Source organism: Mixophyes fleayi, chromosome 1, assembly GCF_038048845.1.
Source record: "Mixophyes fleayi isolate aMixFle1 chromosome 1, aMixFle1.hap1, whole genome shotgun sequence".
Classification (NCBI taxonomy): Eukaryota; Metazoa; Chordata; class Amphibia; order Anura; family Limnodynastidae; genus Mixophyes; species Mixophyes fleayi.
The window spans coordinates 154,833,199-154,905,287 of NC_134402.1; the positions used below are offsets into that span (position 1 = coordinate 154,833,199).

A 72,089-nucleotide genomic window follows, 5' to 3' on the forward strand; every position below is an offset into this window, starting at 1 on the left:
TTCTACAAGCTCCAGAGTGACTGACAGAAGAGGTCTGTGTGCCACATCTGGCTCGCGTGCCAGGAGTTGCCGACCCCTGTTCTATAATCACACCATTACCACTGCCATTGACTCTGTCACCCCAGCTGTCACCATCTAACATCGTCGGTCCCTGTCTAACCTGTGGCACTCAAAACTTATCTGTTATCTTCAAAAATGCTCCCATAGTGCAGAACGGCTCTGGAGAAAGTCACGCTCTCATGCTGGCTATCTCCACTTCAAGTTCATTCTTGCCTCTTATAGTTCTACCCTATCAATCTCTAATCTCTAATCCTCCAACCCTGTCGCCCTTTTGCCACCTCCAGGACTTTGCTAGGGCTACTCCTCAGCTGTGGAATGATCTCCCACAGTCCATCAGGTTAGCCTCTACTCTCAAATGCTTCAACCGTGTGTCAGGTTTGTACATGAAGGATGAGTGAGATCCTGCTGTCTCAGCTGGTATTTGCTAGACTCACCCCGAGGTGCGGAGTCTAACAGAGTGGAAGGTATTCACCAGGGATCTCCGCAAGGAGATTTGGGCTTTAGCGGCTTCCACTCTGCAGGTCGCGGCCCCCTAGGGAAGTTCCCAGTGAGACAGAACAGAGAAGTGACTTTCAGAGGCAACTTGACACAGAGGAGTAAACCCAGTGAAGGGCAGATACATGAGTCCTAGTAGAACACTAGAGAGATGGAGATGATGAGTCCGGACAGGGCAATCCAGGGTGAGGTGGCTAGGCAGAGGTCAGCAGTAAACAGGATATGCGGCGGACAAAGAACCACAGCTATTACCACTTGGAAATGGAAGGGACCAGCGGAGGTTAGTGGTGCATGAAGAATAGGTAGCGGGCGTTGATCACAGTGATTACCACTAATAAGTGGAATAGGTCAGCAGAGATCAGCGGTACACAGTATATGCCACACACGATGAACCACAGCTATTACCACTTGGAGGTGGAACGGATCAGCGGAGGTCAGCAGTGCATGCGGGATAGGTAGTGGGCGTTGATCTCAGCGATTAACACTAACAAGTGAAACAGCTAAGCCGAGATCAGCGGTATACAGGATATGCAGCAGACAGTGAACCACAGCTATTACCACTTGTAGGGTGGATGGATCAGCGGAGGTCAGCGGTGCATGTAGTGTAGATAGCGGGTGTTGATCACAGCGATTACCATTAACAAGTGGAACAGGGAGGCAGAGATCAGCGGTATACAGGGTATGCAGCAGACAGTGAACCACGGCTATTACCACTTGGAGGTGGAACGGATCAGCAAAGATCAGCGGTGCATGCAGAGTAGATAGCGGGCGATGATCACAGCGATTACCACTAACGAGTGGCACAGGTAAGCAGAGATCAGCGGTATACAGGGTATGCAGCAGACGGTGAACCATGGTTATTACCACTTGGAGGTAGAATGGATCAGCGGAGGTCAGCGGTGCATGCAGAGTAAGTAGCACGGATAGATCACAACGAGATAACAACAACAAGAGAAGGAGGCTGTTTCAGACCAGGTGAAGACTTGAAGAACCAGCACAGAAAGGTGAGGGGAGGAGCCTTATAAAGGAGTACTGACCAATGGCTAGATAGGCCAGGTAACACAGGTGAAGCATAGCACAGGTGCAGATTGCTGCTGACAGCTTGTACAAAGAGGTGAATTAAGATGAGGGCAGGTGTGTCGATGCCCGACTGGAGATACCCGGAGAACGGTGTTGTGACACCGTGCCTTTAAGACTCATTACTTTAATCATCCTTCTTCCTAACTCCCTTGTCCCAGCTTTCTCCCCATGTTATTTGTGTTTGCCCCTTTCCTTTAGAATGTAAGCTCTCACGAATAGAGCCCTTCTTCTACTATTCTATCACCCTCTGTACCTATTGGCATGCTTCCATAGACCTGTTTTCTTAAGCTTAGGCCTACTTCTCGCTGATTACTTCCATCACTCTCACTCACTGTCCCTCATATAATTTGATCTACATTAGCATGTTACCTGTAATTTTGTTCATTCAATATGTCTGGCCTTTGTATTTTGTTCTTTATGTATCATCTTATATGTGATGGATCACTGCTTTCTGTATATAACATGCACGGCACCCCTTATGGCGCCTAAATAAAAGATAATAATAATTATTATTATAATTAATGTATTTTGTAACTAAAAAACTCTTAAACCTTTTACTAAATTTCACATTGTAAATTTCACTTTGCATTTATCAATTAGACAAAAATCAGCCAGTTCTCTTTCTTTCAAGTTACTCAATTATTATTCAGCTACTTACATTTTTATGCAGATTGAGCCGTTTGAAAAATCAGTATATAGTGTATATTGCTACAACAGTGACCTCTACAGGGGATTTGCTTGTAGTAGATGAAAAAAGCTCAATAGCTAAATCACAGTAGAGTAGATACTATACTGGTAGTTGAAACAGGACAGTTTTCTTTTTATACTAATAATTCACTTATTACACCACGATAGATATCTAGAAATAGATTCTCGAAAAGCATCTCATACATAAACAATAGTACCAATTATAAAATCATGGCTTTATTTCCACCACTTTATTTCCTGATAGTCAGCCAATTCTGAGGGAAATGTAGTCATGCAAAAAGTTCTTATGCAAGAGTAAATTCAGTGTCATCTATTAACAAAATGGTAAAAAAAAAAAAAGACATGTTACAGTGGGTGTGCCTACAATGAGATATTCAAAGCAGATATCGCAAAAGCACAATAGGAACTTAGTAGCTATGAAAACAGGCAAAGCAATATGATATAAACAAGCACAATGATGACAATAGTTAGGTTACAGAAATGATAGTAAACCATGACAGTCACTAACGCAAACAATAAATGACATGAAAAAGGTAAGACACTGACACAGATGGTGAATGGTGTTGGCGAATGGCACAGTAAGCTGGTATGCAAGTAAGACAGTAATAATACAGGTTGTTAAACGGCTGAGCCCAACCAGCAGGGTTCAGTATGCACAGTACTATACGAGGTAGCAGTCATTCCTGAGACAGACCTGAAGCCCCTCAGTGTGAAGCAGGTGAGTCCAGGCACCGCTAGTAAGCACACAGTATCATGCCTCCTAACATTTGGTTAGGTGGCATCGGGACGGGGGCACGACCACGTTGCAATGGGGGCATAACCATGTCATGATTGTGGTGTGGCAACACACGGGGCAGCATATCTAGAGCTTGTGAAGTGATAGGCTGCACCATTAACACCTTTATTGCCGTGCACATCAGTGTGCATGGCATCCGTTTACCAGCAGTGCATACATCCCAAATCTGCCACCTGCGGGACAAAGCTGTCCCGATCAGGATGACGAGACAGAGCCCTTAAATAGTGACTGTCCCGCCAAACCTGGACGGTTGGGACGTATGCAGTATAGTGAGGATAAGACTACACATAGAGTGCTGCAGAGAAGAAGTAGTCTGTACACAAGCCAAATAATCAGAGTCAGAAATCGTTGATATCCAAACTGAATAATTAGAGCTAGAAGTCACAGGAGGGTAAGCAGGCATCACCTGATAGCTGGATAGGGGGGGACCTTTATCTGAGAGATTCCCAATCAGACTAGGTAGAGGACAAACCTCCAATGATGTTAGATAATCTGCTGTACACAAAATAAAAAACATGCTTGAAAACAGGACGGCATAAGACAAACTGATCAAGTCTGGTGACATAAGCATGCCTGTCTCCTTAGTCAAAATACATTAAAACTTTGTTTGCTTACACATAGTTATTTTATAGAAACCATGTTATCTAAAGTACATTCAGATTGTAGGAAACATCATAACCACATTAATATATTACTTTCCCAATTATCTTGATTAAGCTACAATCATGACACTTGATATTCGATGTGGAAGAATAAGGAGGGCACTTGATAGAGAAATTAGGGAAGCGCAACTTTAAGTAGATCAAGTTTTTTTTAGGCACTTTAATAAAAAAACACAGGGTACTCAGAATGAAATGAACAACCACAACAATTGGAGCAACTATAAGTGAGGAGCTCCCAACCACAGAACCAATGTAGCTAGCCCGGTGGAAACTATGCTTCACCTAGGCAACATACTTCAAAGATCCACCTCTTCAAAAGGCATGACCACAGCCCCACTACTTCACTGATCATCTCTTCACACTTCCACCTCCAGGACTTTGCCCGGGATGCTCCCCAGCTGTGGAATGATCTCCCATGCTCAAACAGGTTTGCCTCTACTCTCAAAGGCTTCAGGCGTGCCCTTAAGACTCATTTCTTTATTCAAGCCTATCAGCCTTCCTCCTTACTCCCTTGCCCCAGCTTTCTCCCCCACTCTCCCAGTCGTGACCACCCTATTTGTGTCTTCCCCTTTCCTTCGGTAACACAAGTCCTCATGTTATCCATAATTTTTCTATCCAGCGTTGTCCTTATCCATCCACAAAATCACTTCACCTGTGCAATAATAATCCAAAACCAAGAGCCTTCTGAGCCGGAAAAGCAGCTAAGATCCCAACTATTCATTACTCACTGCTTATTCATGTTTGTTTTAATAGTTGTACCGTACTAGAATCATTGCTATGGTTCACTAGTACATTTGTTATGTGACTATTCATGCATTGTTGTGCCTGTTTTAACATACACATTCTTGGAGGGTTACAGAGTCAGAATAAGAATAAAAATGAGTGTGTTCATAATAATTTTGGGGGTGGTCCAAATAAATAGTAGGCACCACATTAGAAGTACTTTTTTTTGCTTTTTCTTTTACAGCACTCTACAGTCTGACTGCTCCAATATAAACCCAAACAGAATAATAGATACATTTGCACAAAATAAAATAACCTATACCTTTCCATAAATGACCCCCTTGTAGCTTGCATATAAAAACATTAACCAGTGACAAGTGTATAATTTTGATATGGCGAATTCGAAACTAGCCTGTAGCAAAATATTAATAGCCTGTATCATATATGCATATATATATATATATATATATATATATATATATATATATATATATATATATATATATGTGCAATATGGCTGTCATTGAGGCATGCCTATTATTTCCTATGTAGGGGCCATAATGTATATATATATTGTAACAAAGGGAGGCATTTTTCTGACAAGAGGCAGATAAAGTATACAAACAGAATAAAACATTGGCACAGTTATGCACCTAGGTGGAGATTAAACCAGGTAAAAACATATGTGTAGTTTGGAGTGTGTTAACTTACATGATTTAAAAGCTGCTTCCTCTCAGCAAACAGACAGGGTGTGTCTTAGTCTAAACAGAGCCAGGGATGGGCGTTTCCTTTTAAAGGGAAGGTGGGTGTGTCACATGCCCATCAAGCTAGGCCTGTGGGAGGAGTGTCAGGTATAAAACCCTGCTTGTTTCATTGTTCAGGGAGATCAACGCTGGGCTAGCTGGCTGATCTGGACAGAGAGCTGGACTATGTATAGTAAGCGTATAGGGTCTCCATAATTGCTGTGCAAGTATACGGTGTCAAAACATTATTACCATCCTGACAATAAAGAACCATAAAAAGAAAGAAGTTGTACGCGTGTGCTTCTGCAGTAGCGGGCTTTTGCCACAAGTGGTGTCAGGAGTGGGATGCTCCGGGAAGCAAGTTTCCGCTACTCAACCCGCGCAGACGTCAACATGGAGGAAGTACTGAGAACCCTCGTGAATGTGGCCGCTGCGCAGCAACAGCAGCAAGCTCAGATGCTACAAGTCACCGAGGCACAGGTGGAAAACACAAGGCTCTTAAGAGAAGAGTTAAGCCAGGTGAGGCATGACAGATATAAACCACCTGGTCCTGTACTCCTGAAAATGTCACCAGGTGATGACATAGAAGCGTATCTGGTGTCCTTTGAGAGACTTGTAAAAAGGGCAAAATGGCCTCCTAAAGATTGGGCTGAGAGACTGGCGCCATACCTGACTGGTGAAGCTCAGCGAGCTTATATGGATCTAGATGAGGAACGGGCCTCTGATTATTCGTGCCTAAAGTCTGAGATATTGGCTCGCATTGGAGTTTCCGGGCCAGGCCGAGCCCAGCGCTATCACCAATGGCGCTATGATAAAGAAAAAACGATCAGAGAGCAAGTCGCTGAGCTTTCTAAAATTTTAAAGAAATGACTGCAGCCTGAGGAGAATTCGCCTTCTCGGATTATTGAAGTTCTGGCGATAGATCACTGCATCCGGGGGCTGAACCGCGATTTGCAAAGTTGGGTGCTGCAATCAGACCCACAAACTTACGAAGAGCTTACCACCGTGGTAGAAAGGTTTTGTGCGCTACAGCAAATGACTAAAGAACCTGCAGTTGTGCCAAAGCCGCTGCCGCGCCAAAAGCCAGGTTTGACAATCCTTGCTACAGGGCCCAATGGCAAAACTGCTACGGACAGAGGGCCAGGTGCAAAGCTGTCTAATCTAAAGTGTTTTGAATGTGGTGAGCCAGGCCACTTTAAAGCAGAGTGTCCTAAACTATCGGAACCCATGGACTGTTCCGTGGCCCGTATTGGGTCTGCATTTCTAGCTGTTTTACCATGAGTCCCACATCAGGAAGTCCTTCTTTGTTCCGGGTGACTGTGCTAATCAACCAAAACCTTGTTCTGGCCTTGTTTGACTCGGGGAGTGAACTCTCATTGGTTTCCAGCTCTGCCTTACCCGAAACCATAACTTCTCGGTTGCCCAAGGTAAAGGTTCTTTGCGTACATGGCACGACAGAGAAGTATGAAAGAACAATACTACCAGTCACAATCAAAGACAAAACTGTTATGGTGGTAGCTGCTATAGCACCTAAACTCCCATAGTCACTCATTTTGGGGCGAGACTTCCCACTGTTTAATAATGTCCTTGGTGAGCGGATCTGGCCGGACATGCCGGCAACTGATGCAACGGTCGGAAGCCCGGTCTTAAAGGAACCGCCTAAGAATCCACAACATCTGGACATCGATCTTTGGGAACCGCCAAACCGGAATGCCATCCTGGGAGTCACAGCAGGAGTTCCACAAAAGCATCCACCTGTGGGGAAACATGGACAGTCCAAACTAGCATTGGTCGGTGATGTCGCAGATGAGCCCACCCCGCCTGTCAGTGAGGATACGGACTGGTCCGCAATACCAATTGTGTTTCCTCTGCAGGACTTTGCTCGAGACCAACTTAATGATGCTACTTTGAAACATGCCTTTAAAAGTGTGACTGAGGTAAATGGGGTAGCGAAAGCCGCCCAGCCTGCAGAAGGTATAACATATTTTATTGTTAAAAATAATTTCTTGTATAGAGTTGCTACTGTACAGGGGGGAAAAGTAGAACAATTAATGGTTCCTCATGTCCGTGTACCCCTAGTGTTAAAAGCAGCACATACACATGTCTGTGGGGGACACCTAGGGGAGGATAAAACACGGGAACGAGTTCTGCTTAGGTTATACTGGCCCGGTGTACACATGGCAGTGAAAAAGTATTGCTGGTCCTGTCCCATTTGTCAGAGAACCTGTCCCAAACCCATGTACAGGGCACCTCTCATTCCAATACCAATAGTACAAATTCCCCTTTGAACGGATAGCTATGGACCTTGTCGGGCCACTGGAAAAATCAGCATGTGGGCACCAATATACACTAGTGGTGCTTGACTATGCAACCAGGTATCCAGAGGCAATTTCCCCTACAAAACATAAAGTCCAGCACCATAGCTAAAGAACTGGTATTGATGTTTACACGCTTGGGAATACCCAAAGAAATTCTCACAGACCAGGGTACTCCATTCATGTCTAAACTGATGAAGGACATGTGCCAGTTGCAAGGGGTTACGGCGCTTCACACCTCTGTATACCATCCACAAACAGATGGCTTGGTGGAACGCTTTAACCGCACATTAAAGCACATGCTCAGGAAAGCAGTGGCTCAAGAGAAAAAAGATTGGGACACTCTTATTCCCTATTTGATGTTTGCCATCCGTGAGTTACCTCAAGTTTCAACAGGGTTTAGTCCCTTTGAGTTATTGTTTGGGAGACAGCCCAGGGGTATCTTAGATATGTTAAAAGAAGGGTGGGAGCAGCAAGGTCCCAGGGAGCCAAATCTGGTACAATTTGTGTCCCAAATGTATGAGAGGCTAGGAAAGATAGGGCCCATTGTGCAGCAACATGTAAAAGAGGCTCAGGAACGACAGAAGAAAAGTTATGACAAAAGTGCTGTTGTTCGATCTTTCAAGCCTGGGGACAAGGTCCTAGTCCTGGTTCCTACCCAGGAAAGCAAACTTTTCGCCCATTGGCAGGGTCCATATGAAGTTCTAGAGGCTGTCGGTCCTGTCAATTACAGAGTCCACCAGTTAGGTAGGAGAAGGGAGGAGCAAATATATCATGTGAACCTCCTTAAACCCTGGCATGATGAGGAAACCTCTCCTCAGGTAGTGAGTACTGCCATTGAAAAGTCTGAAGTGCCCATAGAGCCAGCCTTGTCCATTCAGCAGAGACAACAGACTGAAGAAATGATTCGCCGGAACAGGGATGTCTTCTCTTCCATTCCTGGGCGCACTACCTTAGTCGAACACAAGATTGTCACTGCGCCAGGAGTCATTGTAAAGCAGAAGCCGTATCGTATTCCAGAAGCCAGACGGGTGGACGTGAGAAAGGAGGTCGAGAAGGTGCTCCAGTTAGATGTGATTGAAGAGTCCACTAGTGAATGGAATAGTCCCATTGTGCTTGTCCCGAATCCCAATGGGACAATTAGGTTCTGCAATGACTTTAGGCGCCTAAACAGTATGTCGCAGTTTGATGCCTATCCGATGCCACGTGTGGATGAACTAGTGGAAAATCTTGCTGGTAGCAATTATTTAACAACCCTTGATCTAACAAAGGGTTATTGGCAAGTTCCCCTGACTTCCACGGCGAAGCCAAAGACTGCATTTTCCACCCCTGATGGTCTCTATCAATATAAAGTCCTACCCTTTGGGTCGCATGGGGCACCTGCCACCTTCCAAAGGGCCATGAATAAATTGCTACGACCTCACACAACTTATGCCGCTGCTTACTTGGACGATATATAGTGATTTATACCTCAGACTGGGGATCACATTTAGCCAATGTTGAGGCGGTCTTAGCTTCATTAAGGTCAGCAGGGTTAACAGCTAACCCAGAGAAATGTGCCATAGCCATGAGAGAAGCCAAATATTTGGGGTACATTGTTGGTCGAGGGCATGTAAAACCCCAGCTAGACAAAGTGGAGTCAGTCAAAAGTTGGGCAAGACCAGAAAAAAAGTCGCAGTTAAGAACCTTTTTAGGCTTAGTAGGTTACTACAGGCGGTTTGTAAGCCACTTCGCCACTAGAGCTGCTCCACTTACGGACATGTTAAAAAAAAGTTGTCCAGATAGATTAACCTGGTCTGATTCTGCAGAAACCGCCTGGTCTGATCTTCGGTTAGCTCTTTGTTCCTCTCCAGTTCTACAAGCACCGGATTTTACCCGGAGGTTCTTCCTCCAAACTGATGCTTCTGGTGTTGGATTAGGTGCAGTCTTGTCACAGGAGAAGAATGGAGTAGAAAATCCTGTCCTGTACCTAAGTCATAAGTTGCTGCCAAGGGTACAAAAATATGCCACTGTGGAGAAAGAATGTCTCGCCATAAAATGGGCTACAGAAGCTCTGCGCTATTATATTTTAGGCAGAGAGTTCACCTGAATAACAGACCATGCACCATTGAGATGGATGCAGAGCAATCGGGAGGTAAATGCCAAGGTAACCCGCTGGTTCTTGGCACTGCAACCTTTTAAGTTCTCAGTAGAACATAGACCTGGGATTCTGCACAAGAATGCAGATGCATTGTCACGAAAATATGCGCTCCTCGCGAAGTCCGCGTCCCCCTACTTGGAGACGCTAGGGGGAGGGATATGTAACAAAGGGAGGCATTTTTCTGACAAGAGGCAGATAAAGTATACAAACAGAATAAAACATTGGCACAGTTATGCACCTAGGTGGAGATTAAACCAGGTAAAAACATATGTGTAGTTTGGAGTGTGTTAACTTACATGATTTTCAAAGCTGCTTCCTCTCAGCAAACAGACAGGGTGTGTCTTAGTCTAAAAAGAGCCAGGGATGGGCGTTTCCTTTTAAAGGGAAGGTGGGTGTGTCACATGCCCATCAAGCTAGGCCTGTGGGAGGAGTGTCAGGTATAAAACCCTGCTTGTTTCATTGTTCAGGGAGATCAACGCTGGGCTAGCTGGCTGATCTGGACAGAGAGCTGGACTATGTATAGTAAGCGTATAGGGTCTCCATAATTGCTGTGCAAGTATACGGTGTCAAAACATTATTACCATCCTGACAATAAAGAACCATAAAAAGGAAGAAGTTGTATGCGTGTGCTTCTGCAGTAGCGGGCTCTTGCCACAATATATATATATATATATATATATATATATATATATATATATGTACGCCACAAATACTAAATAATCAGGACTGGATTAAGACAAACTGAGGCTGTAGGTATTATGGTATGGCCCCTACATAGGAAATGAGAGGCATGCCTCATTGACAGCCCTATTGCACAGCCCAGTGGCACGCCACATTGCACATACCACTTTACCAGCTACATTACACAGACCCCTTTGCACAAAACAACTACTGCCCAGACTCCCACTGTTTTGCTCTATGCTACTATATTTTTTTATATTTATATTTGGTGTCAAGTCTGAAATGCAGAACAATTTCTCATACCAAGTCTAGTTTACATGCCCTATCTGGTGCCAAGTCTAGGCTCTTATGGATCTTCTGATGTGTAAAACATATTTATGTTTTGTACTATTAAACTGATCTGTTTACTGGCTAACAATGTCAGGACGGACAGGACATCTGTTGAGTCCTTCCCCATCACTATAGTAGCGTTATCTCACATATTGTCAATGCTGATACGTTCATGAAACGATTACTATTAGGTTTTGTGGCTAATTTCCCACAAATTAAAATCCTACAATATCTCTACAAGGAGCTTCTGTCTGTAACAAACTACAACATTCTGCTCTTTGAACAATTGCTGTGTGACAGACCAGCAAAATTTCAACTTCACTGGGCTTCAATTACCTTCCAGCCAGAGAAACAATCATAAAGAGGATGGGATTTAGAAGGTATCCTGTCTGGTTGTGTTACTACTTTTGTTACTCTCCACAGAATCCTGGTAATACTGTGGGCTCTCATACACGAAGGTAATGGCTCTATGACTTTTATTATTTGACACATTTATATCTGAGATTGAGTTATACAAGGTCATAATGATCCCTAAGGCTCTTGTATTTAGGAACGTGCAGTAGTTTCAGTTTGTATACTATGAAAAAATATTATTTTACATCATTATATACATCTATTGTAGTCATGTAATAGTCATGTTATGGCTTTTCTATTATTGTAGTGATATAGTCATGTTATAATATAAGTATCAATAATAACCAGTCTAAATGTTGGCATCATCTATTGCAAACCCAAACACTTTCAAAGGTTTATTATGTGAACTTAAAATAATACATTCAATGTATTATAGGTAACATTTTATATTTCACTGTAAGTTGGTAATAGACATCACTGTGAGTGCCATGTTATCTCATATATATTAAGAGATAATCTGCTCATAAAGTACTTTTTGTATTAGGAATTACCAGTTTATGATGCAATATTTTATCAAGCTTCCCTATAAAATGTAGTGAACTAAGATCACATAGGACTCTAGAGGGAAATCAAGATATTTATTCATCCCCCAAATAGTCCAGTTTTAACACAGGAAAATGGCATTGCCCACAGGTTGCAGATTGGGGTTTGATTGTGAAGTTTTAGGAAAAAGTAAAATGACATCACATTTTTACTTTTATTGAGAATATTGGCTTGTATTCCTTTCAGCTAGCCAAAGAATGACAGTTACAGACCAGTGGTAATACGTGCACTTTTGCTTGTATATATATATATATATATATATATATATATATATATATATATATAGTCAATGCCCTAGACTTTATAATATCTATTTAAATAGATTACTGTAAACATGGCAATAAAATAAGATACCACGGAAATACCAGGGAATAAAGTACCACCAAGCAATGTATTTCACAAAATATTGTTTGAATTAAATTACATTGAATTTAGGAATCAGACAGATACTTATTGGAGGTTTATCTAAAATCTAAAAGAAGGATAAGTCTATAGAAAAGATGGTGATTTTGAGAGTTGGTTTATATGCATCAATAATAAATAAATTATATTATGGGGATAATATGATTATATAATTATATTAGCTGGGTAATGATTGTTAATGGTGGATATAATTATTTATGATGCACAATGTGGCATTACATTGTGCCCCATAATATAATTATACAATAATTTTGTACCTATAATGTTAAAAAAATAAAAATTTGCACCATAAGTTAATTATAAATGCAATTTGCCCCTTAAACAATAAATTATGATTTCCCCATAATTTAAATTTCTATGGTGCTTCTTCTTATACTCTGAAAGGCAAGATAGACAAACAGCATGTTTGAGTTTTCAAGCCAATCAGAAACGGGTATTAAAACACCTGTCACTTTGATTGTGGTTTCGACTAAACCGCCAGCGGTTTAAATGTTTGCAATCCACCACCCACCTCCAGGCATTTTATATCGCATCCTCAAACTGCCCTATAGTAAATTGGAGCACTAAACCACCGGCGTTGTGTTGCGGTTTAAAATCGCCACCAAAAACGATTCTTAGTAAATTGAGCTCTAAGGTTTTTTTCAAACATTTTCAATGTGCAGTATTATTTTGTATGGGCATGATGTGTGATTAGAGAAGATGAAACTGACATATCAAAATCAGTGGCAAAGGAGATGGCTAGCTTATTTTTTCAATTAAATTATATGATCAGACTATGTTATTGCTGCACATTTGCTAAATCACTAAAATCTTTGTGTGTGAGGGGGGGGGGGGGTGGGGGTGCGGGCAACTATCTTGGTTTATTTGGATGAACAGCCAAACCCCTTCCATCTGGGACTGATTCATGTAAAAAAGTAACTCGTACGTAAGTTGGATTCTAAAAAACTTTATTCAAATCCAAACGTATCTCAAAATTCTATTTTGAATCTAGATGTAAGTATGCTCTGTCTAAACAGTACCTGCTTTATGTATACACCCAGAACAGACTGCAGTATATATGCATGCATGTGTACAATAATAGGTCACATCAGAATGTATAAAACTTTTAATTAATAATGAATAAAATAACAACTCTTAAAAGTATATTTTTTTTGTTTAAATTATTTATCAAATTATTTACATGAATAAATATGCTTCCAATGCACCACACAGTACATACAATGCATTATAGTACATATTAGTTGCATACAGTTTTTCTGTGATAGCTACTGGCAGCGCATACATGTCGGGCCTGATTCATTAAGGAAAGTAATGCAAAAAAAATGAGTAACTTTGCATCTTGCCAAAACCATTTTGCATTGGAGGGGGAGCTCAATTTAAAATGTGGGGACAGATTTATAGTTGGGGAAGGGTATGTCCTAGATCAACTTTAAATTTCAGTGTACAAATAAAGCTATCCAGTATTTGTGTGCTACATGAAAAAAACAGCCAATATTTAACTTATGTGCAAAATAATAAACTAATATGCACCCCTTGATTGTAACATGGTTTGTCCAGGAGAAAACCGTCTTTTTTAAATCAAAGATTATCAGTCATCCCTACCAGTCAACATTATAACCTTCCCTGTAGCAGGTGTAAAGGATACGGATGGAAACAACGACAAATACAGATCTTGAATCAGCCACATCTGTGCTGGAACGCCCGTACTGTACTATTTACCACCTCTTCCCATCCTATCCAACTCTCTAGTCATAGGGAGTCGTAAGTGTCATTTGCATTCAGACATGAATTGCATGCACTTGCGTTTATTGCCGTAATGTTCGTTTCTGGGCATGTGCAGAGCTATTGCACGCAAGATACACTACGCAAGTCTGCACATGAATCAGGCATTCTATGTACAATTGGATTAGTTGCTCATTTAATTATCTAACAGCAAAAATTACACTTTAGCGCATCTGATTAGCATAAGATGGGGTTAATCGTCACTATTTGAACATTTTTACACAATAAATCTAAAAATAATATATCCTGCAGTGCCGATACAGATGCATGAAAATAGGACTCAGGTGAGTTTACATCATAAGAAACATAATTTGGGAAAAATCAGGGAATGTAAAAGCTTACTGACATAAAATACCATAAATTGAAGGTTGGGTAACATAAAGACATTTCTCAACTGATCCCAACCAGAACTTAGGAATGTAAGGGCCAGACTGTTATTATAACTGCAACTGTGATTTCTAAATAAATTTTTAAATCACTGGTATTTTACTTTTTATTATATGAACATATGATATGTTGTAGACATGTTCATCACAGCAAATATTTTGTCATTTTATTTACTATAACTTGTTTTACCCATTTTTACTTAACAGGTGTGAAGTAATGAATTCTATTATTCTGATAGTTTGTCTTGTTGGAGTCAATTTTGCATCACACGTAAGTAAATGTTTCAGCTCTTACCTATTTAATATATATTATTTGTGGTAGTCTATATTTTTATCATTTTTATTTAGGATTCTTAACTATACACTTTGCTCTGGAGAACTGGGAATAATATGTTGCTCAGTAATTCCCATCCTTCCTGTGGTTGAGACACATCCAATGAAACACATACCACATGACTCATTTTTTCATGACATACCAATGTTGAAATATTGCACTAACTAATAACAGCATCATAATAAAAAGTATTATGTTTAAACTAAAATTAATTACAGCTAATGTCAACTGCAGATATGTAAACATATAACACCTACTATATATTTTCACTTTATTTAAGTCTTATATTGTATTATTGTGACACATCCAGCTTGGTGTCATGACTCAAAAATATGTCCGGACACACTTTCTAGGTGTCAAGAATGTAACAAATAATTATGTATCGATGTAATTGTGTCATAGAACGACTAAAATTTTTTTTTTGAAGTTGTATGGTCTTTGTTCATGTTTGACTGAACAGAAATTATTTAAAATAATTTTTAAACATGCAAAATATAAAACAACATAGCAAACATGATTTTTGCAAAATCATGGCAAATAATGAAAGCTGGAAATTGTAATAATCCTGTGCCCCATAGAGGTGTTAGTGAAAGGTGCTAGTACTAGTAAGAGAAACACTTTGTGCTAGTAAGGGAAACACTTTGTGCTAGTAAGGGAAACACTTTGTGCTAGTAAGGAAAACACTTTGTGCTTGTAAGGGAAACACGTTGTGCTAGTAAGGGAAACACTTTGTGCTAGTAAGGGAAACACTTTGTGCTTGTAAGGGAAACACTTTGTGCTAGTAAGGGAAACACTTTGTGCTAGTAAGGGAAACACTCTGTGCTAGTAAGGGAAACACTTTATGCTACTAAGGGAAACAATTTGTGCTAGTAAGGGAAACACTTTGTGCTAGTAAGGGAAACACTTTGTGCTAGTAAGGGAAACACTTTGTGCTTGTAAGGAAAACACTTTGTGCTAGTAAGGGAAACACTTTGTGCTAGTAAGGGAAACACGTTGTGCTTGTAAGGGAAACACTTTGTGCTAGTAAGGGAAACACTTTGTGCTAGTAAGGGAAACACTCTGTGCTAGTAAGGGAAACACTTTATGCTAGTAAGGGAAACAATTTGTGCTAGTAAGGGAAACACTTTGTGCTAGTAAGGGAAACACTTTGTGCTAGTAAGGGAAACACTTTGTGCTTGTAAGGGAAACACTTTGTGCTAGTAAGGGAAACACTCTGTGCTAGTAAGGGAAACACGTTGTGCTAGTAAGGAAAACACTTTGTGCTAGTAAGGGAAACACTTTCTGCTAGTAAGGAAAACACTTTATGCTAGTAAGAGAAACACTTTGTGCTAGTAAGAGAAACACTTTGTGCTAGTAAGGGAAAAACTTTGTGCTAGTAAGGGAAACACTTTATGCTAGTAAGGGAAACACCCTTGTTCCCAAAACATGGTGAATTGCTATTTTTTAGTCTGACAGTAAGTTCTTGTGTCTACTTACCACATAATTTGTATACTGATCCCTTTTGCCCTCACTAATACGCTGCAAGAACTGATTTATGAAGAAGTTGTTTATTTTATTATTATTATTATTATTATTAATTTTTATTTATAAGGCGCCACAAGGCGTCCCCAGTGCCGTACAGAGACAAACAAATTACAATACAATGGGAGACAGCACAGTACAGTAAATAGTAAGCACAGCAACTCAGTAAGCTCAATGCACAGCTAGAGAGGGCGGGGAAGGGGGAGGTAGGATCCACAAATGACGGGGCACAAGAAGGAGGGCGCGGAAGACAGGGAGACCCCCAGGGGGGAGGAGGGAGCGAGAGTGGACGTGGAGTGGAGCCTCGAGGAGGAGGGCTAAGTAGCTGGAGAGCAGAGTTAGAAGTGGTGGAAACAGGAGAAGAGATGGCCCTGCTCAGAGGAGCATACAATCTAAGGGGAGGGGTGGACAGACAGAGAGACACAGGGGAGAGAGGGAGAGTAGGGGGACTGAGGCAGAAGATAAGGTAGGAAGTTAAGTGGGAGACAGAAAGGCTTTAAGAAAAAGGTGGGTTTTTAGGGCCCGTTTGAAACCGGACAGATTAGGGGAAGTTCTGATGGAGGGAGGGAGCTTGTTCCAGTAGAGGGGGACAGCGCGGGCGAAGTCTTGGATACGCGCGTGGGAGGAGGTTATAAGGGGGGAAGAGAGGCGACGGTCAGAGGCAGAACGGAGAGGGCGGGATGGAGCATGAATAGAGAGGAGGGTGGAGATGTAGGGCGCAGTGGAGTTGGCGAGCGCCTTGTAGGTGAGTGTGAGGAGCCTAAAGAGGATTCTGAAGGGGAATGGGAGCCAGTGAAGGGCTAGGTAGAGGGGGGAGACAGAAGAGGAGCGGTGAGAAAGGAAAATAAGCCTAGCGGCAGCGTTAAGAACAGATCGAAGGGGATCGAGATGAGAGTGGGGGAGGCCAGTGAGGAGGAGGTTGCAGTAGTCCAGGCGGGAGATGATCAGAGAGTGGATAAGGCATTTGGTGGCATCTTGGGAAAGGAAGGGCCGGATGCGAGCGATGTTATGCAGCTGGAAGCGGCAGGATTTAGCAAGAGAGAGGATGTGGGGGCCAAAGGAGAGAGAGGAGTCAAGGATGACACCAAGGCAGCGAATTTTGGGGACAGGGGAGATAGAGGTGTTGTCGACAGTGATGGAGAGGTCAGAAGGGGATGAGGTATGAGAGGGAGGAAAAACTATGAGCTCAGTTTTAGCAAGGTTAAGTTTGAGGAATCGAGAGGACATCCAGGAGGAGATGGCAGAGAGGCAGGTGGACACCCTAGAAAGGAGGGAGGGAGAGAGATCAGGAGAGGATAGGTATAGTTGAGTGTCGTCAGCGTAAAGGTGGTAGCTGAAGCCGAAGGAGCTGATGAGTTCACCCAGGGAGTAGGTGTATAGAGAGAAGAGTAAGGGTCCCAGAACAGAGCCCTGAGGGACCCCGACTGGAAGGGTGGACAGGGGGGAGAGAGACCCAGAGGTGGTGACAGAGAAGGATCGGTGAGTAAGGTAAGAGGTGAACCAGGACAGGACTGGGCCGGAGAGGCCGAAAGACTGGAGGGTGTGAAGGAGGAGGGGGTGGTCAACGGTGTCAAAGGCTGCAGAGAGGTCAAGGAGGATGAGAAGGGAGAAGTGGCCCCTGGCTTTAGCAGAGAGGAGGTCATTGGTGACTTTAGCCAGAGCAGTTTCAATGGAGTGGAGGGGGCGGAAACCAGACTGGAGAGGATCAAGGAGGGAGTATTCAGAAAGGTAGGAGGTGAGACGGCTGCAGACGAGAATTTTGGAGGCAAAAGGGAGAAGAGATATAGGGCGATAGTTTGAGAAAGAAGTGGGGTCGAGATTAGGTTTCTTAAGAATGGGGGATACGAGAGCATGTTTGAAGGAGGAGGGGAAGATGCCAGTGGAGAGGGAGAGATTAAAGAGGTGAGCGAGGTGGGAGCGGGTGGTGGGGGAAAGGGAGCGAAGAAGGTGGGAGGGGATGGGATCCAGGGGACAGGTAGTGGGGGGGAGGATGAAATGAGAGAGTGGACTTCCTCGCCGGGGGTGGGACGGAAGGAGTGGAGGGGAAGGTAGTTGGGGGGGAGGACAGAAGAGTGGGAGGGGTGGAAGAGAGAGTGGAGGAGGAGATTTCAAGTCGGATGGCCTCGATTTTAGAGGAGAAGAAGGAGGCAAAATCGGAGGCAGTCAGGGAGGAGGGAGGGGGCCAGGAGAGTGCTGAAGGTGGGGAAGAGGCGGCGGGGGTTAGAGGACTGGGAAGAGATGAGGGATTTAAAGAAAGATTGTTTAGCGAGTGAGAGGGCAGAGCTGTAGGGTGAAAGGATGAATTTAAAGTGGAGGAAGTCAGCCAGGGAGCGGGATTTTCTCCAGTGATGTTCGGCGGTACGGGAGCATTTTTGGAGGAAGCGGGTAAATTTGGAGTGCCAGGGTTGGGGTTTGGAGCAGCGGGGTTGGACGGAGTGGGCAGGGGCGACCGTGTCCAGAGCGGAGGTGAGAGTGTGATTGTAGAGGGAGACCGCCTGGTTGGGGCAGGCCTGGGAGGAAAGGGGAGAAAGGAGGGTATCGAGAGAGGAGAACAGAGAGCATCAAGGTTGCGTATGGACAGAGTAGGTTTGGGCAGGGGGAGGGGGGCAGGAGAAGAGGAGAGAGAGAAGGAGAGGAGATGGTGGTCGGATAGAGGAAAGGGAGAGATGGAGAAGTCGAAGAGACTACATAGGTAGGAGAAGACAAGATCAAGGGAGTGACCAAGGCAGTGGGTAGAGGAGGAGGTCCATTGGGTGAGACCAAGGGAGGAAGAGAGGGTGAGCAGTTTGCTGGAAGCAGGGTAGGTGGGGTTGTCGATGGGGATGTTAAAGTCACCGAGAATGATTGAGGGGAGATCGGAGGAGAGGTGGTGAGGAAGCCAGCTAGCAAAGTTGTCAAGGAAGAGGGAGGTGGGGCCAGGAGGGCGGTAGATGACAGTGACACGGAGGTGGATGGGGTAGAAGAGGCGGATGGAGTGAGCTTCAAAGGAGGAGAAGGAGAGGGAGGGTTCAGGGGGAATAACACGAAAAGTACAGGTGGAGGAGAGGAGGAGGCCAACTCCACCGCTTGGGCGGGCACCAGGCCTGGTGGAGTGGGTGAAGGAGAGGCCACCATAGGAGAGGGCAGCGGGGGAAGTAGTATCAGAATCGGAGAGCCAGATTTCAGTAACGGCAAGAAGGTTAAAGGAGTTGGATAGAAAGAGGTTGTGGATAGCAGTCAGCTTGTTAATTTTAGTCAAGCAAGTTCTGGGTGCATTGGCCTGCTACAAAAAAAACTCATTACTACTAGCGGATGCAAGTAGTAACCTTTCTAGGTGACATTACTACATCTTTTCCCATTTCTCCCAACTAAGGATCCACACAGATTTGTGTCCACACTGTGTTGAATGCATGTTGGGGACAAGGAGATGGTTTGAACTTTTTGAATTTTGTTTGCAATGCATTTGTTAAAGGATATATCTATATCTGTAATTGACACAAGTCCATATCAATCAATCCCTCTATGATTATATAATTATGTCAATAATTAGTGAGGGGAGGTGCACCCACACACATTTAAACATTTAAAGAAGACAAGATAGAAGGACAGAATAATTGTGTTTCCAGGGCACTTAAGATGTCTTAAAACAATACATAAAAATAACAACTGTTGTTGTGACCTAACATTTTGAAATATTCAAAATTATTTGAAAGTACATTATATAAAAGTATTAGTTAACTCAGTCAACTTATTGGAGACTGGAGCCCATTAGTCCCCATTCTTCTTTCAGCAGATTATCACATTAACTGAGCTATACTGTATATTAGGAGCAAATGGAAGGTTGCGTGACAGCTTTGTCTCTTTCTTTGATTAAATATATTGTTTTAACTGAGTACTGAGATTAATATTATTGTGCACTGTTTTATAGGTTAGATGGGGTACCCATACGGCAAGTGTAGGCTCTATCATTGCTAGAGAAATTAAGATAGATAAGAAAGAAAGATAGAAAGAAAAGTAGGGGTAAGTACCAGTAAAAGAGAAAAATCATCCTGATTATTATTGTAATCCATTATTTTAAATGTCCAATTAATAAATAATTTTAATGAGACAGGAAGAAAGCTGGACAAGCCACATGGGTTAAAGCATGTATCTTTAAGGGTTGGAGTGACCCATATATACTTGAAGGATGATAGAACAATACCAGAAGACAAATGTGGAGATCTGTTCAGAAGATAAGCGCATCCATTTGTATGGGTGTAAGGATAAGAGTACATGTAGTAATTGGAGAAGTCTATTTGCGTTGTGTTTGAGAATTTGAGAATGTGTTCTTTCATTTAAACACAATTTTTTTTTTTTATGAAAAAGTCCCATTGATTTAATTTTAATTTCATTTAGCTAAATGAAAGCACAGAGGAGCACAAGGATGCCAATAAAGAGAAAGATGAAAGTGAGCAATTAAGAATCATTGATGTGGAAGAAAGTATTGAACATAGATACCAACAAATAGGTACTGGACGTATTCAAACCAAAGATCCCAAACAGAAGTCAGGCTCATTTCCCGTGGAATTTTTATTGAATCTAAATAGTGGAGAAGGTAGTAATAATATGTCACCACTCTTGGACAGCAAGGAAAGCCAAAATAATCCTATACAATATGAAAAGGAAGAAATGAATGAAGAGTATGAATTTTCTACTGATGAATCCTCAGAGCAATATGAAAGTTCTCTAATGAAGCCCGACATTCAAAGTGTAGAGCTAGATGAGAATGACAAGCAAGAGTACATCAATATGTTAGAAGAGGCATATGATGACAAAGATATAATATATGTTTTAAATACTACCCAGAATGATGACACAAGTGAAGAAAGAGTCAAAAATGAGACATACAATGAGATCTATATAAAAAAAAACAATCAAGAAGATGTTATCTTTCACAATACATCAGAAAGTGAAATTCATATAAGTGAACAGGATAATGACGATGAGGTTGATGATAGCAGGAAGAGTAAAAGTAAGAATTTAATCCATGGAAAAAATTATACCAACCTGAGATTTCTTTCAAGTGGTTTTACCATAAGTCAGCAAGAAACATCTCAAGGTGAGGAGAATAATCAGCAATCAAGAGATGATATTGTTACTGGATTTTATAAAGTAAGAGGGGATGTACCAGAGGTTGAATACACTGGCGAAATAACTGACAACGACCAAAATGAAAGCAATACAAATAAAGACTCTGCTTCTCCCAACTCTCTCAAGAATCCTATAAATAATTTCAATACTAGCGATCTACATGTGGATCACGGCGACCATGTGAGTATAAGAAAAGGCAGCCAGTTACAGTGCACTTAATTATAATAAACAAAGTTGACATCATATTTTTATTTTTTTTATTAAGGACTTTCATTCTGCTATGGAGAAAGAGGAAGATAGTAATACTGCAATGAACAAATCCACCGGTAAGTGACAACTGCCTAACTCAAAATATCTATAGATTCTGCAAAGAGCCAACTTTACCTTTTATATGTGTGAGCATATACATATACCCAGTATATAAACATGTGCATGCATACCATACATAACATAATTTACAATATCTTGCTAAGCAAAAAAGGAAAGTATCCTTCATGTCCAGAATAATCATAAAATCAGCACAGCTCTGGACTGCACAGCTAATACCTTACTACTGTGTCCAGCGGAGGAGGGTTCAAAAGGCTACTTATAGTCTCTCAACAGTAGATCACGCTGCTTCTGTATCTACAATCCCTCAGACCTCTTTACATGCCCATTGGATTTACCCACTTGCGATTAGATCTCCCCATGCCCCCCTTACATACACATCAGCCTCCGTACGTCATCAGACCTCTCTGAATGCTGTCAAATCTACCCACATGCCCCATAAATGTCTGCCAGATATTCCCACATGCACATCATACCTCCCCAATTGCCATTATACCTCCCCAGCTGCCACCAGATTTCAGCACATGCCCCTTACAAGCCATGAGACCTTTCCATATGCCCTTTACATACCCTTCAGCCTATCCTAATGCCACCAGATGTCTCCACATGCCATCAGATCTATCCACATTCTTCATACATACCATCAGACCTCCACACATACCCCTTCCATGCCCATTGTGAACCACACATGACCTACACACATTAAACTACACTCTCCCTCTCCTTCCCTGATTGGATTGTTTGTGACACTGTGATCTCCTTGCATTGTTCAGAGGAAGTCACAAGACACGACTGCTCCCAGTCACTCGAACAGCTGAATGTTTTTCAATCTGCCCCTGCCAATGCCTGGACAACTATACTTTGCTTATGCTTCTGGTCAGGAGCCACATTTCAAAGATCAAAGAGCCACATGTGGCTCTAGAGTCACAGGCTGGCCTAGCTGCCTATGGATTTGTTTAATCATGCTCATGTAACGTGTGCAAAGCAGTTGGTAAAGGACACAACAATTTAATTGTTCTTTATAAGAATAATTTTGAGATAAATTTATGTATGTTTGACTTAACCAGAAGAAATAAACAACAAACCTTATAAAGGGTGCCCAAAAGAATCTAAATGAGTGTAATAAAATAAAGCTGCTGCATAAAGGAGGCTGCAACCCTCAGTACATAGTAAGCCAACAGAAAAACAAAAAATGCAGTGCTAAAACAAATATTATATATATATATATATATATATATATATATATATATATATATATATATAGCATGTGCTATTCAGCTTAGCACATTTTATTCAGCATATGCTTCCTCCCACCTCGCTTACAAGGCTTCTCCCGTGCTGCTCCCCACGGAATTCCCTACCATGCCCAATCCGGCTTTCCCACAGCCTTCAAATCTCTAGACATTCTCTAAAAACTCATCTCTTTTTTTAAAGCTTTCCTTATCCCTGATTATACTATTCACACTATTACACCCTCACAGTTGTCCCAATCTCCACTCTAAGCCACACTCGCGCCTCTTGTTTCAGCTTTGCCCTCTTTCCACTTACAATGTAAGCTCTCTAATGAGCAGGGCCCTCCATACCATGTGTTTTCATGTCTGCATTTATTTTGTGTGCCTTGTATGTCCTTGTTTTATGTATGTCCTTCAGAGCTGTAACTTAGAATTCTAGCGCCTGGGGCGAGAAAGACAAATGCCGCCCCCCTAGCACTGAATTTTAACCAAATTAACCTAAAATGTTCCTGAATTGCGCCCCCTTCAGCGTTGCGCCCTGGGCGGTCGCCCCCGTCGCACAGCCCTAGTTAAGGCCTTGTTTCCTTGCTTTATGTAAGTCCTGTTTTCCCTACTGTACAGCGCTGCGGAGCACTGTGGCGCCTTACAAATCTACAATAATAATAATAATAATAATAATAAAAATACATAGCTGACATTTTACACATAAGCATTATATGTGTTCGTCTGACAGATGCTTTGTTCAACAGTATTCGATTTGTGGAACATTTTTCATGATAATTTTGACATTTAAGGGCTACCTTAATTGGACTAATGATGATGTTTCTTTTTTGTTACTCTGGATGGTTCCAGTCATGTTAACAGTTCAATATTTGCAGGGAAATAAGATTATCTGAACTAAATTATCTATAATATTCTGTAAATCAACAATCTGTAGCTTTATAATCTATAGATGAAGTAGACTTTGAGCTGAAGGCTTAAAAAAATATAGTGAAAATACTCTGATCATATAGTAATGATATATTTCCTGAACGATACCAATACTATGGAGGATCTGCCAACAAAGGAGAGTGACAAGGTAATCAAGCAAGTAACATTTTCTGGAATAGAATGTGATATCTGTTGTTTTTATGTATTACTCCATCAAAATAATACTACACTATGCTTTGCAGATCTCGTCTTGTGAGTACTCCCATGTCTGAGAGATGCTTTGTTCAGTAGCTTATGTTTGCTAATCCCAGGCCACCATTCATCATTTCATGATAATCTTGGCATAGGCTGGCATGGTTATATTTTAGTCTGTTGTTGTTGTTTTTTAAATGAGCAGAGTAATTAGTACAACATTTTTTTTTACTTAAAAAGCAGAAAATAAGAGTCATGTCAATATGTAATACTGTTAAGTTACAAAAAAACCTAAAAGCTACACTTATATTATATATTTCCTCTGAAAGTGAGTCAATTTGACCAGATGAAGCAGTGCAATTGTATAGGTCGGACTTTGTTTCATTGTGTCTTCAGTACCTTCGACTTGTTTGACCCTTATTCAGGCTATCAATAGCTCAGGAAAGATGACATTTGGGCCCTGCTTATATCAAATGTACTGTCTAGTAGCAAATACATTGTTTTTTTGGTGCATTACTGTGGGATATAAGCATCTTGCGCAGCAAAGCTGAACTCCGCCTTCTGCGTGGTAAAAGGCTCTGTGACCCCAACATTGAAAATGCTTTCGAATTTGGCCTATCTGCCCTTTGTTACTCATGGTGCATATGCCAAAAACACGTTAGTGGTTTAAGCACATAGGTGCAAGCATAATTGCAACTACATAGTTATCCATAAGAAACACCATCAATCTTAACCATAATAGCTACTACTAAATAAGAAAGACTACATATGACATTACAAATGCATGATCATCAGGTGGAACTGGTTCAACAGTAAAAAAAATATCCATTTGCTTTGTAAATGACCACCAATATCCTAATAAACAAATCTAAACTACAGTAGCTCAAACGATTTTGAATGAAACCAATGTAATGTGTGTAAAATCTCTTGCCATAGCAGTGAGTCTCCACAGGGTGTCCTGAGAGAGTTACAGTTTCAGTGTTGTATGTTATATTTTTTGCCAGATCCATGCAACGATTTCCACTGTAAAAGGGGTAAGACATGTAAGATTGATGGACAAGGAAACCCTTTCTGCGCTTGTCAAGATCCAGACTTTTGTTTACCTGTTAACTTAAACGATCGTGTAAGTGAAAAAAATACTTTTTTACACATTTACACTTATATATTTATATGTTTTTTGAGGTCACGCCAAATAGTTTTTTATTTGACACTAATTCGTATAATCATGAAATACATTTGTTGAGACACTAGAGCTGTTTGGGGCATTCTGTTACTTTGAAATACAAGTGCCATAGGGCAAATGTTATTTTCAGGGATTTGTTTAATAACACAACTCCTGTGAAATTGGGCCATTGAAAGAGGCTTACAATGTGAAAATGCTTAACAAACAGATATTATTTCAGTGTTTACATTATATTTATTACTTGAGTATGCTCAAAATTAAAAACGTGCTTAATATTTTATATTTATCTAACTACTAATTATTTGTTTTGGCATCTTCAGGTTTGTGGTACAGATAACAAAACTTACAACAGTGTCTGTCACCTTTTTGGCACAAAATGTCAACTTCAAGGAACAAAGGAAGGAAACCATCTTCATCTGGACTATCAAGGACCATGCAAGTGTAAGGCACCGGAAATCACAATATTGTATATGTACATTACACACATCCCCACCTTTTCAGCATAATATGCCATTCTCCAAATCCGTTGAAGATCAATTATTTAATTAAAAAAATGTTATTGTTATTATCTTATGTATGTTATTTTTATTTGAAAGATAAAATTTGTAACATTCAATATGTAAGCTTGCCACTATTCTAGCAGGCATGCAAACAAAAAGACATTGATACTCTGCACTCACCACAATCACCTAATACATTTTTCATATACTCTGTACTAAAACATTTATTACAATAGTTCCATGTATTGTAATAAATATTACAATGACCAACTCACACCAAACTTACATTCCCTGTTTTTAAAACAGAGTATTGCTTGAAGTAGCATGAAAAAATGTCCGCGCAGAGAAACAATGCGCCTGATTCATCAAAGCACGTATCTGCCGATTTTGAGTATATTGTATACAAAATCACTCTGCGTATGCCCAGAACCGGGATATAAACACAACCCTTTCCGCTCTGTCTTCGAACGCAAAGGACACTTCCTATAACCTACGACTTCAGGGAATGAACTGGACAGGGAAGGAGCGTTTATCCATAGTCAATGTACATTAAGGGCGTGCCACGCTCCAGCGCATGCAGCCACTTCCGAATCAAGCTCTGAGCGGCTCATAGTTGCTTGTCTGCCATAACTGTTGCTCCAGCTACAGGGCTAGTCTAAGTCCTGATTAGTGTTAATGACAGTCTTGTATGCATGCTATAACAAGTGTTTGCAATCAGGAGCAACTGTAAAAATGTACTTTATGTTCTGTAAACATTAAGAACATCCCTATAAATGTATTTCATGGGGGGAAGAAATTATTAAAAGAAATTTTTTTTCTCTAATGCCTATATTATTAACAGATGACATTCATGTAATACTTTTTCTTTCTGTGTGTTCTATTGCAAATGTATAATCCACATAGGTATTGGACAAATTCTGCAGTGTCCTGTGTAGCAGAGCAGACCTACACCTGAAGTCATCAGCGTAGATATCTTCAGATCCGTTCCTTGCTGAATTCTGGAGTACGCAGAGCTGATTAAGTGCAATTTGAACAAACGCATGCTGCGCTAAGAATGCGTGCCTTGATAAATCAGGCCCAATGTCTTTCTGTTCATACCATGTGGTACAGGATGCAGGGGCGCACGGAGGATTGTCGGGGGGGGGGGGGTTTCTCCCCGCCGACCCCAAAAAAAAAAAACGAGAGAGAGCTGCTGGCAGCTCCGTTTCGCCAGCGCTGTCCTATACAGCAGCCGCGGCGCTGTCTAAGAAGCGTCTGCGGCGGTGCTGTATACAATACAGCACAGCCACGGACGCTTCTTTGACAGCGCAGCGGCTGCTGTATAGGACAGTGGCCACTTAGTTAGCGCTGGGGGGGTTTCTAGAGACTCAGAAACCCCCCCTGGTTGCGCCACTGGGATGTTAAGCGGTTCATGTTACTAGAATGTCCAGCCTTAACTATTAAAAGCTCAGCTAACTGTGTGTTAAAAGCTGGAGTTTTGAATAGAGATGCTTGGGCGGAAAACCGAACCCACCCGAACTTAGGGGATCTGAGTAGGCTCGCGAGCCGGCTCGGTACTTTTGCGCATCCTTGGATCTGAATCAAGGCAAAACGTCATTGTTGCGTTGTCGGATCTGGCAAGTTTTGGATTCCATAAGTAATTCCCTCCCCAGGAAATCCAGCACCATCGCTCACACAGAAACAGGGGTAGCAGTGCTCTTGTCCCTTGACATAAATTGACTGGAAAGGAATGGAAATTAATGTTATTGAGGTTAATTATAATGTAGGAACAAAAAAAAAAAGAGCCAAATTATGTGATTTTAGCAAAAAGATTTTAAGAAAAAATAGGGATCCATAACCAAAACGAGGGCGGGTTTTGAGAAAAACCATAACCAAAACCAAAACACAAAGTTAATCCAGATCTAAAACTAAAACCAAAACACGGGGGTCAGTGAACATCTCTAGTTTTCATTCTCTGAATATAATGTTGAGTCTAATCAATGTTTATAATTTTAGAGTTTTATTTTGTATGATTCTGCTTTTGCCACAGATATCCCTCCCTGCACAGACTATGAGCTGGTTCACTTTCCATTCAGAATGAGAGACTGGCTGAAAAATGTTCTCATGCAACTTTATGAAAGAGGCCTGGAAAATACTGGTCTTTTGTCAGAGAAGCAGAGAATCAAGGTCAGATAATATAAGTACTGGACATATTTACCAAAAATATCATTTAATTTAAGTTAATTTTAATTAAATTAAATTAAAGTGATTTAATTTTAAATTGGAGCCTATAATAGTATTAATATGCCATTGTGGCTCTGGCCAAGACTATTTTTAACAGGTGAAATCTTAGAGAGACAAGAGAATTGATTTGTCACCCTTTTTTCTTGTTAACTTTACTCCTTTAAAGGTCCTATGTAAACTTATATAGCAGCTACTATCTAAACAAATTTGACATAGGTCAATATGTGCTTTTTTGCATGGAAGGCCTAATGAAGGCTTCTCATGCATCTATCTGGGACCTACACTATATGGACAACAGTATTTGGACGCTTGACCATTACACCAACAGGGACTGTAATGACTTTGTATTCAAATACATATACTTTAATATGGAGTTGGTGCCCCTTTTGCAGCGATAACAGCTTCCACTCTTCTTGGAAGGCTTTCCACAATATGCTAGAGTGTTTTTGTGGGAATTTGTGTCCATTCATTCTGTAGAACATTTATGAGGTCAGGGACTGATGTTGGACGAGAATGCCTGGCTCGCAATCTCTTTTCCAGTTCATCCCAAAGGTGTTCGGGGTTGAGGTCAGGGTTCTTCCACACTAAACTCACCAAACCATGTCTTTGCAGTACTTGCTTTGTGCACTGGGGTACAGTCATGTTAGAATAGAAAAGGACCTTTCCCAAACTTTTGCCACAAAGTTGGAAGCATAGCGTTGTCCAAAATGATTTGGTATGCTGTGTTGGTGTGCTTTACACCACTCCATCCGACGCTTGGCATTGGTCTTGGTGATGTGAGGCTTGCATGCAGCTGCTCGGCCAGGGAAACCCATTCCATTAGGCTCCCACCTCCCAATTTTTGTGCTTACATTAATGCAGTGGAAGTTCGGAACTCTTCAGTCATGGAATCAGCAGACCGTTGACAACTTTTGCGCACCATGCGCCTTAGCAGATGTTGAGCAGATGTTGACCACGCTCTATGATTTTACGTGGTCTTCCACTTTGTGGCTGAGTTACTATTGTTCCTAAATGCTTCCTCTTTGTAATAATATCATTTACAGCTGTCCGTGGAATATCCAGCAGGAATGAAATTTCACGAACCGTCTTATTGAGAAGGTGACATCCTATCACAGTACCACACTTGAAGTCACTGAGCTATTTAGAACGACCCATTTAGTATCACAAATGTTTGCAAATGGAGACTGCATGGCTAGGTGCTTGATTTTATACATCTCTGGCAACGAGTCTGATTGAAACACCTCAATTCAATAATTAACAGGTGTGACCAAATGTCCATGTAGTGTACTTTGAGTACGGAAACTCTTGCGTACTGATGTTATGGTTATGCTCTTTAAAAAGGAGGACGCTCCCTGCACCAGGTGTCTGACTATATGTGCAATGCATTTCCTGTGCATCTGGAAATGTAATCTGACCAAATAAACATTATACTTCTTTCAGAGATTGTTCAGCACCGAAAACAATATTTAAATATGACAGAATAGAGATTTCTTTTATTAGGTAAAAAAAATCTATGAAGATGAGAAACGCCTGGAGGAAGGTGATCATAACATTGATCTCTTGGTAAAGGATTTTCAAAAACATTACCACATGTATGTGTATCCAGTTCACTGGCAATTTCACCAGCTCGATCAACACTCAGTGGACAGGTAAGTTAACATCACATAATTCACATATCCACAGTACTCTATCACTATAATTGACATATTGAATTAGAAGTCTACATTGCTACATATCAGACCTGCCTGGTAACGCTTTTGCACTTAACATGATCTCAGTGTTGCAAGCTCTCATTTGATTTAAAAGTCTTCCTTATCCTACCCTCATAAGTTTTATAGCTGTCTATTTCATTTTATTGGTATTATTTTTATATAAGAGGATTATTTGCTGCTTTGAGACTAAAGTAGTGACCTTATCACTTTGTCTCATGATATCCAATGGTATACCAAGGTCAAACCTTGCTCTACGCAAGGAAAGCAAGTTGACGCTGTACGATTTATGCTGGCTCCCACATATTACTATTAGTTGCTGCACTGTGCAGTGGGAGCAAGAAGTGACCTTGGATTTTCACCAAAGTGCATGGTATGGGGTGAGTGCCATGAGCACTATATGCACAAAATGTACTTGGTGAAAAAGTCCTTTAAAGATGACCTGACACTAGACGTTTTATATAAAAAATAAACATATTTAACTTTTTTGACAGCTCCATATCTAGGTTGGAGGTTTTAAAAATGTATTCCATTATGTGCTGTCCTAACCTCCATTCTGCTCTGAGATGATGCATGCTTCCCAGCAGAATGGGGACTTGGTGCTAGTAGTAACATTCATGCTTCATTCATGCTTGCACAATCCAGATGAGGATGGACACCACTATCAGGGGGAAGGGCGAGGATCAGGTATAGTTAAGTATAATAATTCCCTAAAATGTTTTTCTATTGTATCTTTATAAAGTATGTAGTATTACAATCGATGTTCGGTCAGGATCACTTTATTTAATTTTAACGGTTTTAACTTCAGAAACGTTCTTTTGAAAGTAAAATGCCTGAAAATGTCATCACAGACTAATACTGCAATGTAAGGTATGCTTTCTTGTGAAAAATATTGGAAATATTGACATTTTCACTATTGCTGTCTGGAAAATGAGGAAGCTGAATGGTTTCAGTGAGGTACTGCACTGTATTACAGAATGATATCATAGGTGTAAACTCTCTAGTTAATTGGGCAGAAACCTTGAGATTTCATTGGATGAAATAAGTAGAAGTAGATCTTCATTTCTATTGCTAATACACAGTAGCAAAGAGTATGGAACGACCACTGGTCACCACTTAAAAGAACCTCAAAAGGTATGTGTTGGGCCATATTAGTGTTACTAATTTAGAGGGGACAGATTTTCTACAGATGCTCCCCTATAAGAGCTGTTGCTATAGTAGGTAGATCATTAGTTTTTCTTGTTCACCTTACATGTTCATTTTGCATTGCAGGCTGCTCACAGTCTCTGAGATGGCTCCATTGCGCGCACCTCTAATCCCAATGGAACATTGTGTGGCCGCATTTTTACAAGAATGCAACACTAACAATGACAGACACATCTCTCTGCAGGAATGGTGCCTTTGTTTTGGAATCAGAGAAGGTATGATTTACATGTCAAATCAGTCATATCCAACTATTGCATACATTGATTTACTGCATAAAATGCTTAAGCAGGTAAACTGCCTCAATGGCCAACCAATCACATGCTGTCTACTCTGACTCACATCAATCTTATATATCAATTTTCAGGTCAGAACACACAGCTCCTTTCAAATGTCTTCAGTTCACTATACACACAATTACAGGCAGTAAGAAAACCAACCCATTTAAACAATAATTTTGTGTAAAAAGTCAGAGGTGGGAAGCACAGGGAACTACAGATGTCTGAAATTCCCACTGCAGATATGATAAACTTAATAGGCTATAGAATATATAAAGAAAAAAATTGTTAGCACTGTTAAAGCCCTGATATTGGCTCATATTTGCAGGGCTGGATATATATATTTGTTCAATAAATGTTCTTCTTGTTTGTTTCATTCTCAACTGACCTAACTTGCAGACAATTTCTGGGAGGGGTTTGGCACTCTACATTCTCGCTTCAGAATGAATGATAGAGCTTCCATCAAAGTTGGACAAACTGCTCAATAGGTGACTGTACTGTCTTTTGGTCCTGTCAAAACATCTCTTATTGGCTTGATAATCATTTAATCAGGACCAGTGATCTACCCTACTGCTAAATAGAGTATAAACGAGCAGCATTGAAAGGACTAACAAGTGATGGATAAAATATTTTAAAGATTTGATACAATTTCAGTCAGGGCCGGTCATCTTTAGAAGTAACTGTACTTTACTCTCATTGCCATTCCTTCAGAGGATAGGCAGGTATAGCTGCATATATGGGTGAATTATATTAAATAAGGATCCTTCATTCTCTGCCCAACTCCAAGTGTTGCAAGATGCCACAGTATTGCAAGGTCAGTATTGGGAGGTTTGGGATCACAATATTGATCTGTCAGGATTGGGAGGAGCAGTGTTGAGTGGAAGCTTCTTATTTTCTGTAAATCACCCATACGGTTTCTAGAAAAGAGCCAGGGCACAAGTTGGCAGAGTTAGGAAGAACGCTGTCATGATCACTGATGTACTTCTGGCTGCATATCAACTTACTATCTGCAATAGAATACTGTAGACTATTGCAGAGTTATACAGTAAAACACATGCAGTGACCTGCCCTATGCAGTCAAAGCTACAGTGATTGTTGGAACAAGGATCACCCTCTACGCTTCACAAAAAGTGGATGGCTGACCTTTATGTATCTCCTGACACAAGGCACCCAGAGATTGAGGCAAGGGCAGAGGCAGACAAGAGAAATGGATGTTGGGAACATGTAAAAAACACACCAGGATAAACATGTGAAAAATAATAAGCAATTAGGCAGATATCAGGCAAAAATTATGGAGGCAAAGAATAAAGACAAACAGTGAAACATTGCCTGAGTCAAGAAGATACAGAGAATAAAAGCTAGACAAGAGCAACATGGACCAAGCATAAATAACGAGGCAAAGGGGAGCAGACAAAATGCCTGGAGATGGCAGAAAAAGTTAGACAATGATATAGACAATAAAATAAGGGGCTAGACAAGAAAATGTGGCAAAGGGAAAATATAAGACATGGAGACAGTCAAGCTTAAGAGCAGGCTAGATATAAGGGGTGACAGAAGAATGGTGATATACAAGGGGGAGAGATAGTGGGACAGACAAGGGGCGGCATATTTCTGTTTTATTTTGGGCATTGAAGCAAGGGAACAGTGGATAGAAAGGATATAAGACTAGGTGAACAATAATGAGGCAAAGAGACAGGTTAAACATTGGCAGAGGGAGGCAAGGGACTGGGGAGATAAAGTGTATAGGAGACAAAAGGATGGCAGTGGGCAGAAGAGACATTGTGGAGACAAACAGGTAATATATAAGGCAGGGGAGGCAAGAAGGTGTATGGGAGCAGCAAGCAGATGAGCCTGGGAAAATATAAGAGGTAAACACGGGACAAAGGGGGGGGGGGTTAAGATAAGAAACAGAGGAGCAGCAGTGGAGATATCCATGATGGAAGAACAGCAGTTTGGAACAATTTGGAAAACAAAAGCATTGTAGGGAAAATGTCCGGGACAGGTGTGTATTGTATTTGTTTTTTGCTATGTGCTGTGGTTCTTATTAGGATTGTGCAAACATTTGGCCCTTCGTCTTGGTGCTGCTAATCAAAAGGATGGAGTTCAGTGAATGAAAAACAACCAGGCCACAAGTTAACAATGACATGTGGCTCTTTCAGTGGCAGCACAAGTAGTGAGTTAGCAATACTAGTGCCATGGCAGGAGCCACACTGTATACTGAGGGCATGAGAGCCGCAATGTGTACTAAGTGCATTGCAACTTTACTATATAAAGGGACTTATGAAGTAGTTGTGCTACACAATGAATACTGAGGCCATGGGACCAGTACTGTATACTGTATATTTGGGAGCTAGTAGGGCATGCAAGTTGTTTTATTGTTACAAGGAACTGATGCTTTAAAAATCTATATATATTTGTAGTGTCTATTGTGGGACACATTAAAAAAAGAAAAAGAAAAAAAGAAAATGTGCTTCTAACTCTTAAAACTATTAGGTGACTGCCCAGTGTTGTTTTTGTTTTTATATTAAATGTTATCCAAATCCATCTAGTGGAAAGCCCAGTCCAAGCTCCCCAGGTCAAATCTCTTACCATCATACACCAACCCCCTAGTAGGTCTTTTGGGATACAATATTACCAGTCTGTGAATTTTTCATCCAAATCCATCCAGTGGAAAGCTCAGGACAGGCTCCCCTGGTCAAATTTCTGCCCAGCGTACACCACTGGGAGGACTGACCGGGACATGAAACCTCCTAAAACCTTGCATTGGTTTCCTCCCAATCGGTACAGGGGTGTCCGAATGAATAACAGGATCGACAAACAAACCAAATCCATCAAGGGGAAGGGCCAGAACAGGCTACCCAGGTGAAAGCTCTGGCCAGCGTACACCAACGGGAGGTCCGACTTGGACCTGAACCCGCTAGTATGTCTTCTGGGATCCAGTGTTACCAGTCTGTGAAGTCTTGGTCCAAATCCACCCAGTGGAAGGCTCAGAACAGGTTTCCGGGTTCAAAGTTCTGCCCAGCATACACCAATGGGAGCACAACCGGGATCCTAACGCTCCTAAATCCTGGCCAGGATCCAACTTGACCACTTCGCATTGGATTCATCCCAATCCGTGTAGGGGTTTCCGAATGCATAACCGAACAGACAAACAAACCAAATCCATCCAGTGGAAGGCCCAGAAGAGTCACCCCATGTCAAAATTCTAGCCAACTTACACTAATAGGAGGTCTTACTGGAACCTCAACCCCCTTGTATGTTTTCTGGGATCCAATGTTACCAGTCTGTGAAAGTTTTGTCCAAATCCATCCAGCGGAAGGCACAGAACAGGCTTCCTGGGTCTGTCCAGTTCTGTCCAGCGTACACCAACGGGAGGTCCAACATGGACCCCAACCTCCTTAAAACCTGGCCAGAATCCAACTGGACCACCTTGCATTGGTTGCATCCCATCCAGTGTAGGGGTGTCTGAATGCAAACAAACCAAGTCCATCCAGTGGAAGGCCCAGAACAGGCTCTCCAGGTCAACGTTCTGGCCAGCACACCAACAGGAGGTCCGACTGAGACCTACACCCCCAAATGTCTCTTTTGGGATCCAATGTTAAAAGTCTTTTGAAATTTTCACCCAAATCCATACAGTGGAAGGCTCAGAACAGGCTCTGTGGGTCAAATTTCTGGCCAGTGTACACCAACAGGAGGTTCAACCGTGTCCCTAAACCCATTAAAATTTGTCCGGGATCCAACTAGACCATCTCATGTTCGTTTCATCCAAATCCGTGCAGGGGTCTTGAAGATATGCACCTAAACCAGTGGTCAGGGAACAGGGGTAAATTACCCCAAATGGGGTAAAAATTAAATTCCTGGGGGTAATGCTGCCAATTCACATGCTGTCAGTTAGATTGTAGACCCCTTTAAATGTGAAATTGCTGTTGTACCAGAAGTGCCTCAAGGGTTAGCAGAGGCACTTTTTGAGCTTCGATGCAATAATGAAACACGTATTGCATTTGAAAACAAAACAGATCTGTCATATTTTTGGATGTCAACAGCTACAAAGGCATTCAAAATTGCACATGAGGAGATAGTCAAAAAGTTGTTGCCTTTTGCAACAACCTACCTTTGCGAACAAGGATTTTCCACTCTAACGAACATAAAAACAAAGCAGAGAAATCATTTGGACGCTGAAGACTGGATCCAATTGGCTCTGACATCAAAATGCCCCAATATTGATGCTCTCGTATCAAAAATGAAGCAGTATCATTTTTCCAAAACCTGAAGTTTTGACGTTGAAGCTTTCAAAGAAATTTTGAATAGATTCAATAAAATGTTGAATTCTAATAATTAATAATATATGATTTCCTTCCTTTCAAATCAAGGGGGTAATGTCGGCGTATCTAAATATATTTTGGGGTAAAAGGTAAAAAAGTTCCCAAACAAACAAACATATGTTTTATATATATATATATATATATATATATATATATATATATATATATATATATATATATATATATATATAATCCTAACAGTATAAAATGCAATTAATTTAAAAAGAGAGCATTGCCTATAACAAACAAAAATCAATACATTTCCCTAAGATACCTCACAAATAAAATATTATCTTGTTTATCCAGTCCCTAGGAATAATGCTAAAATTTGTTCTGATCAAGTAATTCCAAAGTAATTGTGTCCATTGAGGGGTTAAGGAGGCCTGGAAACAGAAATGTGGTGTGGGATGGATTAATATAATTTTAAAGCAAAGTAGTGTTAAGTATCAGGTCTGATACACACTAGGTTAAATAATGCTGTTGTGGTGGTCGAGTACTGATGGGAATCCATCCCTTACCTTGTCCTCTAGACACGAGTCAGGTTCTTTTCTGTTCGGATATCCGGTGGTCAGTAGATAAATACTTCAATGAAAGGGACAAGGATTGGTCAAACAACTTGGTTTTATTTAGAATGCGGTAAGGATACTTTCGGTAAGACATCGCGCCACTGACCCCTTCAGCTCAATAGTATGACAAAATAATGCGTCTGATCAGCATAGAGCACAATAGCATTTAACATATAACATACACATTGTCTAATAAGGCACACTGGTAATCACAGTTACTACTTTCAAGTTAGCAATATCTGACTGGGGATGATGCAAGAACCATCAGTAATAACCCATCAAGACTCTTACGGTCACTACCGCGCCCCTTCTTATTCAGGTGTTTGGGGTATTGTGCTATTCCCTATGGGTCAGGCGCCCCACTTTTAGCATCTACTGCTGAGTTAACTTGAATTGCAGCGGTACCACTAACACTGAATGTCACACCTTCAATATTAATAAATCAATTCTTAGGTAAATCACATAACATTAACATCATCTAAAACATTTGGTGCACCAATATTATCCCCGGTAACGTTACCATATTTTCCACTCAGTCCTGGGGTGACCTGTGCACAGGAATTTGGTAGTGTTCCAATGTCCTGCAGAGGTTTCCATCAAGGGTTAAGTATTATAGTAGAAAGCAGGGCTGTTGCTCATTTCAGCCACAAGATGGCGCTGTTCTCTCAACAGTCAATGAATCTCTATCAGCACATGTGCTCTGCAACAGGGTACAATGTCCAGATATCAGCACACACACAGGATATAGCTGAAACGACCGTATTAATTGTTCCCTGCAACCTGTGTAAAGGTATGATCTGGGGAAAAGCTCTCACAATCCTTCCTTGTACAAGATTGCAATGTCAGTTTTGGATAGATTCTCTCATCACTCTTCCCTCTGACACTGGGGTGTGTGCAGTACACTGCAGGCTACGGTTTTACCTTGAGACGGTTCTGCAGTTAGTGGAGACTGTCTTTGGTGCCCCGCTGCGTGTCCCCAGCTGTTCTCCGTCCGCTTTGCTGGCAATGTCACAGTTCTGGCAGCAGCTTATCTTCTCTCTGCTCGGCTGCACATCTTCCCCCTTGTTCCTTCTACCATGCTGCTCTCTCTCTCTCCTCCTCCCTGCACATCCTCTTCCTGTTACTCCCCCAGCCAATCAGGGCCTTCATCCTCCTCCTGTCAATCACTCCTGGGCACAAGTTTTCAGGAGCACAATTAACCCCTTGTAGCCCTGCATTTTAAAAGCGTTTATGCACTCCTCTGTGCTGTTCAACAGGGCTTTGGGGTACCACACTGTCATAGAAATTCAAAAACAAAAACACCAGCCTGGTTATGTCAAAACAAACACCAAAACATGACAATGATTTTAGAAAAAATCAGCAGATTCAATTCTGTGTGTCCCCAGACATACCTGTGATTTTCTACTGCAGTACCAGTTTCTACGATAGAGGAATCTCAAATCATTTTTGCTTGTTTGAGGTGCGAGCAAAAATGACGGTGAAGTCTTGTTGTGGGACGTTCCGGTGGCTTTTTGTGCTGGATTGAATCTGTTCCTTGGACTTGGCTGCAATGTTGACAAGCATGAATGCTGTGTTTAATGTGGAATGTTGATGCTGTCAGTCTATAGGGAAATGCTATAGTTATTTCCCTGTATTAGGTTGGGGGTAATGCTGATGTTGCCTTTTGGAGGCAACACCGGTGTAATTTGCATGGATGCAATATTGGTGCAGTTAGTTTCTGTGTAATACAATGTTAATATGTAGAGTCACAATATAAATCATATTGGGGTGCTCCAAATTGTTTAACCTGCTTTGTGCCCCATTTGGTCTTTTCTTCTTCAAAATGCGTCATTTTAATATTTTGTTTATGTAGAATTTATTTAGCATCAAAGTAAACCAATTATAAGTGCCTAGGACAGCATAAATTATGGAAACATACGACCATTTTAGTATAATGCAAAGACACTCTACTTTTAAAATTACCATTGGTCATACCTAACAATCTAAGCATTATGAAGGACCATACATAATTCCTTCACAAATACATACAGCTCCACAAATTCCGATATTCTTAGGAGAATGCATTTTTGAGCGCTGAAAATCTGTAACATTGATTTATGTTCCTAAAACATACTTGCCTACTCTCCCGGAATTTCCTGGAGGCTCACGAATTTCAGGGAGTCCTCTCGGACTCCCGGAAGAGTAGGCAACCCTCCCGGATACGAAAATTGCGTCATTCAGCCCCACCCCGCTATTCAATGCGGTGAATTTAGTCATTTATAGTGGGGGCATGGCTATGGTGACGCAAAGATGTTACCACACCCCCTCCTACCCATGTGACCTGTCCTCCTGGAGGACAGAGTCACAAAGTCGGCAACTATGTACTAAAACTATTTAGACTCGGATACACTCAGAATGATGAGGCAATAGAGACCTATATACAATATTCAGTTATTCATGTTTTTTTAAAGTAATACCTTATTTTATCTTCCATCCATTCAGGTGATATTGATGAAAATCTCCTGTTCTGAATCTTCGCAGAAAACACTGAAGATCATAATGTTTTGCTTCAAACTGATTTCCCCCAAGTTCTATTGGTTGTTTACAGGACTTCAAATGTAAAAAGATTTGACATGAAAACAATGTATTCCCCTATGATGCCTAAAACAAGTGCAGGGGTTAAAGACTATTTCAGTGTCTGCCATTTTTCTGGGGGGAGTAACATATTCATAAGAAATGCGTTTGTGTGTGTTTACTAATATTAATGTGCATTTTTAGTGCGAAGATTATGTAATTACAAAATCATGAATAATATGTTTATTTTATTTTACAATATAGTGGAATATTTTGTATTTTAGCTCAAAATCTCAACCATTCACTTAGATAATAAATTATACCCAGTACATGAGACTCATTGTTGTTGGCTGGATAATGTGTCTGTCATTAAAGATTAAATAGCAGAAAACACAAGGAAAGGTAAATGTGTACACATTTCATACAATCCCTTCTCTGCTGCCCTCAAAAGTATTACCCTAGGACTGTCCCTATGTAGGTCTACATGTTAGATACAGCTAGTACAAGACTGGAAAGATTTAGCTCTAGATTGTTACGGCTAACAGTATTATCATAAACTTGTAGAACCAGTTGTAGAGGTCTTCACATATAGCAGCCACCTTTCCCATAGAGCTAGTTACGCTCACAGGTACTTGGATGCCCCCAGGACTTAAACTCAATGTAGTACAAGCTTATGAACGTACTGCCGCCCGCGATAGCAGGAGATGGTACAAGCAAAGTAAGGGACAGGCCAAAGGTCTAGGGTCTGAAGCAGGAAATGTGGTCAGGTAAAGGCAAATGGTCAGGGCTGCTAGTGATCAAAGGAGGTCCAGGTAACAAGGCAAAGGTCAGGGCAATGAGCAAACAATCAAGTTCCAGGCTCCAGGCAGAATGTCATACACGATAATCAATCCAAAGTTCTCACAAACAGCAACATAAGCAGCAAACAGACAGTGTACTGAGCGCGATAACCGTCAGGGAGGCTAAGCCCTCCCTGCCTTAAATACGCATGCTGCCCAATGAAGATGCAGGATCCCACCTGCACCAATCAGCCCAGGAGGCTGTGATTATTCTTTAGCAGACTGCAAGCGCGCACCTGGCTGTTTGACAGCTGGCCGGGTGCGGCGGCAGTGGGGTGAACGCGTCCCGGCTGTTGCCCAGGCAACCGGGACAAAGAATGCGGAAGTGATGTCCAGGTCGTCATGCAGTCGGCCGGGACGCCGACAAGCAGGGGCAGAGAGTCGGGCGGTCAGGGGAACCGCCATGGCTCGTGACAGCAATGGGAGGAAATGGCTTATCAGTTTCCTCCATTGGTAAAGGTCTGCAGGTATCAAGCCGTTACATAGTAGCACTATGCACTTACATACATAGAAATATGGTTTGTTGGTGTAATAGAACAATTCCTTCAATCTGACCAAGGAGGCAAATTTTTGGGCTGAATTTAACCGGGTACCTGCAAGATTGCGAAAAGAGCGCAAAACTGAGTTCTAGAATAATTGTGTTGCAGGACGAGCTCAGAATATATCAGAGCCTTCCATTCCCCCATATTTATCAGACAGGACTGCAAACCGAACTTAATCTTAAATTTTTGATGTGGTGTCTAACAAGCTATGTGTAGCAAACACCACTTTAGGAAGAAGAAGCGCTTCCTCCCATTCCTCATTATATAGTGACCCTGCATCCTGTTCCCACCTGGCTACAAGGGAGGTAGCAAGTATCTAAAAAAACAATCTGTGTGAAACATCTTTCTTCCCTCAATTGGTCAAAAGTAAGAATAACCCCTTGTGAGTAAATGTTACCAAGGGGTAAATGTATTAATCTCCGGTTTCTTCAACTCGCGAGAGTTCGGTGAGATGACAGCTAAAATTTAAAGCGGCGCTGCCTTGTAAAGGCAAGTTTCCCTTTACAAGGCAGCGCCGCTTTAAATTTTAGCTGTCATCTCGCTGAACTCCCGCGAGTTGTAGAAACCGGAGATTAATACATTTACCCCCAAGTGTTTTCCATGCCTGTGCAACAATACTGCATCTGGTACTGTAGATAATTCAGGCAAGATGGGATTATCCCATGTGGGGGGGGATTGGAATAGGAGGATAATTTTATGGGGCCCTAATCACAACATATGGCAGACAAATGCTCAGACCCACATGTTTCTTAACATTGGCAAGATGCTGAAACAATGTTCCCATAAGAACCATAGTAACTTTATATCCACCAGGTCATATTTTAATGTTAATGTAAGCCAAGCAAGAGAATACTGTAGTTGTGATACTAGCAGATTTAATTAATAATTGAGGAGAGCCAAAGCCCCTACATTAGACCAGTTCTGGGGTATAAAAACACTTATTATGTATTTCCCTACAGTAAAGTTACAGTAAATGTTAAACTAACTATGTGGGATCCCTATAGGGGAATGACTTAAAATATATAGGAGTTTGGGCGAGCCATAACTAAAAATGTCAGCACCTGTGACAGGAAGGAAAACTGATACCCCCTAACCCCTCAGATTAACCCTATGATATTTTGTAAGAGGTTAGTTGGACCACCATTTAGTTTTATTTGATAATAAAAGAAGGTTGTTTGTAGATTAAGGTATTAAAAACCCTTAACGTGTCTACTCACTTGGATTCCCAAATAGCAGAAAAAAACAGACCAGTAGTATGGGGTATAGTGGTATATTCCCTCTATGCGCAATCCAGAAAATCACCAACTTCTCTATAACAGACAATGAATATACTTCTCTAGATCAAATGCGCAGTCTTGGTGCATGTCAAGGTCATGTCTAATAAAACTCAACTTCTAAACTTAATGTAAACATCCTCTTGTATCCACAAAATCAGCATCTGTGTCAGGGCATCTATGTCAGGGGCATCTGTGTCAGGGGCTGCCTTTCCCTGGAAAGTTCCTCAACCGGTGTCAGCTGCTCATTTTGGTATTACCAAATTCATTCAGGATATTAAAATAAAACAGATTGCTGGCTGTGAATAGGATTAATACATTCTCACATATCTGTAAATAAGTGGTTGGGGGTGCCTGCCAATATCCTTCGAGTCTTGTGACTCAAATTCAGACACTTGGACACCTTTAATGGCCAGTTCATACCTGAACACAGTATTGGATAGATGAAAAATGATGTTGTCCCATAGGACAATGTTAAATACCCTCTTTTCCCCTCTACCTATCCTAACCCAGCACACCCTACTCATGCCTTCTGCTGAATGTAAATGGTCAACTAAAGTTATATGGCTGGGTTGGGATCTCGTACCTAGAATGCTTGTATCTTAGGGAATTCCCCGCCATGCCTAAAAATGTATTCCCCCACAATGTACCTGGCATTTCCCTCTTGATTAAACTGTTTAATACAGTAGGAAGAAAAGCTTAGTCACAATGGGCCTGATTCATTAAGGAAAGTAACGCAAAAAAAGGAGTAACTTTGCACCTTGGCAAAACCATGTTGCATTGGAGGGGGAGGTAAATTTAAAATGTGATGGCAGATTTATAGTTGGGGTAGTGCATGTCCTAGTTCAATTTTACATTTCAGTGTAAAAATTAATCTATCAAGTATTTTTCCGAATGTGCAAAATAATAAACTAATTTGCACCCCTTGTATTGTAACATGTTTTTGTCCAGGAGAAAATATACTCCTTTTCTTGCCTTACTTAATGAATTGTGCCCAATGTGTCTATAATTACATTCTCAACAGCAGCTATTCTTTACTTTTCTTCTTTCTGGGATTACGAGCATTCTGGATAATGGTTTTCTGGCTAAGAGAACCTAAACCTGTACTTAAGTTGAAATATATAAACTGAGCCAAGAAATATGACAGCTTGAAGATTCTAGGTGTAACTCATTTACATTTAATTCTTTCAAAGCAAGACCTCAAAGAAACTTTCAACATACTGCAACTGCATCACAAACTACTACAATTATGTAAAGTTCTTTGTACTGTCAAGTAGACGTGGTTAAAAGCCAAAGTATACTCTTCACCCAAAATCTCTCTTAATTATAATAATAAGTGATTGAGGTAGACACATAAAATTATTATGATTATTCCTGTATCTTGGGCCCAGACAAATGAATATGCACAGATTTATTACATCATACCGAGGTTATTTAAAATGATCCATTGCATAAATATTCTCTAACATATATTAAAGACCTATACTCACAATGTATTTCTATTTTTAAACAGGGTTGTCTGTTTAAATAAAAAAAATGAAGTTCAAGTTTTGACAGCCATGTTTTCATGTTTTAGTTGCTCACTGGGCTAAGTAATATGGGGTTGGGAGAAAAAGAACATTGAAGAAAGAGGTGAATTACCTCACCTCTGCAAGAAACAGGTGGAGCGATCGATCGTTGCCATGTATTAGCTGTAGAATTACCTCACTTATCCAAGAAACAGGTGGAGCGATCGATCGTTGCCATGTATTAGCTGTAGAATTACCTCACTTATCCAAGAAACAGGTGGAGCATTCGTTACAATGCTTCCTAGATGTGATAGGAACTGCCATGTGTTTAAGTCATTGCTTTGTTGCTTACCATCCAGCCAGGTCGCTGCAGCATTTGGCTGAAAGTGTATGAAAACCATATTGCGACCTATGAGATGGTAAAAATTGAATGGAAATGACTGGAATTTAGTGATAGTGAGGTTAATAATAATGTAGGTACAAAATAATAACGGAATTATGTGATTTTACCCAAAAAATTTAATTTAATAAAAAATAGCTAACCAAAACCAAAACACGCAAGGGCGGTGTTGGCAAAACCAAAACCAAAACCCGAAGCTAATGCAGATCCAAAACCAAAACTAAAGCACGGGGGTCAATGAGCATCTCTACTATTGTAAGAGAATGATCAGTACAAGCTCAGCGTGAATATGTGAATTATGCTCCACATATAATGAACAAGTATATATTGTTGATAGGTATATAAGATTTGTTCTGACACTGCAAAGGAGGATTTGCTCATTTGTGACCACATTTCTTTAGTGCAATAAATCAACACTTAATCAATAACTGGTCAGATCATTATCTATGTAAAGTGGGTATAAGGGTATTAGCACAGCTTGTGTTATCAGTCTGAAGAGGTTTTATAAGGTGATCCTAAATGTACTTATTATCATCTCATCACAACGGCACAGGTAAGTCTGTCACAGCTACCCATTTAATTCTCAAGTACTGAGGTTGGAAATGATGTTTCACTCCTGCGTCAGGTAATAAAATATGCAATTCAAATATTTGACATTTTCTAAGTAATGGGTTGATTTAACAAGAAGACACTTTAATAACAAGAGATAAGGTGGTGAATCTAATGATAACTTAACATCCAGTGAGTCATGCTATTTGTAATATCATTGGTCCATTGGTGTCTGTGCCTCCAATTTAAGAGGAGCAGTGTTACCTGTATAGACATTAAGGAATACATTTTCTGTCACTGCTTTGGATCACTGCACAGTAGAAAGACGTTTGAAGGTAAGTTCATTTCTAATTATTTTTTCCAGACGTTGTTTTCTATTTTGTTTGAAAAACAATCACCAACAAATATGGTGTAAACTAAACACACATAACCTTGCTTCTATGGTATTAAGGCAAAACGTGTCAATCTCAGAATTCTTGGTATACGTTATATTGCTTTTAGAGGGACTTTGAATAGAATGCAGGTTATTGCTATATTTTTTTAGTATTTTAGCTTTTAAGTTTTTTACCCTCTAGGGGCAGTCTTTCAGTCAGAAAATACTCTGATAGGTGTTCTCCTATTAATTACTGCAAGATGATATTTATAACATGTCATTTGAGTTAGATCACAATTACGCATAGCTACATGCTCTCACAGAATGTCTGTGAGACTCAGAATTAGACTTGGTAGACTCCCACGACAGAAGGTAATTCTCTCTGAAAACATTTACCGAGGGCATGAAGTGAAACACAGCACCAAACTATGCCCACCCAGTAAACATGAAGAAGTGGCAAGAATGTGAAGATGCAATTTGAGTCATCATGCCCCGCCCACTTAGAGTTTAATGCTAAAGGTGAGGTTTATAGTCACAATTACCCTGTCTACTTGACAAACTGAATCATGTCAACAAACACATCTCCCCTCTTCTTTTACTATCTTGCCTCCACATTTCCCAGAAGCAGGACAGGAAAAGTAGACCGGTGTGACAGGCAGGAGGCCAAGTGTGGGTCTTCCCAATGCTTTCAACTCTCTTTTCTGCTGCAGGTAACTTCTGTGGTGTCTTACCCATTGGTGAATACAACATCATGTTAAATTCTGATATGTGTAGTTTGCCAAGATATGTATTATTATCTGCTTATTTGGACTCACTAGCCCTTACAAATAGTAAAATAGCAGATTGTTCCCCTAGACTTCCGGATAGCTCAGGGAATTCTGTATCCACAGGTATGCAGGTTGTGCAGTCTACACTGGCCTATGAGTCCATGGGGCACCAAGCTGCCCTTTGGCTTATGGGCCCACCCTGCACCCACAGTTGTGCTGGCATGGGAGGAGATTGACTTGGAGCCTTTGTCATGGTTTTAACAGGGTGTACCTGACATTACAAATGTACTCCTGCTTACAATGGGGATCATCCTCCGTCCCTGACTGGCTCATCTCCCTGCCTGACAGCCAAAAGCTGTATAGTCCACAGTTCTAGTAATTCTAGAAGTCAAAGTATAAGTATGGTCAGCAGGTTTTGGCTGGTACACTACGCATTACACACTATTACCATATTCAAAATCACTTTCAATGCTTTGTTGTCATTTTCTTATGAACAGGGATGAATAGATGAATGAAATCCGATTGAAACTTTGTGAGAACAGAACTTTCATCATTCCAAACTGTATCTGTAAAATCACATTCTCACAATCTATAATCTACAGACAGAGCTGGAAGAAATTCCATGGCCAAATGCAGAACGAAGTGAATATTTTGCAGAGGTGTTATAAAAATTCACTCATCTCTAGTAGAGATCTAGGTCTTTAGGTGTTTCAAAAATGTAATTGTAACACCTACTAAATTCCTATGCAAATTACCCAATTACCTTTACAAATACTTTTTTCATACTGTCTCGATAATATCCGGCTTTGATGATGAGATCTGTCCTGATGAAAGTTTGACAGTAAAGCCATTGCTATAGCAGTTGCTGTGTTTGCTATAATATGTTTTCAAATGTAGCTTTAAACAAACAATGTTTGCTGTTTCATACACTGAAGCTGCTACAACAATTTTATCTCAATGAATGTTATTTCATGCCTCCAAACTGATTTTGCCAAGACTGTTCCGGAAAAGTACGTTCAATTACTAAATATACTCCAGTTCTTGTAAAGTATATTCAACAACTTTATTGCTAAAAGTGTTAACAACCGTTCTGAACATTGAGATTATTTTTTTTCTTACAACCTCAAAAGGTGATATTTTCTCTGCTGAGACTTATACTGAACTGGCTGTCAGACAACACTCTTACTGGGCCATGTATCTTACTCTTTCCTCTTGGTTGTAAAATAAAGGCCACTGTAAAATGAATGCCGTTCCATTGACTGACATTTAGAATGTGTACTTTAAAGGTTATAATGGTTCCACTATTTGTTTTTTTCTATTTTGACATAGTAACAATTATAACATTGCCTTATATAGGTGCCCCCTGGACATGAGTGTTTTCATCATCCTCGTTCACCTCTTGGGTGCATCGCTTGCTATTCCAGTAAGTGTAAAAATATATTTATTCTAAAGCTAACCTACGTATATTTTTCTGTACAAAAGATTTCTAAATGTGATTTATTCCTTTTATGCAGCTGGTTGCACAGCGTCTTCTGTCTGCGAGTAACAGCAACGAGGTTTGTCTGATGAGTCTTTTTTGGTTTAAAGAGCTTTAGATATTTCAGTTGTTCTGAACCTTTTAGTGAAATAATGTCATGATTGATATTCTGACTTCTGTTTTTAGGTGCTGTTGGGACTGGTTAATTCAAACATTCCTCAGGTATTGTAAAATATTAGCCTGACCTAAGACAATATTGCTTTCATTTCATAATTTATAGTGTATGTATATACTACCCGGGCAATAGGACCACGTTACAGTCAAAAGAAAGCTAAGTAAATTAAAAACAGGTTGTAATGTGGCATTATTTGCCAGAACAAAAGTAAATGACCAGTTTGTTTGACGTACAGATAAAACAAAACTAGAGATGTTTTTGGATTTGAACAGCCCCAGATACGAAGTAGGATGGCAGTTTAAAAAAACACACTCATGCAGGATAAGCCCAGGAATACCCACTAAATTATAGGCAGTGCAAAGGGATTTGGAACACCCAGCTGTTTTACTTATACTGTACTGCCGGGAGCAGAAGTAGGACACGCAGACACAATTCTTAAAATTATGAGATTTGAAAAAACATGCCTAAAATGGAATACAGAAATTATCCTCTGTAATTAGAAATTAAAAGTGCTGCAACTCAAATTATTATTAATTACTGTTAGTTTTTAATTTATTTATTTCAATTACATCCATTGCCTGACTGAAATTATAATGATGTTCTAATATACTTAGGCAATATTATACTGATAATTGTTATTTATTGATTTTGTTAGTAAGATGACCAAAGCACATTTTTTTTTTCGGGGGAGGGCAAGTCAAATGCATGTAGTATAGTTGTAGTACAGTAGTAAAGTTGTACATACTATAAATGCATAATAACCAACATTTTACATTTCTCCTCCTGGAGATCCCAAAGGCGAGGTGAAGTGTGAGGATGGAAAGGGGTGAGGTGCGGTAAATCACAAAATTTTGTCCTCTCCCCACGAAGAAATGATGCATTTTTCAAAGGGAGGTGGGGCCAAAATGATGTGATTCACCACGAATCATGTCATGGAGGCTTCCATCCTGCCGACTTCACTAGGATGTGGGAGACTGGCCTGCTCTCCTGATAGTCCTGGGGGTATATTTACTAAACTGCGGGTTTGAAAAAGTTGAGATGTTGCCTATAGCAACCAATCAGATTCTAGTTATCATTTATTTAGTACATTCTACAAAATGACAGCTAGAATCTGATTGGTTGCTATAAACAACATCTCCACTTTTTCAAACCCGCAGTTTAGTAAATTTACTCCCTGGAGACCAATCAGGAATTCAGGAGTCTACCGGACATTCTAGGAGAGTGGGCATGTTTGTCTAAAGGACAGAATTACTTATGCAGCTGCAATTTTTTCAGAAGCCACTGCTAAATCTTAATTTGTGCCTCTGTTACAGACTTTAGCTTGCTAAATGCTAGTACTGCCTAAAGGATTGCTTATTGTTGCGTTATCAAAACTGCATTTGTTTTGAAAACTAATTGCTTCACTTCTAATATAGTGTATTTTTGTTGTTTGTCCACTACATGAATGACAGCTACTTTCAGGTCCTCTTTCTCCCCCTTTCTTACACCACCACAAGTACTTATATAATATTCACATGAATTGTTCAAAATATTTTTTATTGATCCATTAAACTTGCACATAAATTGCATTTTAAAAAAGAGCACAGACCTTGAGCGTAGTTTCAAATTCAAGTGATACGTTTCATTTGAATCTGGGTGTAAGTACACTCTGGCTAATCAGTACTTGCCATACATAGACAAACACAACAGATTGCACTATACGCATAAAAGTATGTGCAATAAAAGGTCAGAATGCATTAAAAGTGTAATATATAATAATACGGCTAGAGACAAGTATATTTATGAGAAACCCAGGACTTAAATTGGCTGCTTCTGTATTGAAACACCCTTACTGTATATTGCCTACGTTAGTCCCCCCTTCCCTCCCCATTCCGACACTCAAGTCGCAGGCAAACGTAAGTACCAAATGGATTTGTACATGAATTACATGCAATTGCATCCATTGGCGTAAGGTCCATTTATTAACAGGCGCAGAGCTATTTCATGGAAGGTACATTATGCAAATAGACGTATGTCCAAACATGAATCAAGCCCACAGTATCTCTAAGTCAGTTCAGTATCTATGACTTGACTAACTTGATAAACTTATGATATATAGCTGAGACTATCTGAAATAGTAATGGCTATAAATGAGTTAATAGCACAATGGAAATCTTAATATGTTAATACTGGAGTCTGCATGCAGGCAGGAGTAAATGTTTGGCAGAAAAACTACCCAGTCATTTTATAAAGTACTTGGTAAATGTTATTTACAGTTTTGATTGGTGTATTGGTAAAAATATGCTAAATTGTTAATATTTATAGAACAGGAATAATTGAGATTTGGACTGGCCTAGTCAAGTCTTAAATCCCATTGGGATGTAGTGGCATGTCAACACTGAATGATACTACAGACCAAAATAAATTGTTTAATGCAGTTGGCCAGTAGGCTCAGCAGCACTGATCATATATGGCTGGTGTGGCCATTTGATAAATAGAAGCGAGTGTCACATGACTGAATCACATGCTATTCGGCTAAAGTTATCCATCCCCTTTAAGATTAACTTGCTCAAATAAACACAGATATTGACAGGGTGAAACTCCCTATGTGCTATGAGAGAATGCTCAAAAGCTTCAGGAAACACCTGATTGGAGCTTCTGATGCTGAAGGTGGCAACTACTATTCAAACAGATAAGTGGGTGTCACACAACTTACTTTAATAAATAAAGTATATACATTTTATGTTTGGTTTAAGATATGATAACATTCACTGTGAAAATATGCAATAATACAGAAAATCAGATGGGAAAATACTATTTTACAACACATATTAGATATAGTATAGTATCTTGTCATGTTATTTGTTTTACAAATATTGAATAATGCAAAATTACTTTATCTGTCTTACACAGGGTGGAGCTATGAACCTCTTAGTACCTGGTATCTATCAGCCACAGTTACAGCAGAAGATAGCAGGATTGCCACAGATCCCATTTGGTACACGTGCTGGCTTAGCTGCACTGCTTCCAAATCAGGTATTCAATCCTAATTTGGGCACACAATCCGTTCTACTAGACCCCACATTGCAAAATCAACAGCAACCAAATCAAGTAAGTAAAAACAATGTGCTGTTTGTCATACTAGTTATTGTGTGTAATTAATTCCTATCATACCTCCCAAGAGTCTTACTTTTGAAGGTTGTCTCATAATATTTGAACCTCCCAAAAAGGTGGAATTCGAAGGAAAGTGGCTTCACCATTGATGTTCTAAAATATTCAGTGATCAGCCACAACACTAAAACCACCTGCCTAAAATTGTGTAGATCCCCCTTGTGCCGTCAAAACAGCTCTTACCCTTTGAGACATGGACTCCACAAGACCTATTACGGTGTCCTGTGGTATCTCGCACCAATACATTAGCAGCAGACCCTTTAAGTTTTGTAAGTTGAGAGGTGTGGCCTACATGATTCTGACTTCTTTCTCTAGCACATCCCACAAATACTCGATTGGTTTAAAAATTGGGAAATTAGGAGGCCAAGTCAACACCTTAAACTCTTTGTCATGTACCTCAAACCATTCCTGAGCCATTTTTGCAGTGTGGCGGGGTGCATTTACCTGCTGAAAGAGGTCACTGCCATCAGGGAATACTGTAGCAATGAAGAGGTTACTTGGTCTGCAACAATGTTTAGGTAGGTGGTTTGTGTTAAAGTAACATCAACATAAATGCCAGGACCCAAGGTTTTGCAGCATAACTGTCACGGGCACTAGGAGTCTTTACCCAGGGATCACCAGGTGATAAGCTTACCAGAGCAGTATAGGTGGTAATATGGTACTCTGGTAGCGGGGTGATCACGGAACAGGAGACAGCAGATGATAGAGATGCTTGGGAAAGTCTATGACTAGCAGCACTGGTAATATATATGTAGTAATACACGAGGAACTGAATGGACAAAGGACACGTGAGGGTAGTCAGTGGTCTGCGGTAGCAAGTTGTACCACTGCTATAGTGAGGAGGAATGTCCAACAGAAACGAGGAGGTGATGAGAGTCAGCGGTCTGCGTTTAGCAAGTTGTACCGCTGTCTGGGTGAAGGAATGGGATCCAGGTTAAGGTATCCGGGAAGTCAGTGGTCTGCATTAGCAAGTTGTACCACTGCTATGTGAGAGGACACTGGAACAGGTGACACTGGAAACAGGAATCAGTGGTCTGCCTCTAGCAAGTTGTACCACTGAATTTAATATGTGAGGAGGAGCACGGGGAGAGACTGCAATACAGAGGATACACAGGCACCTTGAACTTGATCCACAATGACATGCACAATATAGTAATGACTGAACAGCACTGCAATAATACAAAGTCATAGAAACTATCCGGGCAAAAGATAACACAGTCAATGATGGCAAAAGTCTCAGCGGATAGTAAGCTCCAGAGGAGAACAACTCAGTCCAGCAAGATATGCAATACACCAGCACAGTCAATGAGAAGTATGCATACCGTGGTTCAGGAGCAGGCTGTCAGACAGGAGTGCAGAGATACCTGAACGGCTGGAGGCCGGCAGGATGCGAAGTCCCTGGAGGGTGAAGCAGTAATCAAGTAGGTGCAGCGCACAGGTAGGTAGACCAGCAGGGGAACAAATACTCAGGAAGCAGTAGTATGTAGAACTGGACTCCTGGAGGACCCTGAAGAGTAACGATGGTCTAGACGAGATGAAAGCAGTGAGGCGCAGATCCGATGCAGACTGGCGAGTAGAGACCAGCAGGAACACTGAGAAGCACGGAGAGCGGATCAGCTGCTGCAGACACGAGTAGAACTGAGGAGTAGCAGCCAGCAGGACTCTGCAGGTACACGGAGGTAGCGGATAGCAACCAGCAGGTGCAGCCACGATGAAACACGGGAGAGTAGAGCTGAGCTGCAACTGTTGAGCACGGAGAGCAGCGAATAGGAATCAGTAGTAGCAGTCTCGAGGAAACACGGGAGAGTTGAGATGAGCTGAAGACTGTAGCGCACGGAGGCAGCAGATAGGAATCAGCCAAACAGTCACGATGAAACACAGGAGAGTTGAAGTGGTCTGAGGACTGTAGTGCACAGAGGCAGCGGATAGGAATCAGCTAACAGTCACGATGAAACACAGCAGAGTTGAAGTGGTCTGAAGACTGTAGTGCACAGAGGCAGCGGATAGGAATCAGCTAACAGTCACGATGAAACACAGCAGAGTTGAAGTGGTCTGAAGACTGTAGTGCACGGAGGCAGCGGATAGGAATCAGCTAACAGTCACGATGGAACACAGCAGAGTTGAAGTGGTCTGAAGACTGTAGTGCACGGAGGCAGCGGATAGGAATCAGCTAACAGTCACGATGAAACACAGGAGAGTTGAAGTGGTCTGGAAACCACAGGAGTAGAAGTGGTCTGGAAACCACAGGAATCAGCAGCGCTGAATACACGAGGAAACACAGGAACACCTTCAGAGACTCATGGGAAATGAAACTCCAAGATCAGGCAACGAGGTATGGACAGCAGGTTCTTTAAATAGGGAGTGTTGCCTGATCAGCCAATTAAGTTAAAGGAACAGGTACTGAAGGTTTTGAAAGGGCTGCGCATGCGCAGACCCTCAGGATGGTGGACGGCCACGGTTCCTAAACACACGGGAAGAAGCACTCACAGTCTGGTGAGTGACAGTACCCCCCCTTTTAAAGGTGGGCACAGAACGCCTGGAACCGCTCTTGTCCGGATTTTTGGAATAAAACTTCTTAAGAAGAGCTGGGGCGTTGAGATCTTCAGCTTTGATCCATGAACGCTCCTCAGGACCAAAACCCTTCCAATGAACGAGGAAACGGAGAACTCCTCGCGAAATTTTTGCGTCCAATACATGAGTAATCTCGAAATCTTCCTCCTGATGAACTTGAACTGGCTGAGGTGCTGAAGGAGGAGCCGAGAAACGGTTGATGATGAGAGGTTTGAGCAAGGACACATGGAAGGCATTGGAAATACGAAGGTTCTTAGGAAGTAGAAGTTTGAAACAAACTGGATTTATCACTTGAATGATCCTATATGGACCAATAAAACGGGGAGCGAATTTCATAGATGGGACCTTCAAACGAATATTTTTGGTAGATAACCAGACACGATCTCCAATTTTCAGTGGTGGAATAGCCCGCCTCTTCTTATCTGCGAAAGACTTATATTTGGCAGATGTCTTCTTTAAACAGGTTTTGACCTGAGACCAAATATTTTTGAAAGTCTGACAAACAGTCTCTACCGCAGGAACTTGGGTGGGAGGGAGGGCAGGAAATTCCGGAAAAGACGGATGGTGACCGTAAACCACAAAGAATGGAGTTTTGGACGATGACTCATGGTACATGTTGTTATGAGCGAATTCAGCCCAAGGAAGCAATTCTACCCAGTTGTCTTGATTGGCTGATGAGAACATCCTTATAAAGGTCTCGAGATCTTGATTGACCCGTTCAGTTTGTCCGTTTGATTGCGGATGGTAAGAAGAAGAGAGTGCTAATCGTATGCCCAAGGTTTTACAAAGGGCCCGCCAGAATCTGGAAACGAATTGTACTCCTCTATCTGACACAATCTCAGACGGACATCCATGAATACGAAAGATTTCCTTAACGAAATGTTCAGCCAGAGTAGACGAGGAAGGCAAACCAGACAAAGGGACAAAATGAGCCATCTTCGAAAATCTGTCTACCACTACCCAAATAGTATTACAATTTTTACTAGATGGCAGATTAGTAACAAAGTCCATACTAATATGGGTCCAGGGCTTGGACGGAATGGGTAGTGGTTGCAGCAACCCCGCTGGAGTTCTGCGGGAGGATTTAAACTGAGAACATAATTCACAAGAAGCAACAAACTCTTTGACGTCTCTCCTCATCGAGGGCCACCAGTAACTTCGAGAGAGAATCTCAAAGGTCTTGCGTTCACCAGCATGTCCAGAAAAACGAGAAGAATGGAACCACGAAAGGATTTTCCTCCTAAGAGTAGGAGGCACGAGGGTCTTCCCAAATGGTAGCACTTTAGTGGAAGAAGCAGCCAGCGAGATACATTTGGGGTCTAGTATAGAATGGTTGGGAACCTCTTCAACGTCAGAGGACGTCAGAAAAGCTCGAGATAGAGCGTCAGCTTTCTTGTTCTTGGCAGCTGGTTTGAAGGTTATGATTAATTCGAAACGGGAAAAGAAAAGAGACCATCTTGCTTGACGAGGATTCAAGCATTGGGCAGACTGTAGGTATGACAAGTTCTTATGATCCGTGAAAATCGTCACAGGGTGACGAGCTCCTTCCAATAAGTATCTCCACTCCTCTAATGCAACTTTGATAGCCAGCAACTCCTTGTCCCCGATAGTGTAATTTTTCTCCGCAGGCAGGAGACCCCGAGAGTAAAAGGCACAAGGATGGAATTTTTGTTGCTCCGAGCGTTGGGAGAGAATAGCTCCTAAGCCCACATTAGAGGCATCTACTTCTAGGAAGAAGGGAAGTGTCACATCAGGCTGTCGAAGAATGGGAGCAGAGGAGAAGGACTCTTTAAGAAATTGAAAGGCTTGGAGGGCCTCGGATGACCATTGCTTAGTATTGGCCCCTTTACGAGTCAGGGCCACAATAGGAGATGCAATGGACGAGAAGTCTTGAATGAAGCGTCTATAGTAATTGGCAAAACCTAAAAAACGCTGGATAGCACGAAGAGTAGTTGGCTGGGGCCAATGTAATACAGCATTCACCTTTTCTGGATCCATTTTTAGGCCAACTCCGGAAACAATATACCCCAAAAATGGAATCTGGGGCAACTCGAATGAACATTTTTCTAGTTTGCAGAATAATGAATTTTTCCGGAGTCTGGAAAGGACCTCTGCCACATGTTGGTGATGAGAAGGCAGGTCCTGTGAAAAGATCAATATGTCGTCCAGGTAGACAACGACACATACATATAACAAGTCCCGAAAGATCTCATTAACGAAGCCCTGGAAAACAGCGGGGGCATTACACAACCCGAAAGGCATTACTAGATATTCATAATGCCCATCTCTGGTGTTGAACGCTGTCTTCCATTCGTCACCGGGCCGGATTCTAATTAAATTATAGGCACCACGAAGATCCAACTTGGTAAAGATCCGAGCTCCCTTGATGCGATCAAATAACTCAGTGATCAACGGAATGGGATACCGATTTTTAATAGTAATGGCATTGAGTCCACGAAAATCTATGCAGGGGCGTAGTGATGCATCCTTCTTTTTTACGAAGAAGAACCCGGCTCCAGCGGGAGAGGTGGAAGGTCGAATAAACCCTCGCTGGAGATTCTCCTGGATGTAATCAGACGTAGCTTGAGTTTCAGGTAACGAAAGTGGATAGACCCGACCCCTAGGAGGAGTCTTGCCAGGTAGAAGATCGATCGGACAATCCCATGAACGATGAGGAGGAAGACGTTCAGACTGAGCTTTATCAAAAACATCGGCAAATGAAGCATAGTGAGGAGGGAGTCCCGGTGAGGAAGATGAGATGGAAGATTGCTGTATTTTAAGAGGAATGACTTGAGAAAGACAACGATGATGACATTCAGCTCCCCAAGACGTAACTTGAGGAGTGCGCCAGTCAATCTGGGGAGAATGACATTGAAGCCATGGAAGGCCTAAGACAATCGGACTTGCCGTAACAGGAAGAATTAAAAACGAAATCTCTTCATGGTGTAGCACACCAATCTGAAGCGTTACTGGAGACGTACTCTGGGTGATGAGACCATTGATGAGACGTGATCTATCTATAGCAGTCACAGTAATCAGTGTTTTCAAAGTAATCACTGGTAGGGACCATTGATTCACTAGGGATTTAGAAATGAAATTTCCTGCTGCTCCAGAATCAATCAGTGCTTGAGACTCAAAGGATTTGGTAGCAAAGGAAATCGTAATATCAAAAGCGCAGACTTTTAATTTCGTAGAAGATGGAGAGGACTCCAGGGACCCTAACTTCACCTCTCCAGAACTAGTTAGGGCCTGGCATTTCCCGATTTCTTAGGGGAAGAACTGAGCATATGTGTGGAATCAGCACAATAGATACAAAGTCTATTCTTTACTCTTCGGTTCCTCTCCTCTAAAGTTAATTTGGAACGTCCTATCTCCATGGGAATCACAGAAGGTGAAGCTGGACGAAATTGAGGGGTTGAGCGAAGAGGTGCTTTAACTGAAGTTGTTTTCTCAGATTCTCTTTCACGAAACCTCATGTCTACACGATGGCAAAGAGAGATCAAATCTTCTAATGACGTAGGAAGCTCTTGGGTAGTCAGTGCATCTTTAATTTTATCGGAGAGCCCCTGCCAGAAGGCGGAAATTAATGCTTCAGTGTTCCACTGAAGTTCAGAGGCTAATATCCTAAATTGAATGACGTACTGGCCTACTGTATGAGAACCCTGACGTAAACGAAGAATGCTGGAAGCAGCGGAGGTCACACGACCTGGTTCATCGAACACACTTCGGAACATAGTATTGAATTTGGCACTATCTTGTAATACAGGATCGTTTCTCTCCCACAGAGGGGAGGCCCAAGCCAGAGCTTGTCCAGAAAACAATGAGATAAGATAGGCCACTCTGGAACGATGGGTAGAAAAATTTTGAGGTTGGAGCTCAAAATGAACTGAGCATTGGTTGAGAAAACCCCTACAAGTTTTGGGGTCTCCATCGTACTTTGACGGAGTAGGCAGGTGTAGCGTGGGAGCTGTAGACACCTGGGATGGCACTGGGGAAACGGAGGAAAGCACAGGAGCTTCAACATTAGCTGTAACGGTCTGTCCAGATGTTCCTTGGGAGGCTAACGACTGGTAGCATTGAAGTAACAGCTGTTGGCGAGCATCCTGTTGCTCCACACGGGTGACCAGATGCTGCAGCATCTCTTTGGCTGTAGGTTCCGTATCTGGGTCTGTCATGGCCTGATCTTACTGTTACGGGCACTAGGAGTCTTTACCCAGGGATCACCAGGTGATAAGCTTACCAGAGCTATATAGGTGGTAATATGGTACTCTGGTAGCGGGGTGATCACGGAACAGGAGACAGCAGATGATAGAGATGCTCGGGAAAGTCTATGACTAGCAGCACTGGTAATATATATGTAGTAATACACGAGGAACTGAATGGACAAAGGACACGTGAGGGTAGTCAGTGGTCTGCGGTAGCAAGTTGTACCACTGCTATAGTGAGGAGGAATGTCCAACAGAAACGAGGAGGTGATGAGAGTCAGCGGTCTGCATTTAGCAAGTTGTACCGCTGTCTGGGTGAAGGAATGGGATCCAGGTGAAGGTATCCGGGCAGTCAGTGGTCTGCGTTAGCAAGTTGTACCACTGCTATGTGAGAGGACACTGGAACAGGTGACACTGGAAACAGGAATCAGTGGTTTGCCTCTAGCAAGTTGTACCACTGAATATATATGTGAGGAGGAGCACGGGGAGAGACTGCAATACAGAGGATACACGGGCACCTTGAACTTGATCCACAATGACATGCACAATATAGTAATGACTGAACAGCACTGCAATAATACAAAGTCATAGAAACTATCCGGGCAAAAGATAACACAGTCAATGATGGCAAAAGTCTCAGCGGATAGTAAGCTCCAGAGGAGAACAACTCAGTCCAGCAAGATATGCAATACACCAGCACAGTCAATGAGAAGTATGCATACCGTGGTTCAGGAGCAGGCTGTCAGACAGGAGTGCAGAGATACCTGAACGGCTGGAGGCCGGCAGGATGCGAAGTCCCTGGAGGGTGAAGCGGTAATCAAGTATGTGCAGCCCACAGGTAGGTAGACCAGCAGGGGAACAAATACTCAGGAAGCAGTAGTATGCAGACCAGCAGGAACACTGAGAAGCACGGAGAGCGGATCAGCTGCTGCAGACACGAGTAGAACTGAGGAGTAGCAGCCAGCAGGACTCTGCAGGTACACGGAGGTAGCGGATAGCAACCAGCAGGTGCAGCCACGATGAAACACGGGAGAGTAGAGCTGAGCTGGAACTGTTGAGCACGGAGAGTAGCGAATAGGAATCAGTAGTAGCAGTCTCGAGGAAACACGGGAGAGTTGAGATGAGCTGAAGACTGTAGCGCACGGAGGCAGCAGATAGGAATCAGCCAAACAGTCACGATGAAACACAGGAGAGTTGAAGTGGTCTGAGGACTGTAGTGCACGGAGGCAGCGGATAGGAATCAGCAACAGTCACGATGAAACACAGCAGAGTTGAAGTGGTCTAAAGACTGTAGTGCACGGAGGCAGCGGATAGGAATCAGCTAACAGTCACGATGAAACACAGCAGAGTTGAAGTGGTCTGAAGACTGTAGTGCACGGAGGCAGCGGATAGGAATAGCTAACAGTCACGATGGAACACAGCAGAGTTGAAGTGGTCTGAAGACTGTAGTGCACGGAGGCAGCGGATAGGAATCAGCTAACAGTCACGATGAAACACAGGAGAGTTGAAGTGGTCTGGAAACCACAGGAGTAGAAGTGGTCTGGAAACCACAGGAATCAGCAGCGCTGAATACACGAGGAAACACAGGAACACCTTCAGAGGCTCATGGGAAATGAGACTCCAAGATCAGGCAATGAGGTATGGACAGCAGGTTCTTTAAATAGGGAGTGTTGCCTGATCAGCCAATTAAGTTAAAGGAACAGGTACTGAAGGTTTTGAAAGGGCTTCGCATGCGCAGACCCTCAGGATGGTGGACGGCCACGGTTCCTAAACACACGGGAAGAAGCACTCACAGTCTGGTGAGTGACAATAACATTGTCCTGAGCATCAAAATGCCTCCGCTGGCTTGCCTTCTTCCCCTAGTGCATTCTGGTCTCATCTCTTCCCCAGGTAAATGACGCACACGTACCCAGCCGTCGACATGATGTAAGAGAAAATCGTGATTCAGACCAGGCCACCTTCTTTGTTTGCTCCCTGAACCAGTTCTGGTGCTCACGTGCCCATTGTAGGTGCTTTCAGTGGTGGTCTGGGGTCAGCAGGGTTCCGTGACTATGCAGCCCCATATGCAGCAAGCTGCGATGCATTGTGTGTTCTGATACCTTTCTATCAAAATCAACATTAACTTTTTCAGCAATTAGTGCTACAGTAGCTCTTCTGAGGGATTAGACCAGGCGGGCTAGCCTTCGATCCCCATGCACATTAATGAGCCTTGAGCGACAATGACCCTGTCGCTGGTTCACCGGTTATCCTCCCTTGGACCACTTATGGTAGGTACTAACCACTGCATACCAGGAACACCCCACAAGATCTCCCGATTTGGAGATGCTCTGACCCAGTCATCTAGCCATTACAATTTGGTCAAAATATTTCAGATCCTTACGATTGCCCATTTTATTCCTTTGACACCTGCTCTGTCCGATTGGTATTGACCCAACTCGTTCACTCTCCTACCCGGCTGATCTCCAGCTACCTTGCTAGAACTGTCCTGGTGGGCTGCGACCTACACGTCCCCTGCAGCAAAGCTCATACCTACTTGTGGGGGTTCCTGGTGTTAGACGCTGCGCACTATGTTTGATTTGATTCAATCTAGCATGTACACAATTCTAAACAATAAGCATGACAGAGTCAAGGTGGCAATAGAATCCCTTGAGTTTATTAATCTACTGTCATCTGGTTTATTAATTTACCACCACCATCAGTTTAGGGAAGCTTTTCATTCTGTGTTTCCAGATTCGCAATGTTCTTAACATTTCATTCTCCATGAACTCCCACTTAATATGTTTAGGATATAAGTCTTCCTTTGACAAGCTCAGTAGCATTTCGGCTGGTAACTTCTAGAGTGACCAAAATTATCTACCTGTTTTGCTGCCACCTGTGCCTTTAATGCACAGTGGATTGAAGACATCACTTGGTTTTTTTGCTTTAATCATCCTAAGGTACCCATCTCACGGGCTATCACCATGCTGGCACTTGTAGTACCAAAACAGTGTGATCTGATCAGACTGTGTTTCAGCCTTAGTATCTGGAAGATATTACACATGCAAACATTATTCTTGTGGCTTCTTATGCCAGAGCTAATTTTTAGTCCCAGTCCTTGTGTGTATGGGTAGGATCAGGATACTAACAGCTACTAGATGAACCTGTCCAATATCTATGGAAATTGTCTTAGCTTTTCTTTTGCATGTGGTTCTTGGATGCTCTTATTTTACACTAAATGTCCAAGCAAATTGTATATAGTCAAAAGGTACAACTTGGAACATGACTGCAGGTCCAGGTTAGTATAGACATTGCTTCATATTATCTTGTGCTGCTTCCAGGTGCTATACTCTTTACTTTTTTACCTTACAGTTTTCTCGGTTTAACACAGTATAGCAGTAGCACATGATAAAAAAAGGAGAATAAATCTGTGGACCTTGAAAGGTTCTCTTTTTGCATTACTCTTGTGTACTTCCGATTAAATTATAAGTGATATACTGATTTTGCTTTGAACTACTAGCTCATTTCAGTTAAAATAAAAAAGTAATACACTTATCTTACAGTCAACAGTAATTAAAAAAGACATATATATTATATAAGAAATGAACAGTGGGTCCCCAGACTTATTCTCTTATTCTAAATTTAGATACTGTAAGCATAACCGTATTTATGTCACTATGTTAGTTTTAACTCTGTTCCTATTTGTTGTAATTTTTTATTCAGAACTTAGACAAAGAGAACAGCTATCATGTTTATTTATTACATATAGTTGTGTTTATATCAAAATTGTGATTTATTCTGAATCCACAGATGATGTCTTATGTGGTTGCGTATGGAGTACCACAAAGGCAAGAGCAGGTAATAATTACACAAAATAGTGTATATTGTGTATATGTGATACTATATAAGTCAAACAACAATTACACAATTACATATACTAAAATGCTTGTAAGGCTGTCAGATTGAAAGTACATAGTTGGCAACATTTTATAACAATCACCACTTTGCTGCTCAGCAGGAGCATCACAGCATATCATATGTATTACTGTTTGGGTGAACCACTGCTCAAGGGGCATAACCCTCAATTGCCAGGCCCCATAGTTATATTCGGGAGGTATGGAGATTTTGGTCATTTGCTTCTAAAGGTCCCAGCTCTGCTCTTCTGAGTATGTGTGGAAACTGGTACATGTCATGTGATGTTCTATTTGCTTTCAGTTCTGAAAGGAAAAGTGCAAATTCACTATATATGCACCGCACCACACATATGCTCTGAAGAGCAGAGCGGGGGCCTCCAGAGCTGATGGTCCAGCATCAAATGGACCCACGCTGGACCACATAGCAGCTGCATGGGTTGCTTCGGTGGTTGTTCTACTGCTCTGTGCAGGTCATAATGACATGTTTACAGTGCTCTTTTGTATTGTAATTCACTTTAAATGCTTCTCCTAAAAACGTATTATTCATAAAGTCCAGAGAATAGGAATAGATACCATGCAATTACATTTTATTTAGTAAGAGAATTGTATTGTACAGTTGGCTAAAAATATAAAAATGTCCAGGAACAATCTTTTAAAAGCTGGGTCTTTACACAATTGACAGCTATGTAAGTAAGCATTTATGCTGATTTGATGCTAATGTACACTACTGAAGCATAAATACAGAAAAAAAGCTGTACCTAGAGAGATGCAACTACTTCATATTGTGCACTTTACTATTGTACATTGTTCTTGTTGTACAGATGCAACTTGTTCCCCTATATCCTGCACAGCAGCAACCTGGCCTCATTTCAGTAAGACAAGTAGGCAACCCACCTCCTACTGAACAGGTAATCACATTGAATACTATATTTATATAAATAATAATGCAGATTTTCTATACACCCTCAAACAATTTAGTCTGTCATTTCAATATATATTTTTTTACTTTCCCATATGGATCACCACCCATTTTGAAATTGAAACTGCTGTACACAAACTCCTCAACACTCACAAGCCTAAGCCTAACACTGTAGCATTATTTACAAACTCGCATCACCAGTGGAGCTATTATAGCTTTTGTCTACAGTTAGCAGACATAGTGTGTGTTTTACAGGGAGACTAAATGTATTTATCTAGAGATGTTCTGTTTGATTTTACCCATTAATCAATGTCTTAATCAATGCTATCCAAACACATTACATGTATGTATATGTACAGTCATGGCCAAAAGTTTTGAGAATGGCACAAGTATTGGTTTTCAGTTTCACAAAGTTTGCTGCTTCAGTGTTTTTAGACTTTTTTGTCGGATGTTGCCATGGTATACTGAAGTAAGATTACAAGCATTTCATAAGTGTCAAAGGATTTTATTGACAATTACATTACGTTTATGCAAAGAGTTAATATTTGCAGTGTTGATCCTTCTTTTTGAAGACCTGGCCATGACTATACAGGTATGAGATACCTCCCTCCCTTCCTTCCTTTCTTCGTAACTCCCTCCCTTCCTCCCTCCCCCTCTTACCTCTCTATTAAAAGGGCAGCTAACCTGCTAACCGCTTTAACTATAGCTATAATTAACCAGAGGTCGAAGTGAAAGTGTATACAGTGGTAGGCCATACCGTGACTTCTCTGACTGCCTTCATTGTAAAACTATCAAATTCCATTCACTTACATTCCCATTACATTTTTCATACCGCGACTTCTAAATTTCCACTTTGAACTAGCGATCTGTGGGAACCAGTGCAGAGAGGGGGTGAGGAGGGAAACAGGGCCCCCAACCCTCTGCATCTGCCATGCAGCGTGTCCTTTTATCTCCATGGGTCACTCCACCACTGTCACTGGGTTTATACAGTGTAGTTCCAGCTGTCCAGGGACAGAACTACCTCTTGTATACAACTGGCCACTGTAGTAGTACTGCTTCTACGTAATACAGGACTCACCTGAGCTCCTGTCTGCCACAGTCCAACTCTCATGGAACAGACCACCAATCAGTTTCCAACTTATGCCATGTCTGAGCCTGCAACTTCTCTCTTTGGCATGGGACTCTTCTGAGCTCCTGTCTGGCAGAAGTCAATTCTCCTGTGACAGGCCTTTTGTCCATCTTGAACTGGTTCTCTGTCTCAGACCTCTTGCAGGACACACCACAGACCTTCACTTAGCTGTCACTTAGCTATTTCCTAAGCACCCTACTGAGCTGCTACTGGGTATGATCACACACCTTTTCCATCCTGTTAGAAGATCCCAAACTCCACAGTATTAAATAGAGGCATATTAGAGCCACTTGCCTGCAACACTTCTAAACATGCTAAATTATAAATAAAAAAAACAACAAAACACACTTGCAAAACCTGTAGAAAATTACACACAAGGCTAGCTCGGGTAGCAGGAAGGAAATGCAAGAAATATATGATTATACTGTATAATGTGATTTGATATTCCTTCAGTTTTATGTTCAATAAACATTTTCTGTGCTTGTCTTCTAGCTTATATTTTGAAATTTAGTATATTGAATCAATGTATTCTATCTTAAAGTTGTAACTGTAGCTGGTATTACCCACATAACTGCTGTGGAACTTTGCCGTTTATGGCCCAGAGGGAAAAAGGACCTCCCTCTATTGGCCTCTTCAGTTTGCCTACATGATGAACCTCAAATATCAGATTTAGTAGATAAAGAGCAAAAAAGGAATACATATCAATAATATGTCAGACCTGTGGAGCAGCCATGTATCTTGCATGTGCAGTGGTAATTGACAACATTTTGAATTGGAGTCCATTCATTTCTAGATATGTCTTGTCTTCTAGACCTTTGGATGCCTAGTTCCTCAGTTTAATGGAGAAGTGATGATGCCTTCAAGTGGTCTCCAGCTTCCATCAAAAAACTCAGATGATCCTTTTAATGAAAATCCTACTCCAGCACCAATCAATCAGGAAGATAAGGTAATAATCATGATGATGAGACTGAGTCATCAGACTCAATGAAAGGAAGATATTAATTTGGAAATAAGGAAGGAAATAAAGTACTGTTGTAAATATTTTTCTTAATTGCTGTCTTTTTTGTTTCACTGATGAACTAATATGTTCCTCCTCTTGTTAGACTATGCTGGATGTTCTGAGAGCTCCTTAAATAATATACAGATAGGAGTAAACTATTTTGTTTGGTAAGTAAGTAATGCATAAAATGCTCTTCTATCTTTTTATATAGCATATGTTTCTTTAGGCTTGGCTCCTGCCATAGATCAAATCTGAGGTCTTCCCAACATGCCAAATGTATAACAATACACAAGAAATGTATAACAATACACAAGAAACAAAGAAAAAATCAGAAGTATAAAATATGCCCCAAAGTGTCGCATTTTAAAACTTATAGCTAAATTAAACTTTAAAAGAATTGGATTTTTGAAAAATCCCACCAAACATTCTAAGACACTTCTAATAATCTGCATTGTTAGAAATTAATCTGTATATCTACATTTAAAGTACAAACAAGATTGTCAGTTCTCAGTTGTGGTGTGGTCTATCCTGGAGCTTTGCTAAACTAACACAAGCTTTATGGTGTAGGCAACATGGTTGTACGAGTGATTGCATTTCCCCAAATGTTCTTCTCACCCCACTTTGTGTCCACAATGATTATTGAATTCAGGGTGATGGCCCAAATAGATGATGCATATGTGTCCATATGTAGAACACAATCAGTCTGGCAAATGCAAATGCATCCAGCATGAATGGAATTTAAACAAATCAGCAACCACCAATATTCCTGTGTTCAAATAAGCACATGAATCTCCTATGCAAGCTTAATCTCCTTCTATTAAAATACAGTTCTGTCTGGTATCCTTGGCCCTTAGTCATTGAGGAGAACAAATAAAAAAAGGAGTAACTCTGCACCTTGGCAAAACCATGTTGCATTGGAGGGGGAGGTAAATTTAAAATGTGGGGATATCTTTATAGTTGGGGTAGGGCATGTCCTAGATCAAGTTTAAATTTCAGTGTGAAAATAAAGCTATCAAGTATTTGTGTGGACATGAAAAAACAGAGAGTCTTTTCCTTATATGCAAAACAATAAACTAATTTGCACCCCTTGCATTGTAACATGGTTTATCCAGGATCAATTTCACTCTTTTTTTCCCCTTGCTGTCCTTAATGACTCAGGACCTTGACTGATTAATGTAGTCCATTGCGTATAATCCAGTGACCTGTTCCTGCTTGACCTTCCGTGTAACATATTAGGCATGTCTGGCTCTAAGCTTTCGGCTTTTTGTCTCTGATCACGGTACACAGCAATTGGAGTCCCCGCACTGTTAGTTCCAATCAGATATTAATCAAGACTGTTGGAAAATGTGATTGGGTGGTTAAACCAATCGATCTTGTGTGCAGTCATCATCTGACCTTATTAATTGTGCCCAATTGAATCTGGCCATTCCACCTAAGTGCTGAACTGATAGATATGTCAAATTTGAAAAGCACAAATGTGAAATGCCACATAAGACATCCACTTAACCTGATAAATCAGTGTATAGGTGGCTTTAGAGAAAGCACATATTAGCCATGGCAGCTCCCAAACAAAGTAGACTGACATTATATATCATCCATGTTATACTTTAAATGAATATATAGGAATAAATTAATCAGGTTATACACATTTGTATGTTACGTTTCACTTCAATTTAACAAGTTATCTTATTTATTTATTGGTAAAAAATTAGTAATAACATATTATTTTTGTTCTACAGAAAAGAAGAGATGCTGTTGCCAGTCAGCTCCTCACGCCTTATCCATTTGCTTGATACAATGCTTGAATAGATCTTTTATTCACTTGTATTATTTGTGTGTTACTTAGAGTAAGAATACATTAATACTATGTTAGATTAACTATAATAGTGTCCTTGTAAGTACTTTTACAATACGTCTATCATCAAGTATCCATAGCTGTTTGTTTGTTTTTGTTTATGCTATTCAACAATATATAACATTTTTATTTCAGCATTCAAATTTGCTGTGGTTATTATTTCTTAGTAAAAATCTGTATCAGTAATTCACATTCGTCATTACCAAGATCAGTAATATATAGCATCTTTCTGACACTCAATAACTGCAAGGTGTTAGTAGGTAAAGAAACTTTAAGTGCTTCTATTAGTAATATATATAATTGTAACTCACATCACTACTTATTTGTCCCGCCACGGTTTCTGTAGCCTGTAAACTGTAGCTTTGTGTTCGATCATCTAGGGCAGGAGTGGCCAACCAGTCGAAGCCTTAGAGCCAAAAAATACCCGTAGATTCAGCAAAGAGCCGACTTCATCTTTTATATATGTGTGCATATACATATACACAGTATAAACATGCGCATACATAACACACACACATACATTGAAAATAAAACATAATTTACTAATATCTTGCTAAGTGAAAAAGAAGATATCCAACATCGCGAAAAGGTTCAGGATAATAATCAACTCAGCTCTTTCCTTGCTGCTGTGTCCAGTTGAGGAGGGTTCACAGGGTACTTACAGTCTCTCCACAGTAGCTCACGCTGCTTCTGTATCCACAATCACTGTAAAGAGAGCTGTTGAAGTGCGGATAAAAAAAGTCATAAATAGCCAACATGACTCTCAGACCTCTTCACATTCCCACAGACCTCACCACATGCCCCTTACATACACATCAGCCTCTCCACATGCCATGAGATCTACCCACATTCCCCATACATGCCATCAGCCTCACCACATGCCCGATACATGCCATTCAGCCTCCCCACATGCCCCATACATGCCAATCAGCCTCACCGAATGCCTCATACTTGCCAATCAGCCTCATTGCATGCCTCATAAATGCCAATCAGCCTCGCCGCATGCCTCATAAATGAAAATCAGCTTGCCCACATGCCCCATACATGCCAATCAGCCCCCTCACATGCCCCATACATGCCAATCAGCCCCCTCACATGCCCCATACAGGCCAATCAGCCTCCCCACATGCCCCATACAGGCCAATCAGCCCCCCTCACATGTCCCATACATGCCAATCAACCCCCTCACATGCTCCATACAGGCCAATCAGCATCACCACAAGCCCCATATATGCTAATCAAACATCCACACATGTCCCATACATGCCAATCAGCCTCACCACAAGCCCCACATATGCCAATCAAACCTCCACACATGCCCCATACATACCAGTCAGCTTCACCATATGCCCCATACACGCCAGTCAAACCTCCACAATTTCCTACAGATATTCACAGGCACCTTACTTACCTATCACACAGACGCTGGAACCCACGAAGAGGAAGGAGGGAGAGCAGGCTACACACTCTCCTCCTCCTTCCCTGATTCAATACCAGTGATAAAGAGGTCTCCCTGCATTATGCAGAGGAGGTCACATGACGCAGGCTGCTGCTAGAGGCGCTGAGGCTCCTGGCCGGCTGGGTGATTCTCTGTGGCTGTCAGCAGTGCTGCTGGTGCCGACATTCACAGAGAATCACCCAGCGATCCAGGAGCCTCAATTTCAAAGTCAAAGAGCTGCATGCAGCTCGAGAGCCACGGGTTGGTCACCCCTGATCTAGGGCCCCCCTATATTGTTGTACAACATTTATAAAGGTATTTTGCCTTGTTAATTATGAAAAATGACACAGGTGAAACAGGTTCAGATTTTCAGAATTTCTAATTGTGTTGATGCAGAGAAAGGCAAAACAAATTCCCCCCCCCCCCCCCCCCCCCCCCCCCCCCAGTGTGACAGCTGCCAATAAAGACACATGGAGGTTGGTGATTTCTTGCTGACCCCAAAAATAGCAATCGGATAAATTGTCTGGGTAAATCCCCCCCATGATGTATTCTGCTAATTATAGCTACAGATAGTGTTTCTTAGATGAAATCCATCCAAGTCATTTTTGATTATCTTTAGATGAAAGAAACAAAAAAAATATTTTAAAGAATGGAAGGCTTTCTTTTTAATCTTCTAATATGATTTCCCTAATTTTATCAATAGTGACCCAATATTATCTATCCTTTTTGTTGTGTATGTATTTGATATACATTTTGGAATTAGATTTCATTTTTTAACACTGTGAAATCCTTTAATACTGGAATACCAATTCCCCCTGCAGGTTACACTAGTCTATATTACAATCATACCCACACCAGGAAAGTACCATAAATATTGTGACAGCTATAGGCCCATATCTTAAATGTAGATGTTAAAGTTTCCCCAAAATCTTGGCTGATTAATATCAAGTAGTATTTCTGCACTACAGAGTTAATTTCTCTAAAACTTACGCTAGGCTTCTAGGACCTACATGTATGCTTGTCGCAAGGGATGCAAAACAATAAAATAAAAAAGCATTTCATTGCATAAACTAGGCATACATTGACGTCACACTTAAATGTCTGAGAAGACTGCAGAAATTACTTATAAACTGCTTATCGGTTGACATCTTTTACCTATTTTCATGTTACCGCTACAAGAGTTAACCTACCAACATAAAATAAAGACACAGAGACTTGTTTTGACGAAATGAAAGGTCAGAAATTTATTGAAAGATAAATATGCTGAAAAGAGGTGGCAAATATAAGCAGACCAATCAGCCCCCAGGCCACATCTGTAAATTTGTAATCTCTGCCCAAACTTATTTGGAGAAGTCTAGGTGTTAAATGCCAATCTTCCCCATTTGGAACATTAGCTGAGGTCCACCCGCCTAAGTGGAGCCCCATAACCCCGAAGGTTTATTCTGACTAACTGCCCAATCTCTTTAGGGGAGAGTTCCTACCACGCTTTGAATGTAACCAAATTATCCGCTGATTGGGCTACTTACCACCACAGCTAGGTTCCCGAAACTAGGAACCTAAGCCCGCCACAACTGACCTCTCATAACCAAACAAGAGAACTAAAAATCTGCTCGACAAAATAAGCCATACAAATCCCTGACAAGTGTACCCTATCTAATCTATAAAACTGTGTAAAAGGACTTTGATTGCCAGATAGCTGATAAACTCACCATCCTACTTTCATGAAAATTTTTCTCCCTGTCCTGTTAACCTTCCCACAGGCCTTTCAATACGAGCTGGTCTATCCACTCCCCTCCAATTAATTCTAGGGATGATGTCGGACTAAACGAGGTGAACTGCTCACCAATGTAATGTAATTGCTCCAACATCCGATTTAATACTATCAATGAGTTCCAAATTATGAGCAGTGCCACTTTTACCGGCCCAAAAAACAAATGAATGGCCAACCAAATATCCTTGCCATCCTGCTGTGAACCTGTAACATGGAGTGAAATGCACATAAAACAAGAGCCATGACAACATACATAGTAAATAAATAAATAAATAAATAAATAATAAATAAGAAAGAACACCACTACAGTCGCGTACAACACAGGGTGACCCATGGGGAGGTAAAACCAGAAACCCTGCGTGCCACAAGCCAATCAGGTCCCTGATGAAAAGAAATGGAAAATCCCTCCGCGCCTCCTTTTAACAAGACAAGCAACGTACATCATGGGTCAGCCTAACCAATTCACATCAAATAAGCCTAGAGCGCTATAGATGGCCGAACATACCTTTGAAAACACTTTTACCTACAGCTATCCTAAGCCATAAAATTCAGCTCCAAAACACCCTCCTCAGCCGTTACTGTAGCTGCTCCTTTTCTAAAAGAATGACTCACATAATCTGCCTTATTCAGGCCGAGCCTAGCAACACAATGCTTAAAGACAGCGGGAAACTGGAACTTCATAAAAGGGTACCCCTCACTGTGCCTAAGCCAGTTGCCACCAGGGCAGTGACCATACCTCTATACAACCTTGTTAGCTCAAACTAGGCGAACTGCAATATCCTGATTGTGATGCAAGCTAAACCACCGCCTTCTACCACACGGGTCGGTCTAAGTTCTATGAATCTTACAAGCTATGCTATCGTTCTCAACCATAACATTCTCATGAAGTAACCCAGACCGACTTGCAAATTTAGAAGATGCCACCAACTCACTTATTCTGAAAGCTCCGAAAAAAGGCCATTGCAAAAGCCACCCAAAACGAAGCAGTCTCAAACGCATCGTTAGCAGCTGCCGAAATAATATTTAAAAGACCAGCCTACAATCCCTTATCAATAGGCCTACGTCTTTCTTCCACTGCAGGGTAAACCTAGCCCATCCCCTTAAAGCCCTACGAACCAAAACATGCTTAGTAACATCACGACTACCGTTAAGCTACAGAAAAAAGGAAATGCCTGTAGAGCCGATACCATATATTTAACTTTTGATTTAACCTCATGAAACAATGCCACACAAAAGATCAGTCTACCTCCAGCCACACTTGATGAACAAAGCCCTTCCCAGGACTACAAAGCCCCCTGATATTTCTTCAAGGTGCCCTTCCCTACCAAATATTTTGCAAGCTCCTCTATACCGGACTTATTATCTACCAGCCCAAATCAGGGCATGAAACACCAACAATCATTAGCAACAGGGGCTAGTGAACAAATCTTTTGCCAATCAAATCTAGACAAAGCATCCGCAATCCCATTAGCAGACCCAGGCACATGCATTGCCGAAAGATAATGCTAAACATTAAGCATTTAAAAAAACAGATGGCTCGATAACCTCAAAACCGGAGGGGAGGTAGCCTTTTGAATATGAATAGCATGCACAACCCCCCTCTTATCACACCAGAAAATTCACAAGGCCAATCACCCCACCAATTCCACTGCCACAATAATTATGAACAATTCCAACAACAAGAATTTCCTTGTGAGACCCTCCTGCCACCAAGAAAGGGGCACGATGCTGCACACCACTCCCCGTCCAGGTAAGCCCTAAACCCAGAAGAGAAGACCGCATTTGTAAATAGTTGAAGCTCGACATTATTGGCAGCAGGTGAAGTCCACAAACAAACCCCATTAGGATTCTCCAAGAATAGGAGCCACGTAACCAAATCGTCCCTAATGTCCGTGGATATCCTTACAAAATGATGGGCTTTCATAACACCAAATGCAGCTGCTCTCTCCAACTTCCGATAAAACCCTATCCATGGGGATAACAGGATAAGCAGGCTGTCATGCTCCACTATGATCACGAGTCTTTACGATGCGAATCCTAGGATCTGCACAGTTTGGCGCTACACCAACAGGGCGCGGAGTCTAACGAGTAGTTCACCAGGAACTGCCGCAAAGCAGTATAGTCTTAGCTGCGTCTGCTCGCAGGTCGCGGCCCCTGCCAGAGTACTGAGCGAGACCCTCTTGGAAAGTCAGGAGAGTGGAAGGAACTTGATAGGAGTGCCAGCCTTGCAGACGAGTAGAGTAGCAGGTACTAGAATAGAGTGTCAGCTTTGCAGATGAGTAGAATAGAATAGAATAGTCGGTACCTGAGTGGAGTGTCAGCTTTGCAGACGAGTAGTGTAGCAGATACTTGAGTAGAGTGTCAGCTTTGCAGACAAGTAGAATAGAATAGTCGGTACCTGAGTGGAGTGTCAGCTTTGCAGACGAGTAGCAGGTACTTGAGTAGAGTGTCAGCTTTGCAGATGAGTAGAATAGAATAGAATAGTCGGTACCTGAGTGGAGTGTCAGCTTTGCAGACGATTAGCAGGTACTTGAGTAGAGTGTCAGCTTTGCAGACGAGTAGAATAGGATAGTCGGTACCTGAGTGGAGTGTCAGCTTTGCAGACGAGTAGCAGGTACTTGAGTAGAGTGTCAGCTTTGCAGACGAGTAGCAGGTACTTGAGTAGAATACAGGCAAAGTAGCCACGTCTAGGCACCATAAGGCAACTGAGGAACAGGCACTGAGACTTTGGAGGAAGTGCCTTTTGTATTTGGTGCCAGGATTGCCTGGCCAATAGGAGAACAGTCATAGACCCGAATCGAAGATGGTGGCGCCCGGGCCGGAGCGGACCACCGGAGCCAGGTAAGTTTTCCGGGGGTTGGGTGAGCTGCCCGATACCCCGGCGGGTGACACAGGCCAAGCAGCGATTGAACTTGCTTTAACTGCACCTTACACTCACCCGGAAACGAGTCAATCACACCCCTTAGCTAGCCACTTACTCATAGGAAGCCACAACACCCTGCTCTAGTGTTAATTTCAATTTCACCGTTCGACCTTCTGACTTGTCCGCTGCCATTGGAACTCCCATGACTCTAAACAATGACCGAGTGGAAAACAACAAATCCTGGTATATCATGGAACCACTTGTCCCAATGAACAAGAAATCGTCTAGATAACAGACCACACCCTGATGTACCGACCCAGCGAGAATACACCAATGAAGGAAAGTGCTAAAACACTCAAGAAAGCACAAAACACCGAACAACCCACAGCCATTGCACCATTCACATACCATGCAGGTGAGACAGATGCTGGATCAGCCTAAATTTACCCACTTCCTTCTTCGGTACCACACCCACTGGAGAAATAACCAAAACCTGAATCGGAGGGACAGTAAAAAGGGGCCAGACATTCAACTCAAGAACACTTCCTTACTCACTTTCTCCTACACAATCAACGGCAACTCCGGAGCCAATTTAAAATTTCTGGGAGAACCAAACTGCCCTGTTCCATTTAACGGCAATTTACCCATACATAAACCCGTCCCATAGAAATTCCGAGCCGCCCTATTGGGGAACCACAAAACAATAGGTGAAAAGGCCATAAAGAGCAGGAGCTCCTGTGGTGGGTCTGTCTGTGGTAATCGGACCGCTCCTCCTAGGGCATTTTTTTTTCTTTGGGATGACCTCCTCCCCACGCTGCACAGGCATGCTTAAAGCCACAGGCCACACCACTGTCACCATGACCTCCATTGTAGGCAAAACATTTACCTCAAAAGGGCTGACCATATCTATTCGGGAGTTGTCTCTGTCTCA

At 41.5% G+C, this 72,089-nt stretch overlaps 2 protein-coding genes across 2 annotated transcripts; both read left to right on the forward strand.

Annotated features, from left to right (window-relative positions):
- Positions 1-11,161: 11,161 nt before the first annotated feature.
- On the forward strand, positions 11,162-38,792 carry SPARCL1 (SPARC like 1). The gene is made up of 10 exons (XM_075189541.1): positions 11,162-11,191; positions 14,489-14,552; positions 20,511-21,425; positions 21,511-21,571; positions 24,931-25,049; positions 25,430-25,550; positions 27,639-27,775; positions 29,333-29,481; positions 30,814-30,962; positions 38,392-38,792. Exons 2-10 carry the CDS (start codon positions 14,499-14,501, stop codon positions 38,418-38,420), a joined length of 1,734 nt encoding a protein of 577 aa, XP_075045642.1. The 5' UTR covers positions 11,162-11,191; positions 14,489-14,498; the 3' UTR covers positions 38,421-38,792.
- A 7,292-nt stretch (positions 38,793-46,084) lies between these two features.
- On the forward strand, positions 46,085-49,609 carry ODAM (odontogenic, ameloblast associated). Its single transcript, XM_075197738.1, has 5 exons — positions 46,085-46,138; positions 46,230-46,271; positions 46,379-46,414; positions 49,260-49,457; positions 49,577-49,609. The coding sequence occupies exons 1-5, from the start codon at positions 46,085-46,087 to the stop codon at positions 49,607-49,609; spliced, it is 363 nt and encodes a 120-aa protein (XP_075053839.1).
- Positions 49,610-72,089: the final 22,480 nt, after the last annotated feature.

Bases quoted from the DNA above. Each gene is read 5' to 3' on its own strand.
- SPARCL1 (XM_075189541.1), top strand. From the start codon at position 14,499: ATGAATTCTATTATTCTGATAGTTTGTCTTGTTGGAGTCAATTTTGCA. The intron at 21,426-21,510 runs GTGAGTATAAGA...TTTTTTATTAAG, and splicing joins ATGTGGATCACGGCGACCAT to GACTTTCATTCTGCTATGGA. The intron at 30,963-38,391 runs GTATGATTTACA...CCATCCATTCAG, and splicing joins TTGTTTTGGAATCAGAGAAG to GTGATATTGATGAAAATCTC.
- ODAM (XM_075197738.1), top strand. From the start codon at position 46,085: ATGAGTGTTTTCATCATCCTCGTTCACCTCTTGGGTGCATCGCTTGCT. The intron at 46,139-46,229 runs GTAAGTGTAAAA...CCTTTTATGCAG, and splicing joins GTGCATCGCTTGCTATTCCA to CTGGTTGCACAGCGTCTTCT. The intron at 46,415-49,259 runs GTATTGTAAAAT...TGTCTTACACAG, and splicing joins TTAATTCAAACATTCCTCAG to GGTGGAGCTATGAACCTCTT.